Here is a 72089-nt window from a genome sequence, read left to right as displayed (position 1 = left end):
ATGAGAGAGCTTGTTTAGTAAAAAAAAAACTCGCAAAGAGTGCTATCAAGCGATGACAGGAAGAGAAATGAGAGAGGTCAGCCAGCGAAAACCCGCAAAAGGCGCTGCTGGCCGAAAAGGAATGACGCCACCCCAAGAAGGTCTCGGCAAAGTTCCACCGGTTTTGGAATCACAGATCTGTTCTGTTCGGGAAAACGCAAGCTCTTAGAAGGTCAGACGTCCAGTCCAAAGAGCATGTCATGTCATTTAAAGCCAGCGTTATCTTCCTCAGATAAGTCTCTCTCGTCCCGAAAAGGGTATTCTTTTCCTGATTTGTTTTCCCCTTTCTTTGTTTCTTCCCGAATCCCTTTTGCTTTTTTACCCCGAGTTCAGGACACACCGGAAAGGACAGGTGGCAGATTTGTTTGCACGGAATCCCGTCTCATGAAGGAAAGCGCCTCATCTTGTTGGTATGATTGACCAAGCATGATGAATCATGACGTTTGATGGTGTTTCAGAGTAAAGAAGAAAGAGTTTTGAAATCTTCCCCAGCAAGTCCACCTTCGGACAAATCCCCACAGAATCTCCCCCTGTACAAAACCCCACAGAGTTTCTCTTTTGTACAATCTCCCACAAAGTCTCCCCAGTAAAAAAAAAAAAAAATCCCCGTTGGAATTTCATCAGCACATCCCCAGCAAGTCCTTTTGTAAATATTCCCCAACAAGCTTACCCCAACAAACCCTGGGAAACCCGTTTTGAAACAAAACCCAGCATACCCCATTGTACAGAATCCGCACAAAGGATCCACTTTGTAAATATTCCCCCCACCTAGCTTCCTTTTGTACAAGTTCCCACAGAACACCTCCAATAAAAATCCCCGTTGAGAACCTTCAATCAAAATGGGACAACAAAAAAAAAAGGAGGCCTTACGAGGCAAATCATCACAGAATCCGGAAATACAAGCCCGAGCAGTCTAAAGGTTTCGCCATTCGAATCAAATCGATGGCGGGACTTCGCAACAGAAATAGAGACGCAACAAAGCAATTGGGAACGATCAAGGTCACCGAACCAACCGTCATTTCCGAACTAACAATTGTTCTTTGTCTGAAAAGTTGAAACAGGAATGATCCAAGACAACCATGCAAGAAGCGGGTGTCGCCCAAAGAAGAAGGTACACGGGTACAAGAAACATTTTGGCAATAAGGAATTCACTCAAAAGGTGAGTTCCCGCAAAACTCCCTTTTATCTTCTATTAAAACAAGAAAACTCAAAAAATAGATCGTGTAGCATTCTCGAGCTTTATCTCCAGCCAATCAGCATTAGGGTTTTAAACCCTAAAACTGAATTTTCCTTTTAATCAGCATTAGGGTTTTAAACCCTAAACTGAATCTTCCTTTCAGCCAGCATTAGAGTTTTAAACTCTAAACTGAGCTTTTTCCATGCAATCAGCATTAGGGTTTTAAACCCTAAACTGAATTTTCCTTTCAACCAACATTAGAGTTTTAAACTCTAAACTGAGCTTTTTCATGCAATCAGCATTAGGGTTTTAAACCCTAAATTGAATTTTCCTTTCAGCCAGCATTAGAGTTTTAAACTCTAAACTGAGCTTTTTCATGCAATCAGCATTAGGGTTTTAAACCCTAAACTGAATTTTCCTTTCAGCCAGCATTAGAGTTTTAAACTCTAAACTGAGTTTTTTCACGCAATCAGCATTAGGGTTTTAAACCCTAAACTGAATTTTCCTTTCAGCCAGCATTAGAGTTTTAAACTCTAAACTGAGCTTTTCCATGCCATCAGCATTAGGGTTTTAAACCCTAAAGTGAATTTTCCTTTCAGCCAGCATTAGAGTTTTAAACTCTAAACTGAGCTTTTCCATGCAATCAGCATTAGGGTTTTAAACCCTAAACTGAATTTTCCTTTCAGCCAGCATTAGAGTTTTAAACTCTAAACTGAGCTTTTCCATGCCATCAGCATTAGGGTTTTAAACCCTAAACTGAATTTTCCTTTCAGCCAGCATTAGAGTTTTAAACTCTTAACTGAGCTTTTCCATGCAATCAGCATTAGGGTTTTAAACCCTAAACTGAACTCTTCCTTTCAGCCAGCATTAGAGTTTTAAACTCTAAACTGAGCTTTTCCATGCCATCAGCATTAGGGTTTTAAACCCTAAACTGAATTTTCCTTTCAGCCAGCATTAGAGTTTTAAACTCTAAACTGAGCTTTTTCATGCAATCAGCATTAGGGTTTTAAACCCTAAACTGAATTTTCCTTTTAGTCAGCATTAGGGTTTTAAACCCTAAACTGAATTTTCCTTTTAGTCAGCATTAGGGTTTTAAACCCTAAACTGAATTTTCCTTTTGGTCAGCATTAGGGTTTTAAACCCTAAACTGAACTTTTTCCTTCTAGTCAGCATTAGGGTTTTAAACCCTAAACTGAACCCTTTCCTTTCAGCTAGCATTAGAGTTTTTAAAACTCTAAACTGAGCTTTTTCATGCAATCAGCATTAGGGTTTTAAACCCTAAACTGAATTTTCTTTTTTAGTCAGCATTAGGGTTTTAAACCCTAAACTGAATTTTCCTTTTAGTCAGCATTATGGTTTTTAAACCTTAAACTGAATTCTTCCTTTGTTCGGCATTAGAGTTTTAAACCCTGAACTGAACCTTTCCCCAGTTAGTCGGTATTAGGGTTCCAACCCTGAACTGAGCATGCATATCCCCTTTCATCAATTTTATGAACTTCCTGGTGAATAATTAACGAAATTTTCCTAGTGAAACTGGGGCAGAAAATTTCGTTCGTTTGTTTGTTTTTCTCGCAGGTCTAACCTCGAGCCACACGGATCGAAATGACCCACGAGATGAGTCTCAACTCAGAATCAAAGAAGAGAAAAAGAAAAGACAAAAGAAGACATCCCGAGATATCAGAGTGAATGGAGAGCATCTCACTCAGTATCCCAGAGGTTAAACAAGTCGCCGCAACTCGCAAGCATCAAGATTCAGATCGGAGTCTACAAGCAGAATCAGCTAAGACCCAAGATCAAGTCGTAAAAGAATCATAGATAGGAATCTTGTAACTAGCAGTTGACATACATATAAATAGTTAGTTCAGTTTCTAATTTTCGTTTGGTTGTAATAAGGCGGTCAGTGACGTAGCAGTGACAACAGCAGCAGCAGTAGCAGCAAGCATTGCAGTCCCATGGTGGTCCCAGCTACCAAAACTTCTCGAACTACATTGACCTTATTCCTGTTTAGCCCAGGATATGTAGGAAATCTTTGAAGCAAGATTCGGTCAGATCTTTCAAAAAAAACATGCTTCATACGGAGTGGTCCATAGGCAAAAATCGCTCATACACGCTCACTTTATCTTTGCACGAAAACTCTTCGTGTTTCCGAACAAAGAGGGGCAGCTGTGAGCACGTAATTTTTGTTTCGCACGACAATCGCTCCAAAAAGAAATAAAAAATAATAATTGGCCCTGATGCACAATTTTTGGATTTCTGTGCGGCACCTTGTTGATTTGTTTGTGACTTCGGCCCGTTTTTATTTATTTACTTTATTAAAAAAAAATTTAAAAAAATATGTGTCCTGCATAATTCGAACCGTAATCCGGTCGTTAAATAGAAAATCATGAATAGGCATCTTCGTCCGTGATTTTATTTTGTTTGACTTTACCTATTTTGAAATATTTTAGTGTGTGTGCAAATAATTGTATTGAGTGTGTATTTAATTTTAATTTGATTTTTTGGCTTTGTTTTGTTTTAAAATAAATAAGAAAAAAAAAGAGAAAAATAACAAAAAAAATAATAAAAGAAAGGACCCCTTCCCTTCCGGACTTGGGCCAATTTTAACAAAATTGGCCCAAACAAACAGCCCAAAACCCAGGCCTGCCCGGTCCAAGTCCAGTTGATGCCCAGAGAATCCAAACGACGTCGTTTTGGTACAGGTCGATCTGGGCCGTTGATCTCAAATTGATCAACGGCCAAGATCAATTCCCCATAACCCATCAACAAACCCGACCCGTCTCACCCGGACCGAACCCAAACCCTCAAACCGACACCGTTCCATTTAAGCCTTCAGATCCAGACCGTAGATTTAGATTGATCTAACGGTTGAGGTTCACCCACCCACTAACTATATAAACCCTTTACCATACCCTGCCCCCCCTAGCCAACACCCCTGCCTTCGTCTTCACCAAACCCGTCCCCTTCAAACCCTAGCCGCCCCTGCACACCTTCACCAGAAACCCGGCGGCCTGAACGCCGGTGACCTCCACCTGAACACCATAGAACCCCCATGCCATCCTGAACCTAAATCTACCAACCACACACTTCGAATCCTATCCCACCTTCTCGAATCTTCATTTGAAGATTCGAGTCGGAACCTAATCTACACCGATCTGCCGTAAACTCATACCAAACACTCCCCAGACCCCCCTCGTGACCAAACCATACTTGGTTTGGTCTGAATATAACCAGGGAAGCACGAATATTAGATCTGAGTTTTGAAACCACAAGGTCCCTCGTCACTGGTTCATACCGGTTCAAACCGAAGAGGTTAAGGTCTAATGGACTTTGATCAGAGTGTTTCTCGTTTGAGAAACACTTCGATTAAAGTCCGTTCAGCCTTAAGAAAGGTTGTCCGAGTTGAGGTTTTGATTTTTCAAGGTTTAAGGTGAGTTCTTTCTTTTCTTTATTTGTTTTGGCCCATTTGATTGTGTTAAAGTCTGTTCATGCTTTGATTTTGTGTCTTTGAATTTTGTCAACTGTGCCCCGTCCACTTTGCCTGAACTTCTGTTTGTTTGAATGAGTCTTTCCATTTGTTCTGATAATGTGTATGTAAATGTTGTGCAAGTAGCTGATTTTCGAGTTTGGACTGACTAGTTGACTCCTCGAGTGTATTTCTGCTTAGTCAGTATAATTCGAACCATGTATCGATACTGTTTAAATGTCTGATTTTTGGCTACGATTGTGTATGTTAATGCTAATATAGTCGAGTCGAAATGTGTCGTCAATTAGTTTCAACGGTTTGAACAAAGTTAAATCGATTTGCTTCTGTTGAACATTTGCCTGAATCAATTAAGAACCAGTTTTGCTTACTTATAGCTGTTTGATTTGAAAGGGATGTTTGGTTTAAACTCTGAATTGGAGGGCATGTGCACTCATGCACAGCATGTTGCATTGGTGCACCTCATGTGCTTTGTGCACAACCTGCTTTTCTGCATAAAGGGGGGTTTAATTTTAAAAAATGGTTTGACAGCATATGCTGTCAGATGTATCCTACTGCCCCATACCTTGCTTTAGTTTAAGAAATATTAAGCCTTTTAAAGAATAAATCTGCCAGGGAATATTGATGGGGGTTAATACTTAAATAACTAATTGGGATCTGAAAATGAAAAGGGCACATGAGAGGGGTACTGTGATATTAAAAAGAGGCTGTTAAAAGGAGTAGGATAGAGGCTTATAAAAGGGGGGAGACCATCTGAGAAAAAGGGGTTACAGAATTAGAGGGAGAGACAGAATTTTAAAAAAAAAAGAAAGAGAGAGCTGGAATACACACTGATAGAGACATACAGACAGAACACACAAAGATAGGGAGAGATACTAAGAGGGAATATCTGAGAGTTCAAATTTTTGGAAAACAGAAAACTAGAAAAGAATTTTTGTCTGATAACTCAGACAAACAAAACCAGAAGTTGCTTCCTTTCCTTCTGTTTCTGACTTCACTAAATCTGGACTTGTTCTGTGCAACATTGATTTCTCACAACTGAGTCTGCTTGTTTGTTGTTTGTTCTACTCGAAAGTTTGGTTTAGTTGGGGTTGATCTCACTCCAATTATTTTGTGAGTTGTGGTTGCTACTCTACTGTTTCTTGTTGCTGTTGCTATACTGCCCTGCTGCTACTGTTTAAGTGTTGTTACTGCTGCTGAATTTGTTCATTGTTACTCTACTGATTGCCCTCTTCTTCAATTGCAAATACTCCCAGGTACACAACCTTTGAACCATGTATTGTTGAAAGTTTGAAGTTGAAGCAGAAATAAAGAAATGAACATCAGTTTATGTTATAGCATTGGTGTAAAAAGATAGTTCGAATGTAGTTGGGCCTGTATTTTTTTTACTGCAAACTGTAAATATTCTGTATAAACTAGCATACATTCTGTTTAAGATGAACTGTTAGATAGCATGGCTCAACAGTAATGACAGTATGACATAGACATCATGTTTGATTTAGTATACATTCAGTTCAGCATAACACTTGCTTGGTTTAGTTATGACTTTACAACATAGAGTCATGGTAAGCACTTGTATGTGTTTTGCCTAGACCGCTGAATTGACAAATCTGTGGTACTAGGTCCGGGATAAATGTATCCCAAACAAACTCTCATGCGGTCGCATTAAGAGTCTGGCTATGAAGGCCAGCTTTCCTGTCAGATTATGTGCTCCAATATAAGTTCGATGTCGGGTCTCGGTGTAGATTTCTTGTTTCGAAATAATGTGATGAATGTTGAGGGAAGCTAGTAGTTGTTTTGAGGTCAATTAGTCGTAATTTTCCTAATAAAACAGCCGATTTCGTTTATCAATTTCAAATAGGTTAGAGTGTTAAAATAGAACTTGGAGGTCGTTAAACATAACTCAATATATGTTGTTAGTTTGTTTGCAATCTCACTTAGCGAATTAATAAGCGTATTCACTCGATGAAGACAAAGCATGAGGTGACCCTCACCTCATGAACAATCAATCAGGTAATCAAACAAGTTTAGGTTCGGCAAACATAATAAGGATTTAGTCTGTATTTGTTCAAACAAGCAAAGTTCGGCATCATCCTTCTCTTTAAGGATAAACGTAGTAGAAATGTAGTCATTATAGGGTACCCTTCTAAAGTAATGAGACGAGCCTCGCCGAATAAAAATGCAAATTGCGGGGCCCTCAATAATTGATCATGATAAATACTTAGAATTTGGGACGGACTGTTTAGTGAATTCCACTGCCTTCCCCAAAGATAATAACGCGTTTAGATTCTTTAGGCGCGACTTTAAGTAAATTATATTCTTAAAATCGGGTGCACATTGATGTGACCCAAATTCAAGTCTCAACGGAGTCAAAATGTGTTAACAACTACGGGTGCATTGATTGTGACGTGGTTCGAGATGCATTTTCACGACGTTGCAATTCTATAAAATAAATGATAATAATAAAAGCGGTTTAAACTTAATAAAAGCACATAAATCACAACATGTATTTAAATCAGATATTTAGCCATTATAACAATTTAAGCGACCGTGCTAGAACCACGGGATTCGAGGGTGCCTAACACCTTCCCTCGGGTCAACAAAATTCCTTACTTAGAATTTCTGGTTCGCAGACTTCATTTGGAAAAGTCGAAAATCTCCTCGATTTGGGATTCAAGATAAACCGGTGACTTGGGACACCAAAAGCCAAACATTTCCCAAGTGGCGACTCTGAATTAAATAAATAATCTCATTTCGAATATTGTCACTCAAATTGGAAAAACTCCACCCGCGCATTTCTAACCCTTCGGGGCGGGGCGCGCAAAAAGGAGGTGTGACAATTAGAAATTTACTATTAGAATTTAAAAGAAAAGGCTATGTGAATTTGAGATTAGAAAGTTCTTAAAACTATGATGCGAATGCTCAAATTATGGATAATACCAGGAAATTGAAGTCTTACTTATGAAAAATAAAACAATAATAAAAAATAAAAAATTTAAATGACAAAATAAATTTCTAATATAGGTATTTTACAAAAATTAAATTTGTATCTTAAAACTAAAAAAGAAAGAAAATTTATGTAAAGAAATAAAATGACAGTGAAAATATTATTATAATATTTAGATATGTTCAAACAATTACGAAAATATTTTTCTATGATTAATATCTGAATCGAGTGTAGTTAGTTTAAGTTTGAATACATAGCATATTTTTTTAAAAATGCGGTCCATTTTAGAAAATAGAATGATAAGAATTATTTGAATTTGAGATGAGATTATTTTTTTATTTTTTAAAATATTATGTAAAGAACTAAAATGATAGTAAAAATATTACTACAATATTTAGAAATAATGTGTTCAAACAATTAAGAAATTTTTTCTATGATTAAATAAAATTTTAAAAATACAAAATAAATTTCTAATATTGGTAATCTTACTAATGAAAATTAAAAATTAAATTGTATCTTATAGCTAAAAAAGGAAGAAAATTTAACTGCATCTAATACAAAATTAATTATAAGATAACTCAATACATTTGGAACATGATAATCAAATAACTTATGTATTAATATTTTAGACTAATTAAAAGTTACAATTTAAAACAAAATATGACATTATTTTGGCTGTATGTAAAACATTAATATAAAAACTAATTAACATTTGTAGTAGGAAGAGAATTTACATAAAAAAAAATAGAAGTAATGTGAGGATACTTATACTTTAAATTAATTTAAAAATAGATAAAATAAAATAATTAAATTATATTTAAAAATATTATTGATAAATTTAAATGATTAAAATATTATGAATAAGAGGATAAAAGCATAACAATATACCGAATTTTAAGAAGAAAATATTTATTTTTATTAAATACTATTAAAAGGATAAAAAGTAAGACATTAATTTAATTATAAGATAATAAACAAATTATATGACTGTATAATAATATTAAATATTAAATAATACAATAACTATAAGAAAAGAACAAAAAAAAGAATTTATGTAAAAGTGATGTGATGAATAAGATATATTTGACTTCTAGATAAAAATAAAGTGATAATAAGAATTTTGTTAAGATAATATGATATATTGTGATCGAACAAGATAGATCACAATATGACATGTTTAGTATTCTTTAATATCGACAGCGGAACGAAATACAAGTACCAAAATCAAGAGGTTAGGTTGCTACAAATATATATTAAAAAGATTGGTTGTTCACTACGTGATTTGAACAATAATATCATATCATGTTTCATAATTAAATTCTCATGTTATATAATTTTTATCTGAGAGGTTTATATTTTAAGGTTATTTGTACATGATTCAAACAACCTACATCGCAATTTGAAATAATTTGTCCGCGCATCGTGCGGGTACTGATACTAGTTACATATAAAAACAACTAACATAAAATACAAATATGAACAACAAACAAAATAAATAATATTAATTTTTTAAAAATACAAATAATTTATCAAATTTTAACAATTTTTTGTACCAAAGCTAATAAATCAATCCGGGTATAAATAAGATATAAATTTAAACACAAACATAGCACAAATTAACATGGAAACACATTAAACAATACAAATATGCATGTACTATACGAGTTTCGACATAAACAAAATCGAAATACCTTGATTTAAGTTTTTTGAATTTGATTGAAATCGAATTTTTGCACCCGAAAGAAGGAATCCAAAGCTTGTCTTGTATGTGGGACCTACACTCCTTGCTCTTTAGGTGACGGGTGGGCCGATTTTTTTTTTAAGTTTGTCGCGGGGTGGGGGAGGGGGGACCAGAACAACCGAAATTTTTAAAGGAGACGGGGCTGCGTTCAGTGGTCCAAGGAAGAAGAAGGGGTTGCGTTTTATAAAGCTGTTCGCAGTATTATACTGCGTTTTAGGTAAAATGCAGTATAATACTGCGAACAGCTTTATAAAATGCAGTATTATACTGCGAATAAAAAAAAGAAAAATTTGATGTAAAAAGCAGTACGGTACTGCGAATTACAAAAAAAAATTAAAGTAAAACGCAGTATGGTATTGCGTTTTACTTTAACGGACTAATTTCCGTTAACGTAGTTCGCAGTATAGTACTGCGTTTTATTCATTTATGTAACTTTTTTTTTAAGCAGTATAAAAGTGATTTTTGTCCAAAAAAAACATCAAAAGCGTTTTGGACTCCTTGAACCACTGTTCTGAAATTCAGTTCTGTCGTTAAAAACACTACTGTACATAATAAAAAGTAGCAGAAATTCAAGAATTTGATAAAAGTTGCAATTTCATGCTAGAATACAAGATTCAAACGGTTAATCCGTTTTTAACAGAGAGGAATCCAAAACTTCCAATATAACTGAGGACCTTATGATTTAGAGCTTCAGGCTCCTCTTCTAGAATTGGAGACTTCTTGATTTTAAAGCAAATACAGGAGGCATAAATTGAAATAGTGGCCATACTCCGTTGGGGTTCTCTTATTAAGTAGTGGAATTCAATTTCTCGTGATAATATATAGCCTTTTTGGCCGTTCTTTTTTTTTTTTTTTTTGCCAAAAGTCTTTTTTTTTTTCTTTTTTTTTTTGTGCTGCCAAAAATACTTTTTTATTTTCAAAGTTAAGGTATTTTGCCAAATTTTTAGAAAGAAAAAGTATTTTTGAATAGAGGCAAGAAAAAATTGCTTATCCCCAAAAACACTTTTGAGAAAAACACACAACTTGTTTGGTCAAGCTTTGGGAGATTAAAAGCGTTTTTTTATTAGAAAAAGTTCTTTTTAAAAAAAAAATTGAGGTGTTTGGTCAAGATGCATAAGTGCTTTTGAGCAGCAGGAGAAGCAGTTTTTCTGCTTTTGGGAAGAAGCTACAATTCTAGGTTCTTCCAAAAAGTGAAGCAGAAGCAGAAAATTAATTATTTCAAGACAAAAATATCCTTACCATAAATTTATATTTTTAAAATTATTCTCATTAATTTTGGTTTTTCTTTTCTATTTTGTTTCTACCATCCCCTTCTTCTCTTTTTCTATTTCGGTGTATTTTCATTCTCCTTCTCCTATCCTCTTTGGAATAATCTCTCTACTATAAATTAAATTCTTCTTTTTTTATTCTACCGTTTTTCATTTCGTCTCTTATTCCTCTTTGAAACAATTTACAAGGCTAATCACTAGATTCAAATACTCTCTCCACAAGATATGATTTTTTTCTTTTGTAGTATACTAATATTATATGATCTTCGGTTTATAATTATATTTCTATTTTTTTTTTGGCTTGCATGCATATACTATAGTTGAAAGACTGCAATACTAGCTAGTTTCTTATTTCTCAAGAATAGATAGTGCTTTTATATATATTTAAATAAAAATAATTAACTAATTAAATTATTTTACAATAAATATTTGAATTCATTTCTCTTTTAAATAATATTGGTTGTAAATTAAACATTGATACTATCCCTTTTTTTATTTTATAATTTGATGCTCAAAAGTACTTTTTGAAAGGATGGGCCTTACATAATTTGCTTGTCAAATATTGCAAAATACACTTCTCAAATGAATTGATCAAAAATAAACTGCTACTCTCCAAAATATATTTTTTTTAAAATCACTTTTGACAAAAGCACTTCTCAAAATAAGCAGTTTTTGGCAGCTTCGCCAAATGGTCTCTCGGAAGTACTTTTTAACTGGAGAAATTCAAAAATAGCCAGATTTACAAGTGGTTATTCAAAAATAGCCACAATTTCAAAAGTAATCGAATTTTAGTCACTTTTCATGTAAAGATAAATCTGAATGAAAACACTGTTCAAAATTCGGAAAAATACTCCAGCATAATATACTGGACAGTATAATATACCGGTCCAGCATAATATACTGGAGTTTGGAGCACCGATGCTCCAGTCTCCAGTATATTATACTGGAGCCAGCAAAGTATACTGGTCTAGCATAATATGCTGGAAGTTCATACACAGGTGCACCAAACTCCAGTATATTATGCTGGATCGATCTCTGTTGCAACAAAATAATAGCTATTTTTCAATGACTTGGCAAAAACTAACTATTTTTGAATGACCAGTCCGAAAACTGGCTAGGCCGTGCTATTTTAACCCTTTTAACATATTGATCATACACTAATCAGTGCTCAAAATTATTTTTAAATTGATTAGCCAAACACAAACAGTTTCTCACCAAAAGTACTATTTTTTAAAAACACTTTTCAAAATACACTATTTCAGAAGCACAGCTAAACATGCTCCCTCTGTTTTACTTTAATATGCTCCCTCTGTTTTACTTTATTTGTGATTTGACACAAAGTTTAATAATAAAAAAAATTAAAATTTATAACCTTAAATATCTCATAATATTTTTGTGGCTATAAGACTTTTGATACTCGTGACCTTAAACATGTCATATCATTTGTATGGTAATAAAAATTTCGTATTAAAGAAATATTAAAATGTATTATTCTTTTCAAGTGGACTAATAAGGATATAGTATCGAAAAAAGTGAAACAGAGGAAGTAATAATAATATGTAATAAGAAGCACAAAAGAATGAGAGTAACATAAGAAGGTAGCATGAAGAGGCTAAATTTTAAATATATTGTAAATTGTGGCTATTTTAAATAGCACCATTAAAAATGGCTACTTAATGTTATTTTTGTTTAAATAATTGGAAGTTGAGTCACATGGCGTTAATTATCTTTTTCCAGTAGCCACAATATGGTGCAAAAAATCCAATATAATACTTGTAAAAATAGCATGGTATAACCAGTTTTCGGACTGGTCATTCAAAAATAACCAGCGTTTACGAAGTCAATGAAAAATAGCCACAATTTTGCTGCAACAGAGATCAGTCCATAATATACTGGAGTTTGGTGCACTTGTGTATGAACTCCAGCATATTATGCTGGACCGGTATACTTTGCTGACTCCAGTATAATATACTGGAGACTGGAGCACCGATGCTCCAAACTCCCGTATATTATACTTGACAATTATACTTGCTGGACTCCAGTATATTATGCTGGAGTTCTAGTGTACTTATGCTGGAACTCCATCATATTATGCTGGAGTTCCAACATACTTATGCTGGAACTCCAGTATAATATACTGTTCAAGCATACTTGTGCTGGAACTCCAGTATAATATACTGGCGTTCAAGCATACTTGTGCTGGAACTCCAATATAATATACTGGCGTATTTTTCGGGTTTTGAACAGTATTTTCGCTCAAATTTATCTTTACATGAAAAGTGGCTAAATTTCGATTACTTTTGAAATTGGGCTATTTTTGAACGACCAGTTGTAAATCTGGCTATTTTTTAATTTCTCCCTACTTGCTTGCTAGGCCCCTCTTGACTCTTCACATTGATCGATTTCTAAACAATATCATATACGAGTATGATAAATATTGATTTCTTGCATGTACCGACATATTTTTACATATGTTAAAAAAAATCAAAATTACGAAAAATATCGCCAGCTTCCCTTTCTAATAGGATATAATTGAATTGGAGAATCGAATTTATTGTATGAAAAGTGTGGATTGAGTTTGTTGTTTTTCATTTTCCCTCTTTTCTCTTGATTTGTTTATCGTCCCTAGCTGACATGTTTCAACAAATTTCTTTGATCGTCTTTATATGAAACTAATGCACCAATGCAAGTCTTGTTCGACTAGAAATTAAATATTAGTATCAAGAATTTATATATTACTGACAAGACAACATCTAATATTGAAACAAAAAAAGTAACTTAAAACCTCTGCTCATGCTCTCCTTTCTATATCTGTCTCCTTGGTTAACATCCTTGGTGTTATTCCCAGTGCCATCTAATAGTTATTGTTCCGAATGTTCACAATCAATCTGCATTTCTTACAAACAAAAACCTTATCTGGATCACTTTGTTTAAACAACCCTCTTTAAGAAAACGAGCAACATCATGATCAATCATGCAATCCCATTCCATTTCAACAAAATATTGACCACCCGAACGGGACCCATGACTCAAGGTTAATGCCAGAAAATAGAAATTAAACATAGGACAAGTTAGTATTATTTCGCACATATAACATTAGTATGAGATGTTTGGAGAAACTCTTTATATGCTTGAGATATGAAATAGAAGTTCCTCACCTTTTTCATTTTTTTGTGTCACACCCCTTTTTTACCTCACTAACCCTCTTTAAAATATATAAAGTGATTCAAAAAGCTCAAAAGGGTTTTCAATTAGAAAGTGACAAAAGATTGTGTTTCGAAAGATTTTTAGAGTCGCCACATGATATTTGATTTCGGTGCGCCAGGTCACCGTCTGTTTTTTAAATAACAATTTCCTTTCAAATCGCGTTTGACTCTTAAACCAGTTTGCACCAGAGATTCTAGATAATGGGTTCATTTGACTCGGGGAGAATGTGTTAGGCATTCCCCGAGTCCCGTGAAAGTCACAATTGCATACCCAATCTAGTTGGCTTTTTAGAATATCGAATTGAAGTAAAAACAACAAATAAAGAAAAATAAACACACAAGAGGCTCGAGGTTGTTCCCCACCTCGATAAGGAAAAAGAAAATAAATAAATAAAATAAAATACTATACTATGCCTCCATGGTCATACCGTCTTCTCCTTGGCCTATATTTACATGTACCTCGGGGGCATTCCTCGGATAAATAATAAACTAAAGGAAACAACCTCTGACCTCAAAATTCAAATAAAAATCCTAAGGCTTGCCTATCCAAGTGATAACGGCCTAGGCATGCTCCTAAAGATTAAGCGAGTAAATAAAGCGATAAATACTACAGCACTAACTTTATTTTATTATTAATTATCCAGCCCCTCAAACCGTTCAAACAATCCATAACAGAGTTGAACTAAACAAGATAATCATCCATCCCATGCAATAAAGTCACATCTAAACAAATAACCACCCGAGCAAATAGAAGTAGAAAAAACAAATATAAGCCAATGCCAGCAGGTAACGAAAGGGAATTAAATCATGAGAAATTAAGTTCAGGTGGAGGGACTAGTAGTTTGCGAATCATATTGGCTCATTTGACACAGATATGCCTAAAAGAAAACCCAACATTGAAAGGAGATTCATGACTCAAAAGCAAGCAGTTAATTAAGGAATCGAAATTCCTTGCAAACTTTAACGCTTCAATTTTAGCAACTAAGAATCAGACTCAATTCAAACACTAAATAACATTAAATACTTCAACCACTTTCAACTTAAATCACAATTCCTTCAACTCAATGAAACATAACTTGTCAATGTATCTTGAGCATAGCTTGAGACTTAAACTTTTCAGACTTAAAAATTAATTATTCAAGCCCATAGGACAAGTAACAAAACTAAACTCACTGCTTTTATCAACATAACATATGGAGTTCAATACAAACTAATATACCTAATGGAAATTAACAATGAGAAACTGCTTAAGACCAATTAGAGTGTGAATCATGACTCTCAATGTAGAACACATGAAAGTTGAACATGAAAGTGGACACAATCACAAAGGAGCCTAATAATTTAGCTGTGATTCATATGAAAACCAAAGAAGTTTACTAAAAAAATTTGAATGACCATTAAGTTAAAAACACCGACGTCCTTGTTTCCATTCCCATTTTTTAAAATCGTTTTTTAGAAGAAGCTTAGCCCAACAGCAACAGAATTGAATTGATCCAAGCCGAGCGGAAAAATCACAATATCCAATCAAACTACGACCAACGAGCAAAGGCAAAGGAACGAAACAGAGCACACAACCAATGCATTAAAATAAATGGGAATAGCAGAAGGAACCTGTTATGTTAGAATATCTCTTGACAGCAAAGAAATTCAGCAGGTACAATGGCTTCAATTACGGAAATTCAATGGCGAAATAGGCAGCAAAATCTCAGACCGAATCACGAACCAAACATGGACGGGAACTTCGAACTCGACGACTTCTCAATCAAACTCCATTTTCAACTGAAATCGAGATCGAAAAAAGACTGAACAATAAAACTCTTTTTCTTTGTAGTATTTTTGGTTTTTCTGAAATTCTACTCCTAAATAACACAAAACATTTTTTTTGTATGAGTTTTCTGTTCGAAATTTCAAAAAAGACAGGAAAAATCGAAGAAGGAAATTGAAGAACAGAGGCAAAGTCTTAGCCCTCGAAACCCTAATTTTTCTCTCCAAAATCCTGTCCCGTTTCTTTTTTTCGTTCCCTACCTCTGTTTTGTGAGAAATAGTATTCTGCCCAAGATGCTCTCAATCGTGAGAGCTTGTCTATTATATATAGAGTACAATCTACAATGTATTAAGTCAAGAAGGACTCTATCTAGAATATAAGGTTATGTAAACAAGGACTCTTTAGAATACAAAGTGTAAGACTAAATGAATTCTACCTATTCTATATGTACTAATACACCCCCTCAATCTGTACTGGTGGGAGTAACAGACAGATTGTCCCGAAGAAAACAAACTTGAGATGAAGGCAAGCCCTTCGTACAGATATCTGCTAACTGCAAATGTGTTGGAACATATTGAACTATAAGATCTCCTTGTGCAACCTTATCACGCACAAAATGAAAATCAACAGCAATATGTTTCGAGCGATCATGAAAACTGGATTACGGGTCATGTAAGTTGAATTGATGTTGTCACATAATACATGAATTGGTTCATGAAGAAAGATACCAAGCTCACAAAGAATGTGACGAATCCAACAAGTCTCAGCAACAGTGTATGCAATAGCCCGATACTCGACCTCTGTAGACGATTTTGAAACTGTTGGCTGCTTCTTTGCACGCCAAGAGATAAGATTAGATCCTAGAAACATAGCAAAACCTGAAGTAGAACGGCGACTATCTGGACAACCAGCCCAATCAGCATCCGAGTAGGCAATAACCATGAAAGTCGGAGATAGGGCACGCAAAGTTAGACCATAAGTCAGAGTACCCTGCAAGTACCTGAAAGTACGCTTGACACAATGCATGTGAGTGGTACGGGGAGCATGCATAAATTGAGAGACAACATTTACAGCATAGGCAATATCCGGATGAGTCATAGTCAAATATTGAAGAGCACCAACCATGCTCCTATATTCACTAGGATCTGAAAGTAACTCACCGTCCATTAGAGAAATAGAAGTGCGAGAAGCAATGGGAGTACGAACTGGTTTGCATGTGTGCATATGAAATTTAAGTAACAAATCAGAAATGTACTTTTGCTAAGACAAGTGAAGACCGTGAGATGTACGAACTGCTTGAATACCAAGAAAATAATAGAGATTGCCTAAGTCCTTCATAGCAAACTAATGGGATAGACGAGAAATAAATTGATCAAGAAGACCATTATGACTACCTGTGAGAAAGATATCATCAACATAGAGTAATAGAATAAGGATATGAGAAGAAGAGCGATAAATAAACATCGAACTATCAGATTTGCTACAAGCAAAACCATGAGAAATAAGAAATGCACTGAAGTGATGAAACCAAGCTCGTGGAGCTTGTTTCAAGCCATAGATGGCTTTGGTTAGCTTGCAAACATGATTAGGATAGTCTGGATGAATAAAACCTGGAGGTTGCTTCATGTAGAGACAGCAAGGGAAAGAACAATTCTCGCAGTTGTCGAACGAACAACAGGGCTAAATGTCTTATGATAATCGATGCCTGTCTTTTGATGAAAACCTTGTGCTACAAGGTGAGCCTTGTATCGCTCAATGGACCCATCTGAATTATATTTTATGCGATATACCCTTTTGCAACCGACTAAGTTCATGCTAGGGGTAAAAGGAACAAGGATCCAAGTATTATTCTCTAAAAGGGCATTGAATTCATCTGCTATTGCTTGTTGCCACTTTGAATTTTTCACAGCTTGAGAAAAGCAAGAAGGTTCCTGTTCATGGATATTAGCACTCAAAGAAAATTGTTTCTTTGGCTTAGAAATACCAGACTTAGATCGAGTTTGCATTGGATGCTGGGAAGGGGTAGATGGCGAAGTTGAGGAATTAGTAATAGGTAATGAGGTAGACAAAGATGGTGAAGAACCTGCATGTAATGACTCGCTAAGGCTAGGTACAGGTGAAATAGGCTCTACAGGAGAGATCTGACAACTTGTGGAATCTATAGTTCTAGAGGATAAAGGTTGAGATACATGAGAAGTGTTATGTAATGATGGAACATCGGTAGACACAGAAGATTCAAGTTGAGGTGGTGGAATCCTACGATTTAGAGGCGACATGACAACAAGAGGATCAGAATTAGAGGATGAAGGGGAGGCAACAGTAGGAGAACTAGACAACTCAGAATATGGAAAAATTAGTTCATGAAATATAACATGTCTACTAACATATACACGACCAGATTTTGGATCTAAACAACGATATCCCTTATAATCAGATGCATAGCCAAGGAAGACACATCTAACTGAACGAGGTGTAAACTTATGAGAAACTCGAGCAGACAAATTGGAAAAGCATTCACAACCAAAAACTCGGAGAAAGTTGTGATATGGAATTCTATGAAAAAGTTTCTCAAAGGGAGAAAGTCCATGTAAAATAGGCGTAGGTAACCCGTTAATAGTAAAAACAGCATAAAAGGCTGCATCAACCCAAAATTGAAACGGGAGAGTAACATCTGTTATAATTGTGCGTACCATTTCAATAATGTGTCGATGTTTCCGTTCAACAACCCCATTTTGTTGAGGAGTGTCCGGACACGACTTACGAAAAGAAATGCCAGAATTAGTAAAATGTGAAAGCATGGCCTTATTGTCAAACTCGCCTCCTCCATCACTTTGAAAATATTTTATCTTAGTGTTAAATAAATTTTCTACCAGCTTTTGAAAGGCACAAAAATGAGTAAAAACTTCTGATTTATTTTTCATTGGATAAAGCCATGTAAATCGAGAAAAATCATCAACAAAAATAACATAATATTGAAAGCCCAAATTGGATAAATGGGTGATTGCCAAACATCTGAGTGAATAATATCCAAAGGAAAAGAACTACAATGTTCTACTTGATTGAATGATAAACAATGAGACTTTCCTAGACGACAAGAGACACATTTATTAGTAAACGAATTTGACAAACTAATAGCATTATTGTTTTTAAGAGTAGCTAAAACACGAGCACCACTGTGTCCCAAGGGACGATGCCATGTATCACCAGACTGACAAAAAACAACATAAGCTTGAGGAGAAGAAGACCTGGACCAAGGAGATAAAGGATATACATCACCCTCACTGGAAGCTTGAAGGAGAGTTTGACCCGAGGCTTTGTCCTTAACAATAACAGAAGATGAGTCAAAATTAACAGCACAATTATTATCTTTACATAATCGCTTGACAGAAAGTAAATTATGGCGGAGATGGGGAACATGAAATATGGATTTCAAATGTAGGGGACGAGATGGAGTGGGTAACTGAGCGTAGCCAATATTTTCAATTTTAAGCAAAGATCCATTCCCAACCAAGACATGATCAGAACCATTGTAAGCAGATTTATGCATAAAATTACCTTCAGATGGAGTCATGTGAGCGGTAGCAGCTGAGTCTAAATACCAAGTAGCATAATTTGTTTCACCAACCGACATAGCAGCGAAAGACTTAGGCAGATCGTTAGCAACAAATGCATGGTTAAAATGATTATTACACTGAAGAGCAGAATGACCAGGATTTCCACAAATTTGACAAACAGTTGGAGAAGGTGGAGGACCTAAAACTCCAATGGAAGATGAAGGTGCACTAACAGATGGCGAAATATAAGGGGCAGTTGGAGCGCTACCAATACCTGACGATGATTGTCCAGGGAAACCACTGCGAGTAAAAGTGTATCCAGAAGATGCCTGATGTTGTTGAACCCGACTAAAGGAGCCTCGACCTCTACCACCACGGCCTCGACCCCTAGATGTGAAAGAACGACCCCTGCCACGACCTCCTAGAGAAGCAAAGTGAATACCCGAGACATTTGAGTGATTTGAGTCACATTTTGAGCAGCAAATGCTTGATGAGTGACAACTGTATCTATATCCTTGAAACGCTTCAACCGTTCTTCATGGAGTAGAAGTTTCGTTCTGAGTTCTTCAAGCGACAATGAACCAGGATAGTGTGTAATAATCCCAACCAAAGTGTCATATTCCTTGCCCAATCCAAGAAGCACATGATCAATAAAATCTTAAGAAGAGACAGGAGAATTTATTGCTGCAAGAGAGTCAGCAATCTGCTTGGCCTCGCGAAGATACTGATCAATTGACATAGAGCCATTTTTGCGCATAGTAGTGAGTTGTCTCTTTAGTTCAACAGATTTTGCTTGACTGGCATCTATGTAGCAACGTTGTAGAGAATTCCATATATCATGTGAAGTAGGCAGTAAATGAACATCCATGAGAACTTCTCGAGAAAGCGTCGCAAACAGCCAAGAACGAACATTTTGATCAACTTTAACCCATGATCTATAAAGAGGATTAGGTTGTTGAGTTCCAGATCCATCACAGATAAAAAGATGTGGTAGAGGAATTGAGCCATCAACAAATCCAAGAAGTTCACGTGAGAGCAGGGGAGATTGAAATTGAGTACGCCATGTGAGGTAGTCTTCAACAGAGGCAAGCTTGATAGTTACCAGATTTGTGACGTTTGGTGCAGCAAGAGCGGCGACAAAATTGAACTGTGAGAGAGATGTTGGGTCCAAAGAACCAGTAAATGGCAATTGAAAGGGTAGACCAACACTACTAACTAATGAACCAGGTAAAGTGTTTAGAGAGGAATATTGACCAGGGAGAGAGGTTGGCATCGAGGAAATTGAATAAGAGATAGGAGGAAGGGAGAATGGTGGAAGTGTTTGAGAGAGAGGAGGAATTATGAAAGCTCCCGTGGTTGAAGGTGCAGATAAATTAGAAGGAATAATAGGATCTGTCGGAGAAGAAACAGGCGCTGAAGATGTTTCCCTGGTGGATGTCACCATATTTGATTGAGAAGAACTTGTGTGAAATAGGTTTGGCTAATAATGGCTATCTGAGACCATGTGAGAAATAGTATTTTGCCCAAGATGCTCTCAACGTGAGAGCTTCTCTATTATATATAGAGTACAATGTATCAAGTCAAGAAGGACTCTATCTAGAGTACAAGGTTATGTAAACAAGGATTCTTTAGAATACAAAGTGTAAGACTAAATGAATTCTACCTATTCTATATGTACTAATATGTTTTTCGCTATTGTACGTATGTGTGTTTTGGTGAAAGAAGGCGAGGGTTTTTGCGGCTGAAGGTTAGAGAAAAGGGTGGCCGCAGGTGGTTGGAGAAGGAAGGCAGCGGCGCTGGGGAGTTCTTTTTCTGGGGTGGGCGGCTGTGGTGAAGAGATGATCGGTGCTGAAGCCTAGTGGTCTCGAAGGGTCTTTTGGGTTGGTTAGGGTGGGTGGCGGCTGGAATGAGGGTCTCTTCTCTAGGGTTCCTCCTTCTAGGTCTCAGGAGAACAATAGGATTTTATATGGGGTGTGGCAAGGGATAATAGCCCTTGGATCCAAAGGGAATGGAAGGCTATGATTCATTTTCCTAAACTAAAGTGGCCTGATGGGTTGTGGGCTGGGTCAAGGTTAGAGGGGTTGTGGTTGGGGTAGATGAGATTGGGCTCATGTAGAAGATTTAAATTTGAGCCAAATTTCAGCCCAAGATCTTAATCCTCTTCTACAAATAGCATAAAATCTATACTATAAAATATAAAATTAGTTCTAATAAAATAAAATAAATAATGTTATAAACTATTTTTGGTATTTTTTTCCAAATATCATACAGAAAAAGATATGGGATTAGATTAAAATCATCGCAAAATTAAAATAATATTACTACCAAAAATACTAATATTCTTGAAAATAAAGTGAAACTATTTTTGTATTTTTGAATTTTATGAAAGGTAGATAAACTAAAAGTAACTAGATAAAATATCAATTAGCTAAATAAAAGAAAAATATTTTTGTAATTTTTATTTTTGTGATAAAATAAAGTAAAAGAGTCAAAACTAGTTAAAATAGCGATATTAAACCTAAATTAAATATTTAAACGCTAAAATATGTAAAATCTAGGGAAAGGTCAAAAATTACATGTCTACATTTTGCATATATGTATATTTGTAGTATTTTAACAACAAATATAATATTTAGTTTCACAATAGATATCGTTGCTAGCAGTAATATGTATGTTGGTAAAGGTTCTTTTTAAGTTACAAAATATTAGCCATTTGTTTTAATACACTACATTGGTTCTTGTTGTAAAAAACTTTACGAAAATATATAAAGATTTGATACGTATGCCTATGATTTGAAGCCTTATTTATATATAAAAATTGATTGTTCAACAAACATGTAGGACTCCCATAAAATAATAGGCACAAAGACGGGTATTAGTGATGAAAGAAATTAATATGAAGTGACAAGTGTCGGTGAACGACCGGCGATGCGATATAGGTAATTTGAAGCATATACTAGTAGATTAGTAGAAGGGCGGATCTGATGTGTCACTGGTTATGAGTTCACGTGAACCCTGTAACTTTTGTTCAAACATTGTATTTATTTTTATGAAATTCACAAAATTATCAATAAATATTTGACAGTAAACTCTAATATCATTATAATCTTAATTTGAAGTCATTAAATCCTGAATCCATCTCAGGCTAAATCGGCATGGACATGGAAATTAGCATGCAAACGTTCACGCTGAAATGTCTTACGGTTATGCACGCGGTTAGAATCCTATACTGGTTGAAGGTATGAAGTGTCGTCTATATACGATATTGAACAATACTCAGCTCCGACTTTTGGACTTGAATTATGTTCGAGGTTCATTTTCTCAATATACATACTTATAAAGTACGTGAAAAATCAATCGTGTGTCTAACAAAGTATCACCAAGCAATAAGATTTTACTATACCAAAAACACTCTGCAATATCTTTTACATCATGTACAAAACAGATGTTCTGACCAAAATATTTCATGACAAAAACACATAGAAACTGAATATTCTGACCTTTGAACCTATAAAAGAACGATTCAAATGAACTATAACTTATCTGTACACATTATAACCGACAAATAACTTATTTTCTTAAATATACATAAGCTCGTAAGAACTTGGAATTTTAGAGGAAAAACTGTCAAACTTCACCGCTCAAACACATCAAACTTCAAGTTTTTCACAGTCAACCTCAGCGAAAATGTGGAAACACATGCACGTCTTAGCTCGAACATGTTATCTTTTTTCAGTTGCTTTTAGGATACCATCACCTGTTTCTCAATGCTTGCGTCAACTTTGTTGATTTCTTTCTCTGCAGTCAATTTATCAGCTGTATCGTACGATAGCTTTCGAGGCTTTATAGTGCGTTTCTGATTAGCAAAAGTTGATTTAACAAAAATTGGCGTTTTTATTGTTTGACTTTTGTTACTTTTAGGAGTCTTCCTTGCTATCCTTTTGGCCATTTTTGGAGTTGATGGAACAGTAATTCGGCTTTCCCATGGCCGAGCAGCAATCCAGCGATCCGTCCAGCTCCAGCCCCAGTTAGCTTTGCTGATATCATGGTTGCTCGATCCAAATATTGGGTTGGAATTGGCCCTCCACTGTGAAATAATACGTCAATCAGTGATGATTCTTATTTTGGAATGACAATGTAAATAGTATATAATCTAGAGAAGTTCGGTTCACTAAGCTCCCGCCATACGCGGGGTCCGAAAAAGTCCCGGATCACAAGGGTCTATTGTATGCAGTCTTACCCTGCATTCCTGCAAGAGGCTGTTTCCACGGCTCAAACTCATAAACTCATGACCTCCTGGTCACATCGCAGTAACTTTACCAATTACGCCAAGGCTCCCCTTCAGTATATAATCTAGAGAAATCATATGAGAATTAACATGCCTGATGAGAAAATGCATATGTCATGGTTCGCTCCCGCTTCACTGCTGCTTCTTCTCTCTGGTGTATTCTTGCTAGAACAACTTCCATTGTTTCAGGGCCACCACTCCACTCTACCTGTCAGTCGCTCACTCATGTTAAACGTTAAAGTAACGAAAATTTAATAGTCTCTTTGTCCCAGATTATGTGACACTCTTTCCTTTCTAGTTTGTCCAGCAAAAAATGACACATTTTTATACTTAGAAATAATTTAACTTAAACATTCTCATTTTAGCCTTAATGAAATTTGTAGTCATACAAAATTTTATGGCTTGTTTTAGACCACAAGTTCTAAAAATCTTTCTTTCTTCGTTAAACACTGTTCCAAGCCAAACACCATCACATAAAATAGGACGGAGGGAGTACTACATAATTCAGGGCCAAGTCTATGCAGAAAACTTGTTAAGGTAAACTACTCATGATATAAAGCTAGTATGAAAGCAGAACTTAAGAAAACAGCTAATTCTAACCTCTACGTTATGAAGCTTTGCCTCTAGCTTCAATTGATTCTCCAGCTTCTTCTGCTTAAGACGCCCTTCTATTACCATACTAATACGGCGAGCTCTAATCTCAGTTTGTATCCTGTTCCATGAATGGAGATTGTTCAAAGTTGCTGAAGCTTGTTTTTTCACTGAAGAGCTTTGTGTCATAGACTGTAATCTTGATATTCGTTTCAAGCAACGCAAAGTTTTCCTTGCCTGAAAAAGGAGAAAAAATCTATTCAACTTAAATAAAAGAGTAAGTAGCAATTTCTCAGGAAGACTTGAAAATAACTCTATCTTGCAAGATAACACAAATAGAAACAAATATAAAGTTTGAAAGGATACATTCAGAACAATAGCAACAAGAAGTACATTTCAATCCCAAACTAGTGGTGATCGGCTATATGAATCCTCAATATCCATCCCACTGCATTGAACAATACATTCATCTCTTTATTGAGGGAAAAAAATTCAAATATATGCAGCATTTTTTGGTAGGGTAACCTTGGCGTAACTGGAAAAGTTGTTGTCATGTGACCAGGAGGTCATGAGTTCGAGCTATAGAAACAACCTCCTGCATAAATGTAGGGTAAGACTGCATACAATAGACCCTTGTGGTTCGGCCCTTCGTAAGACCCCCGCACATAGCAGGAGATTAGTGCACCGGGCTGCCCTATATGCATCATTTTTTCAATTAGATTCATTCCCGGTCTAAGGGTCTATAGCTTCAGGTTTTGAGTCATCCAACATCAATGCTTTCTTTTCACTAATAGATCAACCAGTGTTATGAAAAGAGCTCGCTTCAGTGCTTAAAGCGCGAAGCGAAGCGAGGCGGGCACATGGTCGCTTCTGTGTTGTGAAGTGATATGAAGCGTGCGCTTCTACCAAAAAAGCGAGAAGCGCGATTGAAGCGAGAAGCGACAGTAGCGAGCGCTTCAGTATATTAAGTGGTTGCCAACGTTAATTAAATAAAAATGCTATCTTTTTTCAAAATATCATCGAGCAGCAGAGAAAAACAGCGACTAGGGTTCCCATTTTCAACACTTTTCAAGTTCAAGCCCAGGTTTGTGATTTCTTCTTCTTCTTCTTTCACTGTTTCAGTCTTACATTGCAGCGAAATGCTGCCCAATTTTTTTCTTACTTACTGCCCTTTTTTTTTTTCGTTTCAGTTCTTTTTAGTTCTTAATGCCTTTTTCCGTTTCAGTATTTATTTTAAATTTTTTTTAAATTCCGCTTCACTTCAAAAAAGTGAGCACTTCGCTTCACGCTTTAAGCGAAAAGGGGCTTGTCGCTTTTCCTAGTTTTACTCTCTTCACAGCATTGAGATCAACAACTATTCTTAATACAAATAGACAAATTCTCTGTTTTCCTTCAAGAGTGTAATCCTACTTTACAATATGGTAAAATTGTTTTGGTATGAACTGCATCATTTAATTTTCCAATTCCTACATTTTCTTTTCTGGTTGATCAGGTGGCGACAAACGACAAATTTAAGCTGTGACACACCTACTGAAAAGATATAAATAAAAAAGGAACAAATATCAATTGCCTGAGTATGTTAATTGGATTATGTCCTAAAAATATGTTGATTTTCAAGGAAAATACATCAGCAGAGAAATTTACTTTAAGAAAATATAGTCTTATTAAGAAGGAAATCATGAAACAACATCTATTTTCTTTAATCTTAATACAACACTGTGAGTTTACCACATATGCGCGGAAAGCTGCCTGAATCTTTGTGGCCGCTTTATCCTCAAGAGCCATTCCTGGTTCCCTGTTATTTCTTATAGAGGTGCCACTTGATCTCCTTGACGGCTCTTTCTGAGAGTGGTCGTCCTTGCGTCCAATAGAAGTTCCCTGTCTCAAGAAAAAACTACGAAGCTCATTGATCTTGTCTAGTTAAAGGAGAAATTTTGATACAAGTAACAACTAGGGAAGCTTACCTTTAATCTTTTCGATCTGCTATCTTTTGCTTTTCTCAAACTGATTACATTTTTAAGACAGTATCCAGAACCCATTGCAGATGCTTGTTATATATATATTACTCTGCAGGGCAAAACAAATTGAAAAGGAAAGAGTATTAGTTATGAACAGTGGCTTCAGAATTTTTCCTAGTGTATTCCAGCTTGAAAGAAGTGAAAAAAATTCCCCAACATAGGGTATTCTATATATATTATATGCCTCTAAAACTTAATATTTTACCTACATACACAGTGTAGTTTTTCGACGAAGAGTGGCCAATGAACCACCCTTAGGAGAATGTAGCTTCACCCATAGTAATGAAGTTTGTTACTTTTCATATGCCACGGCTAACATACACTTGAATCAGAGGATAGAAGACAATGAATATATTTCAAATGATTGTGCATTAGGAAGGAGATTTGGACTTTCAAATACAATTTTCACACATGGAAATGTGACTTGAACCAACAAAATTGAAAATTAAGTAGTCGGCAATTCTCAGCTGTTTGCATGTATTTACTTTGATTTGTTTTACTTCTCACTTTGGCTAGGCAGGAAGCTGGGAGATTAAGCAGGACTACAATATCTAAAGCTACAAATGGAGCGAATGGATAGTGAGGATTCATATGGGCCATCTCAACTAGTTTGAAAGTTGGAATCCAAGCGTAGTTGTCGTTGTACACTCTCCACAACGACAAGACCGACTGGAAAAAGTTATTGGCATGTGATTATTTATTCCAAAAATCAAGCTATTATATTCGCAGATCCATTATTTTCAATCACTACGCAGAAAATCTAAGCCAATGTTCTGCAATAAAAGCTATCCAGCCTAGCACATGTTATATTATAGGGAAGGAAATTATTTTCCTAGGATTTTTCATCATAATCAAACTTTCAATTGATAGATTATACAGCACATGAACCAAAACAAATATACTTAATAATCCCACACGGCCACACCTTGCATCTATTATCAGAAAATATGTAACACATTAACTACTGCTTAATGAAACTCTTATCTAGCAACTAGCAATCATTGTCTTATGTGATGTACAATCAAGTAAAAGATGGTACTAGAAACACTGACTGTCAAGCAAATTAATGTAAAGATGATTGTCCAACCCCAATAGGAGTAACCTCTCAAATTCCGCAATGTCCAGTACTGTAGTAGAAATCACCTCATATACACAGAACTCCATGTCCTAGGCACAAAGCTCCTTGTACGCAAACTTATATAACCAACAACAACAACATGCCCAGTATAATCCCACAAAGTAGGGTCCGAGAGGGTAGGATGCACGCAGACCTTACCCCGACCTTTGTGAAGGTACAAAGGTTGTTTTCGACAGACCCCCACGGGTCCTACTAATATAACCATGTAGAAATCACATCATATACACAGAACTCCATGTCCTAGGCACAAAGCTCCTGGTACGTCAAACTGATACCATGTAGATATATCTAACTGGCTCAGACCTATTCGTAATTGTAGTCAGAATAAGTGTATCCTCAGAAAATTCGATCAAGTATTGCTTAATATCCATCTACGGTCTAGGGGAATCCATGATCTAACATGCATTACTCCATATAACACCAGGGGTCCATTGAGAAAAGCTCCAAATAGGTAGTAGAAGACTCGATAAGCAGAGACGAATCCAAGCATGAGTATCACTACACCTAGTCGCGGAGCTTAGGACTACATACAAAAGAGATTCAAAAAAAATACTAGAAATAGATTTGAACACGTTACCTAAAGCAACTTTTGAACACCTTTTGCCAGCACAATAGAATATTCCCTTATGCCAAGCGGACTCTCTTAGGATCAAGCGCTTACCATAATGCCAAAAGCTATAGCTGATAGGAAGGTCACAACTTTAATTCTTAACTAAGCCCACCAAGTAAGCACCATGTTCGACCATGGCTTTGAACCGGGCCACCCCAGCCCCTTCATGGGCTTTGCCATAGGTAGGGTGTTGGTGTTACCCAACAATCGTCCTCCCAACACTTGCCTCATACAGTATGTTGTTCTTGGAAACCGAGCCCATGACCTTGACTCTGATAACACTTGCTAGGATCGAACGCTTACCACATATGCCTCAATATTTTATACATAACAAAAAAAGAAAATCATTTTTTCCCTACTTGAGCTGTATAATTTTACCGCAAAGGAGATTCCGTTCACCCCTCACCAACACCTAGCTCTGTGACTGCACCCACTACTTTTTTAGGAGAAAACGGTCGAATTTGTATAAACATATAATTTTAAGAATTTCTTAACTACACACATATATAGAATTTGAACTAATCGTGGTGCAATCCCACCCGTTGCCAACTATGTGAATCTGCCTTAGCGTCTAAATAAAAGAGATGACAATTTCTGCAGAGCTAATAATCCAATGAGCTAAAAACTACTATTGAATTCATAAACAAACAGATGCGGCATTTCTCTTAGAATTTTGGTCAAACAAAGAGTACCCAGATATATATTTACAACAGAAACTAACAAGAGCAGATAAAAATACAAATTTCAAACGTACTATTACTACTAGTACTATTATTACAACAACTACTACGGCTCAGTCCCAAACAATTCGAGATTAGCTATATGAATTCTCACTAACCATATTACTTTCTTTAAGCTTAACTCATATCATTATTACACCAAATAAAAACAAAAGTGAAAAATAAGTTCTCTATGTTTTTACTGGCATATAAATCTATGATAAGGTACAACATGTGAAATAATTAAATTGTGGGTAAAAGAACATACCACAGAGCAAACTTTGACATGTAATAGTAGCAACAACCCTTGTTATCAAATGGGTAATCTTGAAAATACAAAAGAAAACTGAGTGAGAGAAGAGAGTAGTAATGATAGTAGTATCAGTGGAAGAGAAGAAATACTTGAGAGCCGCGGGGGGGGGGGGGGGGAATAGGTTTCGGATTATACATTTTGTCAATGTGTGAATTTGGTGGTCCCTCAGCTTGACAAGAGATTAGGATTTTTTCTAACAGCTTGATTGTTATTACTTTAAATATGTCATATTGTATTGTATTGTTACTTTAAATATAATATTTATTTTAGTTGTTACTTAAATTTTGTTATATCGTATCATTAAATATATCGTTACGTAATGACGAAAAATATCAATTTATGTAACGACCCATTTGATATGGTTATGTTGTTACTGTTTTACCCAAAATTATTTAGACTTCTTGTTGAGCCAATTAAATAAGAAGAGTTTAGGTAAATCTTAGCCAAAAATAATTTATCCTAGATCTAAGATAGAAGATATGAGTAAGTAAACAAAGCAAGCATAAGATTTTGCTATAACATTGATTAAACCCCATTATATAAGAGGAGGATGGTGGTTTTATAACATTAAATAACAATGAAGAAGGTATAAATGAGAAAGGTCACTGATCTTTAACATGATAGAACTCCATACATTTGATATGATGGGGCTAAGATATATATTGAGGATCAGAACTTCATTGCTTCTTTTTCCTTCGTGGGAAGAGGGGGAGATGAAGATCCTTTCTCCTCTCAGAAAGCAAGTATGTGTTTAGATTTGCTTTTGTTCTTCCCTTTTCTTCTTCTTCTCCTTTAGTTTATATACTAGGTCTTCTTCCTTTACCTAACAGTCATTAACCATAGTATTTAAGTCGTTTGATTATATTACGGGTTGACCCTTTGAAATGTTATTACATCCAATTCGCCGCTTAAGCGTTCTAAATACATGACCTCGGCCCATGGTCGAGGTGTATGTTGTTAAGGCATGGTATAGACATGACTTCGGCCCAAGTAACCTTTGTCGTCCCTTTCCACACAGATTCTTCTGATCAGATTTTGACCCATACAGTTAGTCTCTCCACCTATTGGGGTCGCCTTTTGGCGAGCTCGATGGGCGGACCTTGTCGATTTGAAAGTTGTGAGAGATCTAAGCACTCTATGCAATAGGCGAATACCACGTGGCAAGGCAGCGACGTGATGTTTTGAGAGCTGCGTCAGATTCTACGTCAGTTCAGAAAATGTCATTAAAAGCTCCCCATGCGTCATTATGACGCGTGTTTTCTATGCATTGCATCGTTTACAGTGCCCTTTCTATTTTCAAAACGACAGCGTCTGGCTTTCCCGCTCGAGGTATTTATGTCCCTATAAATAGGGGAGAATCTTTCATTTGAATGTTACGCTTCTTAATCGCTTAAGAGACATCTTTTGCAACTCTTCTTCTTCTTCAGTTTCTCATAGTTCTGCTTCTGTTAGAAATTCTTGTGACCGCTACCTTTTCCCTTATCATTCTCGTCTCTCTCAATCAAAGAAAAAAAATGACTATCACACCTTCCAACCCTGATAGAGTTGTTGGTGCTCCGGTGCCGAAAAATGAGGTACCCCTAGTCGAAGAGGGAGGGGGTCCGGTGGAGGATGAGAGTTTTCCGACGGTAGATGAGGTGGTTCCTCGTCTAGGGAAAGTGAGGACTGATTTCAACAGCCTTGCTGGGGATGGGCCGTAACCTGTTCTTTCGATGATGGATACTACGACACTTACGGCATTCAAAGCCAAATAAGGGATTCCCGATCACATTGAACTAGTTTCGGTGGGTCGGGACATAGTGCATATTCACCGCACGGGCTATTGCGCGGTCTACGCCTATCCATTCATCATTGGATACGCGTTTCCCCTTCCCTCGTTAGCGGTATACTTCTGCCGCTTCTACGAGGTGTGTCCAGCTCAACTCTCTCCGTACGTATACAAGCTCTTCCTTATGCTTAGCAAGTATGTGGAGCTAGCCGATCGGGGAGTTTCTCTTCAACATATGCTTCATCTCTTCACCCCTCATTTTCTTAGGGGCACGATTATCCACCTGCACCACCGGGGGACCAAGAGTTTGGTGGTGAAGATGGATGACAAGACTAACCACTATTTATGGGAGAATTTCTTCTACGTCCGGACAAAGCATGTGGTGTCGAACCCAGTGGGGTCCATGAGGCATAGAATTTCGCCTGTGAGTCTCCCCTTCCTTTTATTACATTACCCCCTTTTTTTTATCATGGGTGTGGGTCATTTCTCTTTAGTGACCGTAGTGTTTTCTGTTTTCGTAGCCGAGAGGGTGCCTCCTCCGCAGATCGCCAACATTCGCGAATGGGTGAGCGCAATTCTCCCCCACACTATAGGGATCCCCGAATGGGCGTCTTTTTACGAGAGGTTTGGGCGCAAACCTTCCACTAGTAAGTCGGCTTATCTCGGCCTTCATTGCTTTATTCTCTGCTTCATCCTTTTCTTATATTCGTTTGACCGAAGTTCTTGTCGGCAGGTCGGAGAGGAGCGAGAAGGGCAAGGGCTCATGCCCTTCCTTTCCTTCATCCGGCTTCCTCTACCCGTCCCGTACCAAGAGCAACTGTGGACAAGGGCGGCCAAAGTTTGGTTGCTCGGCGGACCGTATTCGCGACCGAGGCTATTCATTTTGAGGTTACTCTTCGGTCGAAGACTCCGACCCTTATAATCTGTTCAATAGACGAGTCTTCTCGTGTCAGCAGCAAAGAGGCTCTGTCAAATAGGCAGAGGATTATGTTGGAAAGGGCATCTTTGGTTGAGACGCCCTCGAGGGGCGACCTCGTTTTGGCAGTGCCTGAAACCAGCGGTGGTGCCAGCTTGGGTGTGGAGGCAGTGGCCGTTGCGGGCATGGAAGAGGATGCTATGGCAGGGGGACAGAGTTCTGAGGCTACCGTGATTGTTCTAAGCGGCCCATCGATGTCTCGACCGGCCCATAACCCATTTTCGGCTAATGAAAGGTCGAAGGGCGTAGTGGTGGAGGATTATGAATTCGATTCTGACATCGATCCTGAGGACATGAGGATGTTCGAGGAAGGCTTTACCAAGGTAGATATAAGGCCTTTCCGTGTGCTCGAAATCCCGTCGGACTATAACCTGTTAGAGGACACGGTGGATTTGGTGCCTCAGTTTGACCTTCTGTGCTTCACCGTCGAGAGCAGATCTCTTCGGGAGAACAATGATTATGCTTTGTCATGTAGTGTGGCCGGGATGACCTTGAAGGTGAGATTCCTTTTGCTATTTTCTTTGTTTTGTGCCCTTTGCTTTCGCTGATTCTTTTTTTTAGACTTACATGCTGGAGATCGAGAATTCTTGTAGGGCTGAGACACGGGCTGAAGTCTTCCTGAAAATGGCGAGAAGTATCGGCGATATCGTAGCAGGTTCCGTGAAATGCACGAGCTGCTCAGGATGGATACTAGTACTCAATACAATAGGGAAGAGTTGAAGAAAAGGGACGAGGATCTGATGTGGTCTATCCGTAGGTGTAGCGAGCTTGAGGAGCTTCTTAGTGCCAAAGATGAGGAGCTCGAGGTGGGAAAAGGGGTTGCGACGGAATGCGAGGACCTTTAGGCGAAGGTGCTGTCTTTACGAGCCGAGCTTGAGCAAAATGCCACTAGAGTTGCTAACCTAAGCGTAAAGTGGACATAAAGGTGGCTGAGCTAGAAACGAAAGTGGCCGAGTTGGAGAGAGCCAAAGGACCTCGAGTGGCTGCTTTGACAAGGGCGGCGGCGCTGGAAGATACTATCCGCATCCTCAGGTCTGAGCGGGAAGCTGAGAGGGCGATGACCACACTGAGGGAAGCATGACTCGAGGAGCGGATTGGTGAACTTGATCGGGATGCTTCGAGCCTGGGAGACCGAGTTATGGCCCACGAGGCCGAGAAGGCACAGTTGTTGGCTCAGGCCCACACTCAAGAATCTACCCATATTGATGTCCCCCCTCCCCCCATTTATACGAGTTATGGGTCCGATGAAGCCCAACGAGATATTTATAAGGGTTTTTGGACGGCGGGGAGCGTTCTTGAGGCCACTTTTGAAGATGCTAGAGTTAAGGTACGCAAGGCTCGTCTTGCCTGTGGTTATGATCCAGCGACAGCAGAGGCCGGTGGGGATGCTGAGATCGAAGATGGGCTTCTTTCCGATGATAACGATGCTGAATAGGACGGTGGTGGAGATGAGGCCAAGTGAAGTTGTTATAGCTTTTTGAACTTAGCTCTTTTTTTGTTGTTGTTGTTGGGTGGGGGCGTCCTCGAGCCACTTGTAAAAAGTACTGTAATATGATATTTGAAATAGAATAATTGTCTTTTCGCTATGTATTTGTGGGTTTCCATTCTCTTCTTCTTGTTTGCTATGTGGGAGTCCTTGATTTTTTGACCGTTATGTAATATTGATTTCGGCAGAGTTGAACATAGACCGACTTGAGGTTGGATATTAATTAGCTCGAACAAGGTCGAGGTTTGACTGATTTGAATGAGATAGAAGGTAAAATAATTCGAGCGAGGTCGAACGTCAAACAATTCGAGCGAGTCATATTTTGTTTTCGCTTGGCGATGGCTGGGGGTCGCATGGGTATGAATTCGAGTGAGGTCAAATTGTAACCTGTTATGAGTTAGATCGAGGTTGAACCTTCCTCTCGCTTGGCAATGGCCTATAGACGTAAGGGTGTAAATTCGAGCGAGGTCGAATTTGTAATCCATTATGAGTTCAAGCGAGGTCAAACTTTTCCTCTCGCGTGGCGATGGCCGATGTCCGTAAAGGTGTAAATTTGAGCGAGGTCGAATTTGTAACCCGTTGTGAGTTCGAGCGAGGTCAAACTTTCCTCTCGCGTGGCGATGGCCGTAAGGGTGTAAATTCGGGCGAGGTTGAATTTGTAACCCATTGTGAGTTCGAGCGAGGTCAAACTTTCCTCTCGCATGGCAATGGCCGATGACCGTAAGGGTGTAAATTCGAGTGAGGTCAAATTTGTAACCCGTTATGAGTTCGAGCGAGGTCGAACTTTACTCTTGCGTGGCAATATGTTGGTTCGGTGATAAGAATGTTGCGCGCGACCTTGCTTTTATTTGAGAATGTTACTTATTGATGTGTCATTTATGTATGCGTCGGGATGAGTCCCAATTTATTTACTTTTGTTTTTATTGGAGAATATTTTGCTTTGTTGCATAGTTTGTACGCATAGGTGAAGTCCCGGTATATCTAGTCCCTTCATTGATCTGCTTGGAAAGGCGGTTGATGAGACGGGCGATGAACTTATTGCTTGGGCATCTGGGCTCCCTGGGGCTTGATTTAAGTCAAACGAAGATTGGACGTGATTCGTAATGTTTTGTCGGCTGAATTTGGCGTAGGATTGTTATGGTGAACATACGTGCAAGCTTTTCGAGTCCATGTCTTGCCTGTGTTGGAGAGACTGTATGTACCATGGGCTCATCGCTCAGTCCCAGGTTATGGTGGTTGTTTCTCAATAATGTCGGCTTGTTCTGAGTCGTTTGTCTGTTATTTATGATATGGTATGGAACGTTTTCCTAGTGTGTCATTTTGGTGGCGTTTGTTCCTTGCTCGTGCACCTAGAAGAATGCTCGTGTTCCTATCCCAATCCAAAAAAGAAAAATAATAAGTTAAACCCAAACGAAATCGTCTGTTACCTTGACTAGGTTGGCAAGGGGAGAGGGGCACTGTGGGACGACTCGTTTTATCCCGTACTCGAATGATGGCTTCAGATTTGGTAGCCTCACACTTAGCTTCGCTGTTAGTCGTGTTTAGGCCTCTTAGGGGTTGACAACTTTGCTCGTTGGGATCTCGAGTTCGAGTCTCGGTCCAATCTCGTCTGATGCGCACAAGAATAAGAGAAACATAAGTTATACTCTGTGCATACAGGTACAAAAATGAGGCAGAACAAGCTGGTTATTTCAAAGAACCACACAATAGGCTATCGCTCCTTCTTAAGAGGTGGAAGTGTAGATCGTCATCTAACGTTAATATAGCAAATAGGATTGTAGATGTACTCAGTGCATAGTGATCATAATCCTACTTTGACAACTCATACTCATGACGTACCAAACCCATCGCTACAACAAGACGTGGATTTTGTATAGATATCAGGCGCTTTCGATTTTATGCAAAGATCCGACCCAGGTCGGCTTGGTTATTTCAAAAGTTTGCCTACAAATTTCTCAAGTTGGTATTTATATTGAGGGGGCGAGTCTACGACAACCGGGAAGTGAAACTCTGGTTGACTTTAGATCTAGAGGAAACTAAAATTTTGGTTAGAAAATCCCCCGTAGACAACGCCAAATGTTTTACCCAAAATTTTTTAGACTTCTTGTTGAGCCAATTAAATAAGAAGAGTTTAGGTAAATCCTAGCTAAAGATAATTTATCCTAGATCAAAGATAGAATATTTGAGTAAGAAAACAAAGCAGGCATAAGATTTTGCTATAACATTGATTAAAACCCATTATATAAGAAGAGGATGATAGTTTTCATAACATTAAATAACAATGAAGAAGGTATAAATGAGAAAGGTCACTGATCTTTAACATGATAGAAGTCCATACATTTGATATGAAGGAACTAAGATATACATTGAGGATCAGAGCTTCATTGCTTCTTTTTCCTTCGTGGGAATGGGGGAGATGAAGATCTTTTCTCCTTTCAGAAAACAAGTCTGTGTATAGATTTGCTTTTGCTCTTCCCTTTTCTTCTTCTTCTCCTTTAGTTTATATACTAGGTCTTCTTCCTTTACCTAACGGTCATTAACCATAGTATTTAAGTCGTTTGATTATATTACGGGTTGACCCTTTGAAATACCGTAACATCCAATTTGCCGTTTAAGCGTTCTAAATACATGACCTCGGCCGTGGTCGGGCGTATGTTGTTAAGGCATGGTATAGACATGACTTCGGCCCAAGTAACCTTTGTCGTCCCTTTCCACGCAGATTCTTCTCCGGTCAGATTTTGACCCATACAGTTACCTTGTTCTTTTTTCTCATGTTGCCCTTCCTTATTATTAAATAATCATATTTCATCCTTTTTCCTATTCTTTTATATAATAATTTCATCTCTTACCCTACTTTTTCTTTGTAAAATTATAAATTTCTTTTTTATATTATTGGTGCATGACATCATCAAATGACAACAAAATATATAATATATTCAAACGTTGTATTTATAAAAATAATACAGTATAATATAACATAATACAATATGTAACAACCATCCAAACAATCTCTAAAAGAAGTTGAACGTGAAAAGAGGAGCATTTGCATCTATACCCATTTTTTGGGTTACTTTTTGACTTATACCCGTTTACAAATAAAATTACAATCATACCCACTTTTCGCATAACTTTAGACAAACGGGTCTGGAGTAGCAAAAATTTATGTCTGAAGTTTGAACTTCATAATGTTTTACCTGAAGTGTAGCAAAACTTCAGATATTTTTTGCATGAAGTTGGCCTGACTTGCAAAGGCAGTCACACAACCTTCAATTCATCGTGCAATGACAAACTTCAGTTCAATAAAACTACAACATGTTTTGGCTGAAGTTTTTGTTTTGTAATTGCTGAACTTCAGCATTCTAGTAGCTGTAACTTTGTTCTGTATTTGCTGAACTTCAGCATGTTTTCGCTGAAGCTTTGTTCTGTATTTGCTGAGCTTCGACATGTTTTAGCTGAAGTTTTGTTTTGTTTGTGATGAACTTCAACATTATAGGGCTGGAGTTTGTTTTGTATTTGCTGAACTTTAGCATTCTGCGAGCTGAAGTTGTTGTTTATATTTTTGCTGAACTTTAGCATTCTTAGAGCTGAAAGTTCTAAACAACAATGAATTTAATAGATCATGATTATCAGTGATTAATGTTGTTCATTTCAAAAATTAAAGAATGAAAAATATTTTCGATATGAAAACAAGTTACTACAGATAAATTAAAACCTAAAACCAATGTGCCTGTAAAGCTAAAATATCTAAGAGGTTAAATTATTGTGAATAAGACCAAACTGAACATAATGGGACAAGCATATATATATATATGAATTATCAGGCTACAACGCATAACAATATTTCAAGCTTAAGCATTCAGAAAACGAAGGAGGAGAAGGAGGAGGAGAAAGAGGTCTGAAATTGTTTAAACAGTGGGTACAAATTAAAACATTTTAAAAAAGTAGATATATGTTAAATGAAGGCGACCAAATAAGGTGCCCATGCAATTTTTACGTGAAAAGAACCATAGAATATAAAATCAGGTTTTATGTATTAGGAGAAAAGCTTACTCTTCCGTCAATCAAAGGGGTTTAACAACTCAATCAAATTTTTATTTCTGTAGTAGTCAACAATACACTGCTACAACGACTGCTTAACAAACAGCCCACGACATGGCTTTAATTGGGAAGGCCTTCCTCTCCTAAAATGATTCCAAATTAAATATCTTTTTAAAGTAAGTAATTCATGTATAGTAATATTTTTCATTATTAATTATCGCATAATAGTTTTTTTCATAATTAAACATTATATAAAAGATTTTTATATTATAATAATTGCATAACTAGTATGTGAATCAAACGCCCATTAAAGTTTAGGGAAAGCTACACAATATAGCCACTCTAAAAAATAAGAGCAGACATGATATATATTTTTATATATTAATATTTAACATACAAAAAATATGCATATTTTATACATAATCAATATATATTTTTATATGTTGGCTAACGAATATAATTATTTTTCAGTGATTGATCAGATGTGTTACTTGCCCTAAGGTTTAAGCTCTCGATCCCACAAAAAGTTCTCTTCTTCTCCATTTATGAGCCCACTTTACTCTATAAAAAAGTCTTCAAAAGGGAAGAAAATGTTTATAAAATTGCCAACTATTATAAAGTCAAAGCTTAAAAGTATAAGAGAATACTCATGATATGATATCAAATTAAAGCTTTGAAGCTGATGCTAATTTTCAAACAGTCGACATCAATCATTAAGCTCAGTAGGGTAGTACTAAAATAAATGAAGACAAATTATGTCAACAATTTGATAAAATCAAAGTTACTCACTGTGGCAAGAAAATGAGTGGAAAAAGAGGAATAAATAATAATTGAAGAATAAACCTAAATAGACGACCACTCAACTGCTTAACTATAATATGTATATATTCAGTATATAGTTTATAAAATTGATTAGGAAAAGTAAATAGTGATCTATTTGTATAAAGATGTCGCATAATTCTAATAACTTAAGAGGGCAATCATATCATTTCAACTGAGATAAGAATACTCACTATCATCAATCAAGCACAAAAAAAGTAAGGTGATTATATTAATTCAACCCACATAAGAATGCTATCAATCATCAAACACATAAGTATCTGTCATAATCTTAGTTATTCTTATTATTTGGGTTGGTTGGTTAATATTTAAGTAGATCATTATTGATATGCAATACTGTAAAGTGTAAATGTGGCAGAAAAGATATGATGCAAAACGGGACCACTCCCAGCCTGATACAGCCCCAAAAACAAAAATAAATGGGTCACAATACAATGATGGTCCCGGCGGGGCTCGAACCCGCGACCTTCGGCTCATAAGACCAACGCTCTAACCAACTGAGCTACGGGACCACCTATTAACAAAATAAACATTTTCTTATACATAATTGATTATCACCTCTCTCCAATAACATTTACAAGTTCCAATTGTCAAATAAATTTTTATTTGTAATTGTGTTCTATATAATAAATTGAACTATTCTTTAGAACCAATAAATTTTTCTTACGAGTACTATTGCTTCTCATTTTATTGCAAAAATGGGTGTTCTAAATGGGTATCAGTAAAGGATAATTTGACAATTTAAAATTCCATAAGACAAAAATTTTAGGAACGACAAATCATTTTGACATATCTAAAAAGAATTAAAAGATCTTCCACATATTAAGCTATTAATTCTGAACAAAGCATAATTTTCTCTTTTGAGTAGTCCCTTATTTATTTTGTTTCTTTAAAGTCCCAGCTCTAGCATTCAAAAGATATTCCATGTGAGTGAGTGAACCAACGTGTCAATAGGAGTGCACAAAGAAAATCGTTAAATCACACTAAATTTATAATTCAAATCAAATCGAAAAAAAAAACGATGTGGTTTGGTTTGGTATTGAAAAAAAATACCGATAATAATTAGTTTGGTTTGGTTTGGTTTTACCTACAAAAAGTCAAACCGAAACCAAACCAACCCGATTGTACATTTATATAGTTTTTAAAAATATTTTATATATATAAATATTTATTGTAATATAATTTATAAATATTGCTTAAACTTGTTCATAGTTTTATCTTTTAACGTATTATTTCAAGTTTGGACTTAACATTCTTAAATGGTAAATAAATTTTATATATAGCTCATAAATGTAGTAATTCAAACAAAGTTCAAATTAATATTAATGCTAACAAAAGAAATTCAATTTAACAGTAGGGATGACGATTGTGTTAAATATCTATTTTAGTTTTATATTGGTTTATAATGAAAATGCATAATTACTTTATCTTTTTCTTTAGTGCTTAGTTATGTAATTAATAATACTTATTAGCTATACTTATTTTAGCATGACTTATATAATATTTTTAAATTATGTTAATTTTTATTATGACTCATTAGTAGCAATATTTTAAGTAATTTTATTATCTTTGTTATTGAATATTTTAGTATAAACTTATCTCATATTATTGTGTTATTTTCTTGAAAAATATATTATATAATTGTATCTTACTAGGACTTGAGAAATATTTAGAGTACAAGTTACATATTTTGTGCTATGAAGACTTTACCAGGAAAAACCCGAAAACTCGAGAAAAATCGAGATTGAAAAACCCGACTTTATTGGTTTGATTTAGTTTATAGATTTAAAAATCCGACAACATTGATTTAATTTAGTAATTAAAAAATCCGAACCAACCCGATCTATGTACACTCCTACATGTCAACATTAACATTTTCTAATTTCTCAACCACGACACTTTATAGCACAAAAATATTGCGAGGCAGCACGTAAATCTATCACTTTGACATTTGTTGGCTCTTCACCGATTCCAATCATACTTATAATCACTTTTTTTGTTATTAATACAAAGCATATAATACAATTATATATTTATTGCACATAAATATTTGTTAATCATGCTGGCTAGGGGTGTACATAGGTTGGGTTGGTTCGGAATTTTCAATTACCAAACCGAACCAATAGTGCGGGTTTTTAAATCTATAAACCAAACCAAACCAACAAAGTCGGATTTTTCAATCTCGATTTTTCTCGGGTTTTTTGATTTTTTTTTGGGTTTTCGGGTTTTCTTTTCCTGATAAAATCTTTATAGCACAAAATATATAACCTATGATCCAAATATTTCTTTAGTCCTATTAAGATACAACTAGACATTGTATTTAAAAAAAAAAAACGATTACAACAATATGAGATAAGTCATAGCATTATACTAAAATATTCAATAACAAAGATAATAAAATTGCATAAAGCAAATATTATTAATTAATAATTCATAATAAAAATTAACATAATCTAAATATAATGTATTCGTCATGCTAAAATAAGTACTATTAGTTACATAACTAAGTACTAAAGAAAAAATAAACTAAGTTATGCATTTTCATTATAAACAAATGTAAACTAAAAAATAGATATCCAATACTATCATCATTCCTAGTGTTGAATTGAGTTTCTTTTGTTAGCATTAGTATTGATTTGAACTTTGTTTGAATTACTATATTTATTGGCTATAAATTTGTTATCATTCAAGAATGGTAAATCCAAACTTGAAATTAATACATTAAAAGATGAAATTGTGAAAAAGTTTAAGAAATATTTATAAATTACATTACAATAAATATTAATATTTATATGTATAAAATATTTTTAAAACTTGGATAAATGTACTATCGGGTTGGTTTATTTTCGGTTTGACTTTTTTTAATTAAAACCAAACCAAACCAATTATGATCGGGTTTTCTGTTCCAATACCAAACCAAGTCAAACCAAATCACAATCAGATTTTTTTCCGATTTGATTCGAATTATCGATTTGGTGCGGTATATCGATTTTCTTTGTTCACCCCTACTTCTAGCCCTTCAATTTATGTAATTTATGAATAGAAATTCATTTGAATTACTCTAAGACAAAAATTATCCATGCTCGAAATTTACATCAACTTTAGAAATTCATAACATGTGCTATATATACATGCACATTGTTATCGAACTATACTTGACAAATATGTAATATTATCTCAATTAAGATTCCCTCATGGTTTGATTTTGTTGGATTATTGTTATCTCTTTATTCCTTTACTTTTGATTATTGAAAATTTTAATTTACGGCTATTTGGCTTTGTTTTGTAGTTCATACGTCTTTAAAAGTCACTAAAGTGTTAAAGTTTAAAACTATGATGCTTTCACGCTCATGAAAATTACCAATGTCACAAAATATGATATTCAACTATGGTTAAGTATTAATAAATGAAAATATTAGCAGAATTTAAATGGAAGAAATTGGGATTTTTGTGAAATTTTCTAAAAAAGAAAATTTAGGATTTAAAAGGCAATCCGATGTCGAAGTTCGGTAATTTTTGTATGGTTGAACTCGTATCGGAACGAGTGTTCGAATTTCGTGATTTTTCGTTGGGTTCTGAAAAGTGGGCCCACGTTGACTTTTGGTTGACTTTTTCGAAAATGACTTACTTTAAGTCTCTTTCGAATTGTGAATAATTTCTAAAGCTCCAATTGAATTGTTGGCCAATAAATTGATAGGTTTGATTGGTTTGGAGACTAATCCGAAAGGAAAAGTTGTGGTCGAGCGATCATTCGAATTGCGAAACGAGGTAAGTGCCATGGTTAACCTTGACTTGAGGGAAAAGAATTCTTGAATTAATTGTTACGTGAATTTCATGTGTAACGGCCGGCAGATAGGCGGGGTGACGAGTGTTTATATGTCGTCAAATTGATTGTTGCATATTTATCTGAAAATCATAAATTACTTTAATTCATGAATTAATTATTATATTAATTATTTCTCTTATATTCATGACTCAATATCATGCCTTGAATCTATGCTTTAATTGCTACGTGCTTATTTGATTTATGTGTCATAATTGCTACTTGACATTTAGCATTTTATATATTAAATTACATATTTTCTCTCCAATTTCATAATTAATTGTTACTTATTATTACTTGTTTACTAAATAAGTCATAATAAGTGTATGCTTTGTTCCCTTATAGTTTCGTATTAATTGTTGCAATTATTGGAATAATTTCTTTTGTAAGAATTAATAACTAATATTATTTGGGGAGCGGGTTGCACGCCACAACATAAATAAAAATGAATATATTGTGGGATCGGGTTGCACGTCGCAACAGAATTAATTGAAAAGGATATATATTGAGGATCGGGTTGCATGCTGCAGCGGAATTAAATGAAAGATTATTATGGGAATGAGTTGCATGCTGCAACAGAATGATAAAAGTAATAATGATTATGACTGCCGAATTGGCCTCGAACGTTGATATGAGATATCTGCTTTATTTCTATTCTTGTTTTCCTATTATTATTATTATTATTATTATTATTATTATTATTATTATTATTATTATTATTATTATTATTATTATTATTATTATTATTATTATTATTATTATTATTATTATTATTATTATTATTATTATTATTATTATAATAATAATAATAATAATAATAATAATAATAATAATAATAATAATAATAATAATAATAATAATAATAATAATAATAATAATGTGTAGACTTACGCCAAGGGGGATTGTCTTAGCCTCATTACTACTTCGTCGAGGTTAGGCTCCGCGCTTACTGAGTGCATGGGGTTGATTGTACTCATACAACACTCTGTACTTCTTGTGCAGATACCGGAGTTGGTCCCAGCGGCGCACAATAGACTTGCTCGAATTCATCTATTCAGTGAGACTTGAGGTATAGCTGTACGTCGTTCGCAGCTCTAAAGTCCCCCTCTACTTTATCTTAGCTGTGTACTTCTTTCAGACAACTTTATTTTTATTCCGACCTTTATTTGTGTGATGACCCGATAGGTCATCTTATGCTTTAGAACCTAATTCTATATTTTGAAGCCTTAAAAACCTCATTTTAGCCTTTCTCGATTTACGTACACAATCCGGGTATTTTTCTGGAAGGCTTTTATGTTAAAAACTGATAAAAATAAGAATTTTTACTTTAAAAATATATTTGAGTTTCAGTCATTATTTTGTGTAAACGGATCCGGATCCGTATTTTGACGGTCCCGGTGGGTCTGAATCGTAATTTGGGACCTGGGCGTATGCCCAGAATCGAATTCCAAGGTCCCTAGCTCGAGATATGAATTTTTGATGAAAAATTAAAAGTTCGAAAGTTTAATGATTTTAAGAACTGATTGATGTTTGGTCTTGTTGATACCGGGTTCTAGAGCCCCTATAGGTCCATTATTATAATTATGACTTGTCTGTGAAATTTGGTGAGAAACATAGTTGGTTTGACGTGATTCGGACGTTCGGTTGTGAAAATAGAAGTTTTAAAGTTTCTTGAAAATTTCATTTGATTTGGTGTCCAATTCGTAGTTCTAGGTGTTATTTTGGCGATTTGATCGCGCGAGCAAGTTTGTATAATATTTTTGGACTTGTGCGCATGTTTGGTTTGGAGCCCCGAGAGCTCAAGTGAGTTTTGGATAGGCCACAGAATGTTTTGAACTTAGAAAGCATGGCAGCTGCTGCACCTGATCTGCAGACTTCGCATTTGCGAGGTCTAGCTCGCAAATACGAGCCTCGCATTTGCGAAGAGACCATCGCATTTGCGAGCAGTGGGCTGGGGGATGGAACTTCGCATTTGCAAAGTTTGGGTCGCATTTGCGATCATCACTTGCTTGCATTTGCGAACACTGGTTTGCATTTGCGAACACTGGTTCGCATTTGCGAAGGCAACAGAGCTGGGGAAGCTTCGCATTTGCGAAGAATTTCTCACAATTGCGAAGCTCTGTTCGCATTTGTGACATCTGTAGCTGTGTAAAACTTAAGTTAGACGGAATTTTCACTCATTTTTCAAATTTTCAAAACAAGAAAAGCCTACGGGTGATTTTTCCAAGACCCTTTCTTCCCTAAATTATAGGTACGTATTTCTAACCCATTTTCTTTCAATCATTCATTAAAATTTACAAATCTTTAACATAAAATCTAGTGTTTTCATGGTGGAAACTTGGGGGTTTGGGTAGAATTAGGGATTTTGTAAAATTAGGATTTAGACCTCAAATTGGGGTCAGATTCCAAAGCAAATTACATACCCAGGCTTGGGGGTTAATGTACAATCGGATTTTGGTCCGAATTTCGGGTTTGTACCAAGCGTGCCCGGGTGTTGACTTTTGTTGACTTTTTAAATAATAACCTAAATTGAATCTTTCACAATCGTGGGTGATTCTAAGGCTTATTTTGAATCATTTGGTTGGTAATTTGCTAGATATTGTTGGTTCGTAGGCTTGTTTGAAAGGCAAAATTGTGGTTGAGCTTTGAGTGTTCTTTGGAGCGAGGTAAGTGCCGTGTCTAACCTTGATTTGAGGGAATTAGGAACCCTCGGACTATGTGCTATGTGAATTTCATGTGAGCGACGTATATGCAAGGTGACGAGTGTCTATATGCCGTCGAATTATCTGTTTTCCCTGATTTTTTGCTTTTCCTTAATTATCTCATTTCCTTTCTTAACTATTATATGCTCTAACTGATTTCCATGCTTAATTTCTACTTGTTAATCGATATTTTCTCTTGTTAATGATGTTAGCTCTTCTATAGTTTCATGATTCCCTGCTATTTTCTTAAATTGACTTACTTGCACCTTCTAATTGTCAATTACTCGATTGGTCTTGCTGTGTAGTATTACTCATGTAGATTCTATATTGTATATGGTTTCCTTTTTGGTTTAGTTTGGTATTTGTTGATTGTAAAGGTTTTTGTGGTTTTGACTGTTGATTTGACTGTGCATTGAGTATTTGGTACTGATATGGTGGGACCGGGATGCATATCGCAACATGTGTAATAAGGGTGGATTGATATGATGGAATAAGGGTGAATATGTACTATACGGTGGGATCGGGTTGTGCGTCATACCAACATATATATTTTCATTTGATTGATATTAGCTAAATAAGGGTGAACTATAATATTGATATTGATATATGATGGGATCGGATTGCGCTCCACAACATATTTATATATATTATCTCTTTTGTTGATGCTATTACGGTAAAATAAGGGAGGGTTTTGTGTTGTCTGGTGGGATCGGGTTGCGCACAACAACAACCTATATGTTTCCATTTCTTGAGTTATATTGGTTTCCGATATTTTTTTTTGAACTTTAAAGATTGGTAATTCTGGATGACACTTATTTATTCTTGAGGCTGTGATTATTATTTTTAGTTGACTGCATCTTCCTGTTTAGTATTCCTTTTTTCTATCATTATTATATACTGCGTACATGTTGTAGTGTAGGTGACCCGCCTTAGCCTCATCACTACTTCATCGAGGTTAGGCTCAACACTTACAGAGTACATGGGATCGGTTGTACTCATACTATACTCTGCACTTCCCATGTATATTTTTGAGTCGGTCCCAACGGCGGTTATTAACGTGCTCGGATTGGACAGTTGTGGAGACTTGAGGTACGGCTACTCAGCGCCCGCAGCTCCTGGAGTCCCATTCCTCTTTCTATTTAGCTGTATATTTTCATTTAGACAACTTTGTATTTATTTTAGACCCTTGTATGTATTACTCTAGTAGCTCGTGCACTTGTGACACCAGGTTCAGGGATTTGTGGTGGATGTTTGGAAGTTTTAGCTTCCGCATTTATATCTCAGCTATTTCTCGTTATTTAATTCAACTATTAAAAATGGATAATATGTTCTGACATTGGCTTGACTAGGAAGTGAAATGTTAGGTGTCACCATGGTCTCGACGATGGGAATTCCGGGTCGTGACAAGTAGGTATTAGAGCACTAGGTTATTAGGTCTCACAAGTCATGAGCAAACTTAGTAGAGTTTAGAGGATCGGTACGGTAACGTCTGTACTTATCTTGCAGATGCTATGGAGTTTGGAACAATTTCACTTCTATTCTTCTCTGTCGTGCGACTTTATTCTATATTGCTGTTTGAACCCTTCTATTCGGTTCTCTCGCAGATGGAAAGAACATGCACCGTATCTTCAGTTGGATAGCAGCCGGAGCCCCCAGCAGCAGCTCCTACGAGGGGCAGAGGTCGAGGCCGGGGTCGTGCCAGAGGCCGAGGTAGGGGCAGAGCTCAGCCCAAAGCTCGAGCAACAGCACCAGCACTGGAGCCTCAGGTATAGTTTGATGAAGAGGTTCTATCCCAGGCTGTGCCTGTCGGACCAGCTCAGGTCCCGGAGGGTTTCATCACCACCCCAGTGCTTCAGGATGCTTTGGTCCGTTGGTGGTCCTTATGGATATTATGGCTCTAGCCTGTACATTTTCCATGGCACCAGCTATCTCTTAGGATAGGGGAGTAGCACAAACTTCCGCTACTCACACTCCGGAGCAGATGGCTCCCCAATATCAGACTCCAGCAGTCCTGCCAGTTGGGGTAGTTTAGCCAGCTATTGCGGCACAGGCCGGTGATGGGCATGCCATGACCCCTGAGGGTTTATTGAGATTGGACATGTTCACCAAATTCTTTCTAGATCACTTCAGTGGAGCATCTTATAAGGACCCACATGATTATCTTGACCGCTTCCATGAGGTACTACGGAACATGGGTATAGTTGAGACCAATGGGGTCGACTTTGCTGTATTTTAGATGATAGGTTCCGCCAAGATATGGTGGAAGGATTATGTATCTACTAGATTAGCTGGGTCACATGCTCTTACTTGGGACCATTCTCTCAGCTATTTCTTGAGAAGTTCCTTCCTATCACTCAGAGAGAGAGAGAGAGAGTTATCGCAGGCAATTCGAGCGTCTTCAGTAGGGCAGCATATCTGTCACTTAGTATGAGACCCAATTTGTGGATCTAGCCCACCATGCTATTCTTCTGCTTCCTACTGAGGTAGAGAGAGAGACAGGGTGAGGAGGTTTATTGAGGTACTCGCTCATCCTATCAAGTTGCAGATGGCCAAAGAGATCGGGTGTGAGATTTCTTCTCATACGGTTACTAATGTCGCTAGGCGGATCGAGGATGTTCTTTCACAGGAGAGAGGGCAGGGGTCTGATAAGAGGCCTCGTTATTCCGGTAGTTTTAGTGGTGCCTATGGAGGCAGATGTACTTTTGGTAGGGGCTATCCTCCCAGACCATATCAGTCAGTGCTTCAGGCATCCCACAATGCTTTAGGGAGTCGTGGTCCTTATGTGCCTCATTCTAGGTAGCCAACCTACAGTGCACTGCCGACTCCTATTAGTGCACCTCATATTCAGAGTTACTACTGTGTTCATCCGGCCCGTTTGGGCCAGTCTTAGTTTCAGCAGCCACAACACCAGGATGAATATTTTGAGTGTGGCAGTTTTGGACATATTAGGAGGGCCTTTCCGAGATTATTGGGCGGTGCACCACAATAGAGTTCTCGTGCCATGATTCTGACACCGGTTGCATCACCTCCCGCTCAGCCAACTAGAGGTAGGGGTCAGGTAGCCAAAGGTAGAGGTTAGACTACCAGAGGTGGAGGTCAGGCCGTTAGAGGTGGAGGTCAGGCTGCTAGTGGTGGAGGCCAGCCAGTAGGAGGCCGTCCTAGAGATGTGGTTCAGAGTGGTGGGGCCAAGCCCCGATGCTATGCCTTTCTAGCCAGGCCTGAGGCTGAGTCATCTAATGCGGTTATCACAGGAACGATTTCAGTTTGCAGTAGGGATGCCTCAGTTCTATTTGATCCAGGTTCTACTTATTCATACGTGTCGTCCTATTTTGCTTCATATTTGGTTGTGCCTCGTGATTCTTTGTGATGACCTTGTTGAAAGTGAATTCAGTGTTCGAAGGCCTAAAAACCTTCTTTTTACCCCACCTTGATTTACGTGCGTGGTCTGGACCTATATCCGGAAAGCCTTCTATGTGAAAATATGAGAAATAGAAATTTTTAGAGTTAAAAATTTGATTATAGTTGACTTTGGTCAATATTTTGAGCAAACGGACCCGGATCCGTATTCTGACAATCCCGAGAGGTCCGCAGTAAAATATGGGACTTGGGCGTATGCTCGGAGACGAATTCCGAGGTCCCAAGCCTTAGAAATCAATTTTTGAATGAAATTATTTTACTGAATTATCTAAGAAATGAAGAAAAGAATTAATGTTTGAAACCATTGTTATCGGGCCCGTGTTTTGGTTTCGAAGCCCGGTACAAACTTGTTATAGTATTTGAAAGATAACTGTGAAATTTGGTAAAAAACGGAGTTTATTTGACGTGAGCTGAACTTCCGGTTGAAGAGTTATGAACTTTGAGAGTTCTTGACGAAAATGTTGAGTTTTGAGGTTTAATTCATGATTTTACATGTTATTATATAATGTCTTTGAGTTAGTATGCACACTTGGTTTGGAGTTCCAAGGGTTCGGGTGAGTTTCCGGTAGGTCTCGGGATGTCTTAGGCTTAAAAACATGGATGTTGCAGGTTCAGAGAAGTGCAAACCTTTGAACCCGCAGTGCTCACTGCATTAGTTTTTGTGCTGTCCGCACTGGTGACTGTGCGGCCGCAGTCCATTTTGTGCGGTCCGCACAGGTTCATTGGTCCGACTTCGAAAGCTCATATTTTTTGATTTACGAGGAATTTGGGGATGATTTAAAAACAACAATTGTAGATCTTTGAATCTAGTTTTCCGAAACATGTTATAATAGACATTTGGACATATGTAGAGAAAGTTATGGCCAAAATACTAAGACATGTCACTGCAGAACACAAGTAGTGTCGTGCGACAGCAGTTGGTTTTGTGCGGTTCGCACAGGGCACCTGAGAATAGTATATTTAGATGGGATTTTCAGTTATTTTTCATTTTTCAAAACCCCAAAAACACAAGAGGCGATTTTTCGAACAACCTTTCTTCTCCAAAACGTTGGTAAGTGATTTTCTAACTCATTTTCATTCCTGTGGCAATCTCCTATTTTTCTGAGAGGTTAGCTGATATCTATATCCGAGAGATTGTTCGCCTTCATGGCGTGCCCGTGTCTATTATTTTGGATCGAGATACACAATTTATCTCGCATTTCTGAAGAGCAGTTCAGCGAGAGTTGGGCACGCGGGTTGAGTTGAGCACAACATTTCATCCTCAGACGGACGGACAGCTCGAGCAAACTATTCAGATTTTGGAGGATATGCTCCGAGCTTGTGCATTGACTTTGGAGGCTCGTGGGATCGGTTTTTGCCTTTAGCAGAGTTTGCCTACAACAATAGCTACCAGTCGAGTATTCAGATGACTCCATATGAGGCTTTATATGGTAGGTGATGTCAGTCTCCGGATGGTTTGAGCCGGGAGAGGCTCGGTTGTTGGGTACGGATCTGGTTTAGGAGGCCTTGGACAAGGTCAAGATTATTCAGGATAGACTTCGTACAGCTCAGTCCAGGCAAAAGAGTTATGTCGACCACAAGGTTCGTGATTTGGCATTCATGGTCGGTGAACGAGTATTGCTTCGAGTGTCGCCTATGAAAGGCGTAATGAGATTTGGGAAGAAGGGAAAGCTTTGCCCTAGGTTCATTGGCCCACTTGAGATTCTTGATCGAGTGGGAGAGGTGGATTATAAACTTGCATTGCCGCTGAGCTTGTCAGCCGTGCATCCAGTGTTTCTTGTGTCCATGCTTCAGAAGTATCACGGCGATCCATCCCACGTGCTAGATTTTAGCACTGTCCAGTTGGACAAGGACTTGTCTTATGAGGACGAGCCGGTAGCTATTCTAGATCAGCAGGTACGTCAGTTGAGATCGAAGAGTTTTCCTTCTGTCCGTGTTCAGTGGAGAGGTCAACCCGCTGAGTCATCGACCTGGGAGTCCGAGTCCGATATGCGGAGCCATTATCCCCTTCTTTTTCCCGACTCAGGTACTTCTTTCTTATGTCCGTTCGAGGACGAACAATTGTGTTGCAATTGGATTCAGTGTTCTAAGGCCTAAAAACCTCCTTTTTACCCCACCTTGATTTACGTGCGTGGTCCGGACCTATATCCGGAAAGCCTTCTATGTGAAAATATGAGAAATAGAAATTTTTAGAGTTAAAAATTTGATTATGGTTGACTTTGGTCAACATTTTGAGCAAACAGACTCAGATCCATGTTCCGACGATCCCGAAAGGTCCGCAGTAAAATATGGGACTTGGGAGTATGCCCGGAGACGAATTCCGAGGTCCCAAGCCTTAGAAATCAATTTTTGAAAGAAATTGTTTTACTGAAATATCTAAGAAATGAAGAAAAGAATTAATGTTTGAAACCATTGTTATAGGGGCTGTATTTTGGTTCCGGAGCCTGGTACAAACTTGTTATAATATTTGAAAGATACCTGTGAAATTTGGTGAAAAATGGAGTTTATTTGACGTGAGTTGGACTTCCAGTTGAGAGTTATGAACTTTGAGAGTTCTTGATGAAAATGTTGAGTTTTGAGGTTTAATTCATGATTTTACATGTTATTTTGAGGATGTGATCGCATGAGTAGGTCCATATAATGTCTTTGAGTTAGTATGCACACTTGGTTTGGAGTTCCGAGGGCTCGGGTGAGTTTCGGGTAGGTCCCGGGATGTCTTAGGCTTAAAAACATGGATGTTGCAGGTTCAAAGAAGTGCAAACCCTGAACCCGCAGTGCTGACCGCATTAGTTTTTGTGCTATCCGCACTGGTGACTGTGCGACCGCAGTCCATTTTGTGCGGTTCACACAGGTTCACTGGTCCGACTTCGGAAGCTCATATCTTTTGATCTACGAGAAATATGGGGATGATTCAAAAACAAAAGTTGTAGATCTTTGAATTTAGTTTTCAGAAACATATTATAATAGACATTTGGACATATGTAGAGAAAGTTATGGCCAAAATACTAAGACCTGTCACTGTAGAACACAAGTAGTGCTGTGCGGTCGCAGTTGGTTTTGTGCGGTCCGCACAGGGCTCCTGAGAATAGTATATTTAGACAGTATTTTCAGTTATTTTTTATTTTTCAAAACTCCAAAAACATAAGAGGCGATTTTTCAAACAACCTTTCTTCTCCAAAATGTTGGTAAGTGATTTTCTAACTCATTTTCTTCACTCCTTAACATCTTTTAACATGACTTCAAATCAAAATCAATGATTTTTGTGGGGGAAATTGGGTGTTTTGGGTAGAACCTAGTTTTTTAAAAAATTGGGAATTTGGACCTCGATTTGAGGTCCGATTTCAAAACAAATTATATATTTTAGTTAGTGGGGGAATGAGTAATCGGGTTTTTGTTCGAACCTCGGGTTTTGACCATGTGGGCCCGTGGGAGATTTTAACTTTCTGGGTAAAACTTTGGAAAATCCATTTTCATGCATTCAAATTGATTCATTTAGCGTTTATTGATGTAATTAAGTAACTTGTGACTAGATACGAGCGGATTGGTGGTGGAATCAAGGGGTAAAGCTATAATTTAATCGTGAATTGTGTTCGTGGCATCGAGGTAAGTGTTTGGTCTAACCTTAGCTTGAGGGATTAGGAGTTGTGTCCTATTTGCTATTTACTTCTTGTTCAGTACGACGTATAGGCATGATGACGAGTATCTATACGTTGGTTTCATGCATGACCGTGAGTCTTATATTGTGATTTTCATGATTTCGTTGTATTATTCATGCCTTGGTGAAGATTTCTCATTGTTGTATAACGTTTGTGGAACGAATTGTGACCTATGAACATTGAGAAACATTGGCTCAAGCTGTATAGCAAAATTGTGAAAGTATAAGTGACAATTGAACTTTTAGAGCATTAGCTCGAGTTGTGAAATGAGATGTGAAAGTATAAGTGATAATTGAAACTCTAGAGCATTGGCTCGAGTTGTGAAGTGAATTGTGAAGTAAGAGTGAGAAAGAGAAGAGATTATTATGTTGCCCCCTTGCCGGGCTATTGTTGAATTGTGGTTCCCTTGCATTGTGTTCGTAATTGATATTACGGATGCTTAGGTTGATGATTCTTTGAGTTGGGTAGGGATTATGGGTATAGCTGAAGTAGTTAGGTGTCGGAATGAGGTTGGTTATAGCTGATGTAGTTAGGTGTGGTGACGAGTTTAGTTATAGCTGAGGTGGTTAGATGTTGCAATGAGTTTGGTTATAGCTGAGATAGTTAGGTGTGGTATCAAGTTTGGTTATAGCTATTTCTCCCTTGCCGGGACGTGATTGCTTATGCTGTCGAATCCCTTGCCGGGACAATGTAGACCTTATTGATATCTTGTTGGGACTCTCGTTATAATTGTAAATATTATATATGGATCTGGTTGCACGCTGCAACAATATTATATATGGATCGGGTTGTACGCCGCAACAATATTATATATGGATCGGGTTGCACGCCGCAACAACATTATATGTGGATCGGGTTGCACGCCGCAATAACATTATATGTGGATCGGGTTGCATGCCACAACAATATTATATGTGGATTGGGTTGCACGCCGCAATAAAGATATAATGAAATGGGAACGAGTGGTACGCCTACCACAAGATATAATAAAATGGGAGCGGGTGATATGCCTGCCATAAGACAAGATATAAAATGGGAGCGGATGGTACACCTACCACAAGACAAGTGAAATGGGAGCGGGTGGCACGCCTGCCACGAGATATGAAAAGAAAGTGAAATATGTCTTTGTTCCCTTTTTCTTGTTAGTGAGCGGTTTTGATTCCTTAATAATTCTCTTGATATTCTGTTTTACCTGCTATTCCCTGAAGCATGTTTCCCCCTCCCAACTTTACTTGTTTATTTTTGTATTTCTTTCCCACTGTATATAATTGAACTGCACAGGTTTATTTGGTAGTCTGGTCCTATCCTCGTCACTACTTCACCGAGGTTAGGCTAGACACTTACCAACACATGAGGTCAGTTGTGCTGATACTATACTCTGCACTCTTTTGTGCAGACCCCAGTGTTGTAGACTTCTAACCGCAGTGAGATTGCTGATTCTTGTTCATCAGGCGACCCGAGGTAATCCTGTAGGCATCCGCAGGCCTTGGTGTCTCCTTCTATCTACTTTTCTATTTATTAAATGTATTTCCAGAAATAGTGTTGTAATTAATTCTTTCAAACCTTTATTTGTAGTATTCATAGACTGTCTGTGAAACTGTGACACCAGTTGTGGGTAGTCGAGACTCAAAGAGTTGTAATAGATATTCATGTTTAGATGGCTTATTATTTTCTTCCGCTTATATTATACTTCGTTGTTTAAACGTTATTTCTTCGTAATTGTTAAAGAGAATAAAATTGGTAAAAAGGTATATGGTTCAATAATTGGCTTGCTTAGCTCACATTAGTAGGCGCCATCATGACTCCCAAGGTAGGAAATCTGGGTCATGACATTCTTTGAGTTCTCCTGTGTATGTGTCCACACCTGTGGGAGATTCTATTGTTGTAGACTATGTCTATCGTGCATGTGTGGTTATCATTGGGGGTCTTAAGACTAACGTAGATCTTCTACTTCTCGATATGGTTGATTTTAATGTCTTTTTGGGTTTGGATTGGCTATCATCTTATCATGCTATATTGGATTGTCATGCTAGGATGGTGACCTCAGCCTTGTTGGAGTTGCCTCGATTAGAGTGGAGAGGGACTTCTGGCCATTATACCAGTAGGGTTATCTCTTATATGAAGGCTCGACATATGGTCGAGAAGGGGTGTCTAGCTTATTTGTCTTATGTTCGTGATTCTAGTGCGAAGGTTCCTTCTATGGATTCTGTGCCAGTTGTCGTGAGTTTCTAGAGGTGTTTCCTGCAGATCTGTCGGGGATGCCACTCGACAGAGATATTGACTTCGGTATTGATTTGGCTCCGGGTACTCAGCCCATTTCTATTTTGCCATACCGTATGGCCCCGCCAGAGTTGAAAGAATTGAAGGAGCAATTGCAAGATCTGTTTGATAAGGGCTTCATTAGACCTAGTGTCTGGCCCTGGGGGAGCGCCTATGTTGTTTGTGAGGAAGAAAGGTGGATCGATGAGGATATGCATAGATTATCGGTAGTTGAACAAGTTCACCATCAAGAACAAGTATCTATTACCGAGGATTGATGACTTATTTGATCAGCTTCAGGGTGCCAAGGTGTTTTCAAAGATTGATTTGAGGTCTGGCTACCATCAGTTGAGGATTAGGGCATTCGATGTCCCTAAGATAACTTTTCGGACTTGACACAGGCATTATGAGTTTCTAGTAATGTCATTTGGACTGACAAATGCCCCAACAACATTCATGGATTTGATGAATCGGGTGTTCAAAACTTACCTGGATTCCTTTGTGATTGTGTTTATTAATGATATCTTGATCTACTCCCGCAGTCGAGAGGAGCACAAGCAACATCTTCGGATCATACTTCAGACTTTGAGAGACAGCCAATTGTATGCTAAGTTTTAAAAATGCAAGTTTTGATTGAGCTTAGTTGACTTTTTGGGGAACGTTGTATCAACTAAGGGCATTCAGGTGGATCCTAAAAAGATTGAGGAAGTTCAGAACTACCCTAGACCCACTTCAACTATGGAGATCCGAAGTTTCTTGGGATTGGCAGGTTATTACCGTCGGTTTGTGGAAGGATTTTCATCTATAACAGCCCCATTGACTAGGTTGACCCATAAAGGTGCCCCGTTTAGATGGCCAGACAAGTGTGAGGCGAGCTTTCAGAAGCTCAAGACTGCTTTGACTACAATGCTAGTGTTGATGTTGCCCACAGGTTTAGGATCTTATACGGTATATTGTAATGCATCTCGTATTGGTCTTGGTGCGGTATTGATGCAGGGTGGCTAGGTGATTGCATACGCATCACAGTAGCTGAAGGTTCACGAGAAGAATTACCCTGTTCATGACCTAGAGTTGGCATCCATTGTTCATGTGCTAAAGATTTGGAGGCATTACCTCTACGACATGTCGTGTGAGATGTTCACGGATCATCGGAGTCTATAGTATTTTTTCAAGGAAAATGAGCTCAATTTGAGGCAAAGGAGGTGGTTGGAGCTATTAAAAGACTAATATCACCATCTTGTATTAACCCGGTAAGGCTAATGTGGTGGCCGATGCTTTGAGTAGAAAGTTAGTGAGTATGGGCAGCCTTGCATTCATTCCAGTCGGTGAGAGACCATTTGCATTATATGTTCAGGCCTTGGCTAATTAGTTCGTCAGGGTTGGATGTTTCTGAGCCTAGTCGTGTTCTAGCTTGTACCTTCTCTCGGTCTTCATTATTTTGAGCACATTAGAGAGCGGCAGTATGATGACCCTCATTTGCTTGTCCTTAGGGACACAGTGCGGCACAGAGATGCCAAACATGTTACAGTTGGAGATGATGGAGTTTTGAGGATGCAAGGTAGTGTTTGTGTGCCTAATGTAGATGCACTTCACGAGTTGTTTCTTGAGAAGGCCCACAATTCCCGATATTCTATTCATCCGGGTGCCGCCAAGATGTATCAGGACTTGCGGCACCATTATTACTGGAGGAGGATGAAGAAGGATATAGTTTCATATGTAGCTCAGTGTCTAAATTGTCAGCAAGTAAAATATGAGCATCAGAGACCTGGTGGTTTGCTTCAGAAGATAAAGATTCCTGAGTGGAAGTGGGAGCGTATCACTATAGATTCGTTGTTGGACTCCTACAGATTCATAGGAAGTTCAATGCAGTTTGGGTCATTGTGGATAAGCTGACGAAGTCAGCGCATTTCATTCTTGTGGCAATTACCTATTCTTCAGAGTGGTTTGCAGAGATTTATACCCACGAGATCGTCGGTCTTCATGGTGTGCCCATGTGTATCATTCTGATCAAGGTACACAGTTTACCTTGAACTTCTGGAGAGCAGTACAACGAGAGTTGGGCACACAAGTTGAGTTGAGCACAACATTTCATCCTCAGACGGATAGACGGTCCGGGCACACTATTCAGATATTAGAGGATATGCTCCGTGCTTGTGTTATAGACTTTGGATGCTCTTAGGATCAGTTCTTGCCGCTTGCAGAGTTTGCCTACAACAATAGCTACCAGTCAAGCATTCAGATAGCTCCCTATGAGGCATTATATGGTAGGCAGTGCCGATAGCTAGTGGGATGGTTTGAGCCGGGGGAGATTCGGTTATTGGGTCCAGATTTGGTACAGGATGCCTTGGATAAGGTTAAGATCATTCAGGATGAACTTCGCATAGCTCATTCCAGGCAGATAAGTTATGCCGACCGTAAGGTTCGTGATGTTGCATTCATGGTTGGAGAGAGAGTGTTGCTTCGGGTATCACCCATGAAGGGTGTGATGATGCTTGGAAAGAAGGGCAAGTTGAGCCCTAGGTATATCGGACCTTTTAAGATTCTCTAGAATGTGGGTGAGGTGGCTTACAAGCTCGCATTGCCACCTAGTTTGTCAGTAGTTCATCCGATATTCTATGTGTCCATGCTCCGGAAGAACCGGTGATCTGTCTCATATGCTAGATTTCATCTCTGTCTAGTTGGACAAGGATTTGACTTATGAGGAGGAGCCGGTGGCTATTCTAGCCCGACAGGTTCATCAGTTGAGGTCAAAGAGTTATCCTTCAATTCGAGTGTAGTGGAGAGGTCAGCCCGTCGAGGTAGCTACTTGGGAGTCCGAGTCGGACATGCGGAGTAGATATCCACACCTTTTCCCCAGCCCAGGTACTTTTTTATGTCCGTTTGAGGACGAACGATTATTTTAGAGGTGGAAAATGTGATGATCCAATAGGTCATCTTATGTTTTATAACCTAATTCTATATTTCAAAGCCTTAAAAACCTCATTTTAGCCTTGTTGACATGTGATTTTTGTCCCTCCCCAAATCTTTCACATTTTTAGCACGTAAATATTTAATTTAGCCTTAATGTAGCTATTTCAGCTTATTTTGACTCTTTTTACTTTATTTTCGTCACAAAAATGAAAATTACAAAAAAAGATATATAAATTTTAGTTTATTTATTTCTCATAAATTTTGAAAAAATACAAAAATAGTACTTTATTTTTATTTTAATATAAATTTAAAAATACAATATATATATATATATATATATATATATATATATATATATATATATATATTTGTTGTAATTGACAGTTTGTTTTAATAATTATTCTGCTTACGTAGGATTAATTAAATAAGGTCGTGTTTTTATTCTCGGTTGCGAGGAAAGAATAATATTTGGGTTCAAACGACTCATTTTAAGGCCTAATTTTCGGACCTAGCCCAAAATATTTTCAGCCGAGACGCACATGACAACATGCTAGCACATGAACACAACACATAACTCACACATGCTAGCACATGAACACAACACACAACTCACACATGCTAGCACATGAACACAACACACAACTCACACATGCTAGCACATGCACACAACACACAACCCACACATGGTCTTCAATATTCTCCATTAAAACCAAACAAAAACACACACGGAAGAGGACCTTAGAGACCAGCCCCATATCCTCTCTTCATCTTCTTCAAACCACCCAACCACTACCCATTTTTCTGGCAAAAGAACACCTCCCCTCCCAAAAACGCGGCAGGGTATACCTTTGATATACACTCGATATACCGCGGATATACACAAGCAGAACACCCCCTCCCCAACGTATCTCCTTCTTTCTTTCTTCTCAAACCAGAAAACAACGAACTTTTCACCATCAAAACCAGCCTTGAAGCTCCAGTATTTCAGCCATCAAAATCAGTTCAAAACACATCAAAACAAGTTTGAAAATAGCTCCGTTTCTTCAGTCAAAACGACCTCTAAAATAACAGCAAAAACCTGTTGCAAACAGCCATAAAATTCACCCCTAACACCACCAAAAATGAGCCAAAAGATCTACTGAAATCGGCTAAAAAAAATCGGAACAGATGCGTTTGGATTTTCATCGCCGGTCAAAGTCGCTAGTCCGGGTTTCCGTTTGAGTCTCCTTCTAGTTCGTATGGTTTTGCTTGGATTTATTTCTTTTTGGAGTAACGATTGTTGAGCTGTATTTATTTCATGAAGAAGGTTGTCTTCTCAGTCTATTGATAGAATATTCATATCAAAGGTTCATTTTCTCTAATTTCTTGTTTGCATTAGATGAATGTTTCAGTTTTGATTTAGATCTGTTTAAATGTTTTACTATTGTTTCTTTTGTTTCTGTTTTGATTTATGTGTGTTTGATTAGAATTATTTTCTCAAGTCACTAAATGAAAGCTAGATTTGTTTGAATTGGTAGATGTTATTAATCAAGTTTCGTTGATTAGGTGCAATTAATAAATCATTGTGATTACGGGTACGGTTCCCGTGACGTAGTTGTGATGCTTAATTTCTAAATTTCGGGGGTGCATCTCATGTAACCCGATTATAATGGCTCTAGATAATCTTAGTGAATAAGTTAGGATTTTTTTTGATAGAGACAAAACAAAAAAAATAAAAATTATAGTTGCTTTTAGGCTTGCCCTTTTATAAATAAAATGAGTCGAGCCTCGCCCAATAAAATGCACAAACTGCGGGGCCCTCATAAATGTATATACTAAAAATACTCAGAATTTGGGATGGGTTGTTCAGCGAATTTCGCAGCCTTCCTCAAAGATAATAACGCGTTAGACTCTTTAGGCGCGATTTTAATTAAATTACATTCTTAAATTCGGGTGCGCATTTATGTGACCCAAATCCAAATCTCAATGGAGTCAGAATGTATTAACAACCACGGGTGCATTGATTGCGACGTGGTTCGAGATGCATTTTCACGACGTTGCAATTCTATTAAAAAATAATAATAAAAGCGGTTTAAACTTAATAAAAGCACACAAGTTATAACATGTATTAAAATCAAATATTTAGCCATTATAACAATTTAAGCGATTGTGCTAGAACCACAGGATTCGAGGGTGCCTAACACCTTCCCTCGGGTCAACAGAATTCCTTACTTAGAATTTCTGGTTCGCAGACTTCATTTGGAAAGTCGAATATTTTCCTCGATTTGGGATTCAAGATAAACCGGTGACTTGGGACACCAAAAGCCAAACCTTTCCCAAGTGGCGACTCTGAATTAAATAAATAATCTCATTTCGAATATTGTCACTTAAATTGGAAAAACTCCCTCGCATTTATCCTTCGGGGTAGGCGCGCAAAAAGGAGGTGTGACAGCTCTGGCGACTCTGCTGGCCAATTGACCCACACAGCCTTAAAATCTTCATCCCCGAAGCGCTGAAAGGCCGTGATTCAAAAATCTGATTTTTCTTTCAAATAAAAAAATAAGTAAAAAAAATAGTCAAATCTTTTGGGCCGAATCGTTTTGCTTAAATCACCCTAATAAATGCGCAAGATGAGCCCTATGCTAAAAGAACATTTGTTTCTTTATTTTTATACTTGTTAGTTTCGAACTACATAATGATCTGATTCACGCTACGTCGTGATACGTAGGCAATCCTCATCGGATCCGGTCACATTTTTACTGCAAATATTGAAAACAATAATAAAAAAGAGAATAAATAGATAAATAAATAAAAAAAATATATAAATAAAAAAAATGAATAAAAAGAGGAGCTTGAAAGAATCCGGAGTGACGCATGTCTTCGCTGCAGACATGTAGAAATGCATTTAACTGTATAGGTGCATCATGCCCCAACGTGAGATTGCCTATCCGTTATTTGTTTCGAACTAACCACTTGTCTGCTAATGAGTCTTCCAGGTTTTAGAAAGGTAGTTGGTTTGGGGGAAGTCTGGCCTCACATTCATATTTCACGAGGTCAAAAGGGAGTGTTCAGTTACCCGCTATTAAGACAAAAGGAAGTATTCACACTTACTTCACAAGGTCAAAGGGGAATATAGCGATGTCTTCGGAAATTCCTTTGCCAACAATTCCCGTCCCTGAGGAGAGTTCGATCTCGGCCGTCCCAACTTTCGAGTCAGCAACTGCTGAGGAAAACTGAATCCTGAGGCTCCGCATGATGGAGATGTTGGATGACTGGCATAATGGAAGGGAACCACCAAGCGTTATCCCTGGATTCCCTGAATTGTTCCACAGAACAAGTGGGACTTCGAACATTCCCATAAGCTACCCAGCTACCCCGTTCGGGTACCCGACCACTTCAGCCCACTCCGCAGGATCACCCTTTGAGTCTTGCCCTTGGATGTCAACAACGGATGTCGCTACAAGCATTTTCACCGCACCGCCCTGTCCAATCATGGCACAACCCACTACACACAGGCCCAATTTTGACTCTTCCTCATTCACCTTTCCAGCTCCCTCTTTATCATTGGAACCAACTCGACTTGCCACCAACACTCCCCCTCAACAACCTCAATACGAGTTTGCACCTGAGCAGGACCAAAGCTCCAAAATTGCTGAACAAGGTGAAATGGCCAAGAGAATGAAGAGCCTTGAACAAAATTTGAAAAACATGCAAGGTTTGAGCGGACAGAAAAACGTCTCCTATGCTGATATATGCATGTTCCCTCACGTGCATCTCCCTGTGGATTTCAAAACTCCAAAGTTTGAGAAGTACGACGGGCACGGCGATCCCATTGCTCATCTCAAAAAGTATTGCAACCAACTGCGGGGAGCCGGTGGCAAAGAAGAATTGTTGATGGCATACTTCGGGGAGAGTTTGGTAGGAATCGCTTCGGAATGGTATATGGACCAGGACATATCTCGCTGGCATATATGGGATGATCTTGCCAGAGACTTCGTAGGGCAGTTTCAATATAATATTGACATCGCACCAGACAAAAATGCCTTGTCAAACTTAAAGAAGAAACCCTCGAAAAGTTTCAGAGAATACGCCATCAAATGGCGCGAGCAAGCGTCAAGGGTAAAACCTTCCATGGACGAGATAGAGATGGTCACTACTTTCCTCCAGGCTCAAGAGTCCGACTATTTCCAAAACATGATGTCAGCCATGGGAAAGCCTTTCGCATAAGCGATTAAGATTGGAGAGATGGTGGAGAACGGTCTGAAAACGAGAAGAATTTTGAGTCAGGCAGCCATAAGGGCAACCTCCCAAGCCGTCCAAAGCGGGTCTGGAGGAATGGCAAGAGGGAAGAAAAAGGAGGAAACATCCATGGCGGTATCAGAGGCGGGAGAATATCATAATCCCGGGCTTTGTTCTTCGGAAAGAACCTCACAACATTATTTCCCCCACCAAAATGTGACCTACGCTCCTCAGCCCTACATGGTCATGAGCATCCAGCCTTACATCCAGCGGTCACAGCCAGTCAATCGGGGGCAAGCTCCACATCCTAGGAATCAACCTCCTCATCGAAACCATTACAATCCTCGACCTCCTCAGAATAATTTCTGTCCTCGGGAACCACCCAGGAGACCCAACTATACACCAATCGGTGAACCCTATTCCACCCTATTCCCTAAGCTTGTCCAGATGAATTTGTTGCAGCCCATACCACCAAACGGGCAGAACCCAGGATCACCATCATATCAGCGGGGTGTCAGATGTGCATACCATTCAGGGGTAGAAGGGCACGACACCAACAACTGTTGGACATTGAAACAAGCTGTAGAGAATCTGTTAGACCAAGGGAAGATTGTGTTGAAAGACGAGGATATCCCAAATGTGACCTATAATCCGCTGCCCGCCCACAACAACGGGCCGATAGTTGGGATGATTTGTGAAGACGAGGAAGTTGATCCGGCGCTTAAAGCCATAATTGCTATTGCTGATACAGAAAAGGAGCCCATGGCAACTCCGGAACAAGAAAAAGGAATAAGTGATGTATTCAAGCAGGCCTCCATGGTATGGGGGACGATCAAACCACCTCGGCCGAACGAGCCAGTGTTTGTCGGACGCATACCACAGAAGCCAAAATACAACAAAGAGGAAGATGATAAGGTGTTCCCGCTCGAAGAGAGTGAGGAAATACGTGAGGCGACAAGGGAAAAGCTATGCGAAATACACATGGTCCAGCCAGGAGAGGGCACTAGCACCGCTGAGGTATCGTACATGGGACCAAGCACCAAGCTTCAAAACTAGAAGGCTATGCCGTTCTTGATCAAACGGAAGTCCTATTGAACCTGTCTTGCCACTTTCTCTACATCACGAGCTACCCTAGGGTGTGACTCAGATGCTTTTCTTTAGTTTCATGTTTTTAATTTCCTGAATGTCAACCTTTTTCTTTATCTTCCCCAAAATGCCAAGAAATGAAATCATGTTTCATCGCTCACTTTCTTCTTCTGTGTTTTCCTTTTGTGTTCTCTTCAATTCTGATAAATGCAGCTTTAAATAACATGACATGCTTGCGGACTTCATGCCCGGATCACGAGAACTCCGTCAGACTTCAAATAATGAGTCAAAATTTGAGATGTAAAGAATTTGAAAAGTAGGAACAACTAAAGAAAAATTGGTTCATGGTTTGGAAAATGTCCGTCACTAAAGCAGAGTTTGAGGGCAATAATTGGGTTTAGACCCGTACAGAATGTTAACCTTAATGACTACGGTTTGTCACGAGCAATTGTACCAACAAAGAAGGGTCCATACGTCATTTAAAAAACATTGCCAAGAGGAGCATTTGTATCTGGGCGACGTCGAAAGAAATGACGTCAGCCCTGCTCAGAAAGCAGATGCAGTGATCGCTCTGGCGATATCGTTGCACAGTTTGAGATGACGAAGGCTTTCATTCTCGCCACCCAAACACTATCAACCCTTTGCAAAACCCATTTGAGCTGGTTACTCTTCTTTGATTACCCTCTTTGGAACCTGAAAATATTATTGAAAATAAAATGAAAAAAAATTGAAATGAAAAAGAAAAAATGAAAAAGAAGAAGAAGAAGGAATTGGAAAAAATAAGAAAATATATATACAAAAAAAAAGCAAATCAAAAAAAAGAAAAAAAAGAAAAAAAATCCAAAAACAAAAGTTGCCTGAACTACGTTTGACTTGATTCCGAAAGGATACGTAGGCAACCTCTCCTTGGGGTTCAGTCACACCAAAACAAAAATCTAGGAATTCCCACGAAAGTAAAACTGGGGCAGAAGTTATAATGATTCAGCAATGATCCCGCCCAAAAGGTTCCAAAGTTGTAGTTCAATCCACATTCTTTTCACCCCAAGCCTTTGTCCAAGTCCTTCTGATCAATTAGCAAAGCGTTTCAAAATGGGAAGATGGGATTATTTGGGTCTGATACAACAAAATGAGGAGAATAAAATGAGAGAGTCTGGTCGGTGAAAACCTTTGGGCACCGTGAGGCGACGCGAGAAGAGAAATTGAAAATGAGAGAGCTTGTTTAGTAAAAACTCGCAAAGAGTGCTATCAGGCGACAGAAAGAAGAGAAATGAGAGAGGTCGACTAGCGAAAACCCGCAAAGGGCGTTGTCGGCCAAAAGGATGATTCCACCTCAGAAAGTCCTGGCAAGGTTCCCGGGTTTTGAAAACACAGATCTGTTTTGATTCATGAGAAAATGCAAGTTCTTGGAGGTCGGGCATCCAGTCCAAAAGGCATGTCATGTCAGTTGAATCCGGCATACACTCCAGATAAGTCCTTCTTTTCTCCCCGAAAGGGGCGCTTCTCTTTAAACTCACATGCTTTCCTTTACATAGTTTTCTTTGAGTTCCTTTTGATCTAACTCCTAATTCCGTAATAATCACAAAGAAAGGTGGCAGGACCGGTTTTTTTTATAGGGCCCCGTTTGGCAAAAGTAAAAAATGTACGACCTCAGTGGTGCGTCAGTCCCATCCCGACTGGCCATGGTAGTTGATTTGCTTCCAAAGTAAAGACGTTCGAAAAAAAAGAAGAACCTACGAAGGCAAAATAAAGTTGGAGAGGTTAAGTCCCACGCGATTAGCCACTACGGTTTAGGTTTGAGGATCAAAATCCACGACACAAAACCGACAAATCCCCACAGGGTCTCCCTTTGTTACAAATCCCCACGGAGTCTCCCCGTGTACAATTCCCCAAAGAGGTCCGCCCCAGCACATCCCCAGCAAGTCTGCTTTAATCGAAAAAAAAAATCCTCACAGAGTTCGTATTGGACAAATCCCCACGGAGATTCTCTTGTACAAATCCCCCACAGAGTCTCCCTGATAAAATCCCCACCGAAAATCCCCAAGCAGAACGGGACGGAAAACCAAAGCCTTACAAGGCAAATCATCACAAAATCTGGAAACGCAAGTCTGAGTAGTCCAAAGGGTTTCGCATGTGAATCCAATCAATGGCAGAGTTTCTCAACAAGAATTAGGCCAAGACAAAGCAATTGGAACGGTCAAGGCCTCCCAAAACCAACCGACATTTTCGAACTGACAATGTTTTTTTTGTTTAGGAAATTGAGACAGGTGCGACCCAAAACAGCCATGCAAGAAGCAGGTGTAGCCCAAAAGAAATAAAACGCGCAAGCATTGAAACAACCTGGCAGCGGGAAAACGACCAAAGGTAAGTTTCCCAAAATTTTTTCGTGCATTTTGATAAATAAAAGGGAATAAAAGGGGATGAACCAAAGAAAAGAAAGAAGACAAGAAATAAAAAATGAACATCCCAAAAGAAAAACAAATCATGGTAGCGTAGGACCTCATTCCTCGACTATCCCGGTATAAACCACGGATCTCCCTGCATAACCTAAGGAGCTTTTCCTACCCAAATCCCCGGCATAACCCGAGGACTCTTTCCCTTTTTCTGGCATAACCCGATGAACCCCCCGACATGTTCCGATGAATATTCCGGCATGATCCGATGAACCTTTCAGCATAACCCAATGAATATTTCCGGCATAACCCGATGAACCCCCTGACATGTTCCGATGAATTTTCCGGCATGATCCGATGAACCTTTCGGCATAACCCGATGAATATTTCCGGCATAACCCGATGAACCCCCCGGCATGTTCCGATGAATTTTCCGGCATGATCCGATGAATCTTCCGGCATAACCCGATGAATCTTTCGGCATAACCCGATAAATCTTCTCGGCATGTTCCGATGAATTTTCCCGCATGATCCGATGAATCTTTCGGCATAACCCGATGAATCTTCCGGCATAACCCGATGAATCTTTCGGCATAACCCGATAAAACTTCCCGGCATATCCCGATGAATATTTCCGGCATAACCCGATGAAACCCCCGGCATGTTCCGATGAATTTTCCGGCATGACCCGATGAATCTTCCAGCATAACCCGATGAATCTTCCGGCATAACCCGATGAATCTTCCGGCATAACCCGATGAATCTTTCGACATAACCCGATAAATCTTCCCAGCATGTTCCGATGAATTTTCCGGCATGATCCGATGAGTCTTCCGGCATAACTCGATGAACCCTCCGGCATAACCCAATGAATCTTTCCGGCATAACCCGATGAATCTGTCCGACATAACCCGAATAGTGTCCAGCATAACCTGACAGCCTTCCCAATTTAGGGCTCTGATCCCTAAGTTGAACTTTGTCCCCAGCAAGTCAGCATTAGGGTTTTAAACCCTAAACTGAACTTTGTTTCCTTCAGTCAGCATTAGGGTTTTAAACTCTAAACTGAACTCTTTTCCTTTAGTCAGCATTAGGGTTTTAAACCCTAAACTGAACTTTTCCTTTAGTCAGCATTAGGGTTTTAAACCCTAAACTGAACTTTGTTTCCTGCAGTCAGCATTAGGGTTTTAAACCCTAAACTGAACTCTTTTCCTTTAGTCAGCATTAGGGTTTTAAACCCTGAACTGAACTTTTTCCCTTTAGTCAGCATTGGGGTTTTAAACCCTAAACTGAACTTTTTCCTTTTAATCAGGATTAGGGTTTTAAACCCTAAACTGAACTTTTTCCCTTTAATCAGCATCAGGGTTTTAAACCCTAAACTGAACTCCTGTCCATCCAGTCAGCATTAGGGCCCCAACCCTAAACTGAACTTTTCCCCAGGTTGTCAGCATTAGAGTTTCAACTCTAAACTGAGCTTCTCCCCAGCTAGTCATCACTAGGTTTCCAACCCTGAACTGAACTATTTCCATTCCGCCAGCATTAGGGCTCCAACCCTAAACTGAGCATTCATACCTTGTGACCATATCGTTGATCCAATCCCAGAGTTGGCATTTTGAAACTGAAATTTTCCAATTCCTTCATCAATTCTATGAACTTCCTGGCAAATAACTCACGAAATTTTCCTAGTGAAATTGGGGCAGAAAATTTCGTTCGTTTATTTTTCCCCGCAGGTCTAACCTCGAGGCGCATGGATCGAGACGACCCACGAGATGAGTCCCAACTCAGAATAATAAAAAAAGAAGAAGAAGAAGAAGATGTCCCGAGATACCGGAGAAAATGAAAGGCGGATCACTCCAAGACTTGATCAAGGTCCCGAACTCTGCCAATCACGTCTCACTCAGTATCCCAGAGATAAACAAGCACCTACAACTCGCAAACATCAAGATTCGGATCGAAGTCTCCAAGCAAAATCAGCTAAGACCCAAGATCAAGTTGCAAAAGAATCATAGATAGGAATCTTGTAACTAGCAGTTGACATGCATATAAGTATTTAATTCAGTTTCAATTTTTCTTTGGTTGTAATAAGGCGGTCAGTAAAGCAACAATGACAACAACAACAACAGTAACAACAAGCATTGCAATCCCATGGTAGCCCCAACTACCAAAGTCTCCCGAACTACATTGACCTGATTCCTTTTTAGCCCCAGGATATGTAGGAAATCTTCGAAGCAAAGATTCGGTCAAATCTTTCAAAACATGCTTCACACGGAGTAGTCCAATAGGTAAAAATCGCTCATATCTGCTCACTTTATCTTTGCACGAAAACTCTTCGTGTTTCCGAACAAAAAGGGGCAGCTGTGAGCACGTGATTTTTGTTTTTACGCGACAATCACTCCAAAAGAAATAAAATAATAACAAATGGTCTTGCTGTACAAGTTTTGGATTTTATGTGGCATTTTTGTTAGTTATCTGTGATCTTGTCCGTGTTTATTTTATTCAAAAAAAAATGTGTGCATCTTTCATTCTATTTGTCATTAAGTGATGTTAGTGTAATTAAATGTTAATTGTATGTAAATTGTTGTTTAATGATTTATATAGTATTATTTGGCAAATTAATTTAAGAAATTAAAAAGAAAAAAAAAAGAAAAGAAGAAAGAGTTTTCGGACTTGGGCCAGTCCAATTTTTAAACAAACAGGCCCAAACAACCCAATCCAGAACCCCATGTTTACCCGGTCCAGACCAGCTGACCTCAGGGGCGTCCAAACGACGCAGTTTTGATCTGGTCTGATCTGGGCCGTTGATCCCAGAATTATCAACGGCCAAGATCACATCCCCCGTACCCACGTATAGATCCGACCCATTCAACCTTGGTCCAGCCCAGCCCCGTGCACTTGAAACGACACCGTTTCTCTTTAGTAGATAGATCACAGCCGTTGATCATCAGCAATCCAATGGCCAATATCTAATTACTCACCCCCGTATATAAACCCTTCCCCCTTCACCCCGCGCCTAAACCAAACCCCCCTGCCTTAGGTCGTCCCCTTCACAGACCAAACCCTTTGAACCCTAGCCGCCCCCTTTCCCTTCACCATTAATCCCGGCAGCATGGACGCCGGTCACCCCCACCTTAACACCATATATGCACCTCACCACCCTGAACCCAAATCCACAAACCCCTTAGCTCGAATCCCCTCCCACCTTCTCGAATCTTCATTTGAAGATTCGAGTCGGAACCTGACTTACACCGATCTACCCCAGCTTCACACCAGACAATCCCAGGACCTCCCTCGTGACCAAACCATGCTTGGTTTGGTCCGAATCTAACCGTGGAAACCCAAATCCTAAATCTGCCATCCAGGAACCCTAGAAACCCCGAGCCTGGTTTATGTCCGTTTGAGCCAAGTTTGATTAGGGTCCAATGGGCCTTAATCGAAGTGTTCTCGGTTGAGAACACTTCGATTAAAGTCCGTTTAACCCCAAGAAAGGTCTGTTCAAATCCGAGCTAAGGTTTTCTGATTTTTCAGGGGCTTTAAGGTAAGTATGTTTTTCTTTTTCTTTATTCAGTACATGTGTTGTTTAAAGGTCTGTTCGTATGGCCAAATGTTTTGTTTAATTTGTGGCTTTGAATTTTTATCGACTGTTGTTGTCCACCTTGCCTGGACCCCTCTGTTTGATCGAGTCTTTCTTTCATTTACTGATAATGTGTGTATGTGTAAGCTGTACAATCAATCGAATTTGAAATGAGTCGATTAATTAGTTCCCAGGTTCATTTCTGTATTGACAGTACAATCTGAACCCCATTGTTCAATACTGTTTGATTCCAATCCTTGGCTCTTTGATTGTGTATGTTATAATTAGTATAGTCGATTCAATACGTGTCGTCGAATAGTTTCAGCTGTTTAAATGTTAACAATTTGATCTGTTTCTGATAAGCATTGTTTGAATCAAATTGAGAATCGAGTTAGCTACTTATAGTTGTTGATTTGAATCAGAAATTTAAGGGTTTGGTCTGTAATTGCAGTCTGAATTGGTGGCATGTGCACTTGTGCACAACATGTGCATAAAGGCCCTTGTTAAGATTAAAATAGACTGACAACATATGCTGTTAGATTATATTCTTGCTGCCCATGTTTGCTTTTAGTTTAATAAGCTAATTAAAAGGGCTGTTAGGAATCTCATGGGAGGGGTTTCATATTTTAAAATTTTGAGTGGAAAAACAGCAAGAAAGATAAGGGGTTCTGATGTGTTTTAACAGGCTGTGAATAGCTAATGTTAGGCTATAAAAGGGAGAAGAACTTCCATTAGTTAGGGGATTCAGACTGATTTTGGAAGGGGAAGACTGAGTTTTTGAGGGCCAACACTGGAGAAGGGAGGGGAGACAGATTTTGAGACTGATTTTGAGAGGTAGACTGATTTTTTAGGCTGGAAATTAGACTGGATTTTGAGGGGGTTTAGAAAGCATAGATACAAGGAAAGATACCACAGAATAGGATATACAGACATACCTTGAGTGAGAAAAACACATATAGAAAAAGAGCAAGGAATAGGAAACATACAGACAAAATCAGAAACTGTTTCTTCCTATTTGTTGTTTGGATTTCTTTTGTTTTCAACTTGTCGAATCAATACTAATTTTTCCAAGTCTTTAACTGAGTTTACTGGTTGGTTGGTCTCATTGGTTCATTCTTGGATTTGGTCTGCCTGAGTTTTGATCCTAATCCCCTGCTTATTGCTGTCATTTTGCTGCCTTTTCCCTCGTCTATAATTGCATCTTGCACTGAAACTTGTCCTGCTGCTATCTATCTGTTACTGCTGCTGTTTCGTTTGCACTGCTGCTCTACTGACTCTCCTGCTTCTTCATTGTAAGCATTTCCCAGGTACACATTTTAACCCCCGCATTGGTGTAACTGATTGCAACAATGAAAAACATGAATTGAAAGATCTGAAGGAATTATAATCATCTGCTGTTTTACTTACAGTCTTTTGTTAAAGCTTGTTAAGTTGTGTAGATTTTAGTTTGTAGTTCAATAGAGAATATATTAGCAAGTGTGTATTTAATCGAAGCTTATGCTGATCTAAACCACGATATATGATTCGTTTAATGATATACAGGATGTAACTATAATTCATGGCATATGCAACCATTAGTATGATTGTTAATTCAAACTCGTTCTTCAGCATGTTTTGAATATGTAGGGTGGACGGTCCATTTCAATTTCGCAAAAAATACAATACAGTTTTAGATTATCGAGTTTCAGCTTCATTAGGCAGTTTATAGGATGAGTTTCAAATATCATTAGTCGCATCCTCTAATAAGTGGTTTTAATTAATCCTGTCTAAATGAGTTAAATTTAATTCAAGGAGCGTTTGTGGTAGTTGTACCATTTCATCAATCTTGTATATAATTCTTCTATCAAATTAAAAGCATGTTTCATGAGGTATAACGTTTCTTCACCCTATAAATAATTAATCAGACGATTAACAAAAATCTGGATTTGGCCAAAGCATATAATTGAATTAGCATGCATCTTTTCTTCTATTTTTAGAGACAAACACATTAGAAATGTAGTCGCTTTAGGATATTCCTTCTAAAATAATGAGACGAGCCTCGCCAAATTAGAAATGCAAATTGCGGGGCCCTCAACAATTAATCATAATAAATACTTAGAATTTGGGATGGATTGTTTAGTGAATTTCACTGCCTTCCCCAAAGATAATAATGCGTTAGACTCTTTAGGCGCGACTTAATTAAATTACATTCTTAAACTCAGGTGCACATTGATGTGACCTAAATCCAAATCTCAACGGAGTCAAGATGTGTTGATAGCTACGAGTGCATTGATTGTGACGTGGTTCGAGATGCATTTTCACGACGTTGCAATTCTATAAAAATAAATGATAATAATAAAAACAGTTTAAACTTAATAAAAGCACATAAGTCACAACATGTATTTAAATCAGATATTTAGCCATTATAACAATTTAAGCGACCGTGCTAGAACCACGGGATTCGGGGGTGCCTAACACCTTCCCTCGGGTCAACAGAATTCCTTACTTAGAATTTCTGGTTCGCAGACTTCATTTGGAAAAGTCGAAAATTTCCTCGATTTGGGATTCAAGATAAATCGGTGACTTGGGACACCAAAAGCCAAACCTTTTCCAAGTGGCGACTCTGAATTAAATAAATAATCCCATTTCGAATATTGTCACTTGTGAGCACGTGATTTTTGTTTCGCACGACAATCGCTCCAAAAATAAATAAAAAATAATAATTGGCCCTGCTGTACAATTTTGAATTTCTGTGCGGCACCTTGTTGATTTATTTGTGACTTCGGCCCATTTTTATTTATTTACTTTATTAAAAAATAAAATTCGAAAATATATGTGTCCTGCATAATTCAAACCGTAATCCGGTCGTTAAATAGAAAATCATAAATAGGCATCTTCGTCCGTGATTTTATTTTTTGTTTAATTTTACCCATTTTTGAATTATTTTAACGTGTGTGTGAATAATTGTATTGGGTGTTTATTTTAATTTGATTTTATTTAGTTTTGTATTTTTTTTTTATAATAATAAAAATAAAAAAAAGGGGCCTTGCCTTTCCGGATTTGGGCCAATTTATTAAAATTGGCCCAAACAAATAATGCCCAAACGGACAACCCAAGCCACCAGTCCAAACAGCCCACCCCCCAGGCCATAAAATGACGTAGTTTAACACCAAAACTACGTCGTTTCGATGCCAACCCATCACAACCGTTTAACACCAAAAAAGGGGCCTTGCCTTTCTCGAATCTTCATTTGAAGATTCGAGTCGGAACCCGAGTTACACCAATCGACCTCAACTTCGCACCAGACAGTCCCCAGACCCCCCTCGTGACCAAACCATGCTTGGTTTGGTCCGAATCTAACCAGGGAAGCACGAATCCCGGATCTAATTTTTGGAACTTTGAAGGTCTTCGTCGATGGTCCGTGTTTTGTTCAAACTAAAAGATTAAGGTCTAATGGACCTTAATCGAAGTGTTTCTCATCTGAGAAACACTTCGATTAAAGCCCGTTCAGCCTTAAGAAAGGTCTGTCCGAATCCGAGTTAAGGCTTTTGATTTTTCGAGATTTGAGGTGAGTTTTGATTCTCTTTGCTTATTTATGTTAGTCCATGTTCGTTTAAAAGATTTGTTCTGGTTTTGTTTTTAATCTGTGTTTTGAGTTTTATCAACTGTTCCTGTCCATCTCGCCTGAACCTTTGTTGTTTGATTGAGTCTTTCTTCTAATTGTTCTGATAATTTGTATGTATGTATTTGTTGTGCAATTAATTGAGTTTCAAATGTGAGCTGACCAACTGATTCCTCCCATGTAATTTTGCGTAGTCAGTACAATTCGAATCATGTGTTCGATACTGTTAAATGTCTGACTTTGGTCTCGATTGTACGAGTTATAACTAGTATAGTCGAGTCGACATATGTCGTCAATTAGTTTCAGATGTTTGAACAATATACAAATTGATTTGCTCCTGTTTAGCATTGTATGAATCAGTTGGGAATTGAATTTAGCTACTTATAGTTGTTAATCTGAATCAGAAGTGTAAAGGGTTTGATTTTGTTTAGTTGCAGTCAGAATTGGAGGGCATGTGCACTTGTGCACAACATGTGCATTTGTGCACTTGTGCACA

At 38.0% G+C, this 72089-nt stretch overlaps 1 protein-coding gene and 1 non-coding gene across 2 annotated transcripts; both read right to left on the bottom strand.

Annotated features, from left to right (window-relative positions):
* Positions 1 to 22552: 22552 nt before the first annotated feature.
* Positions 22553 to 28944, bottom strand: LOC107820219 (protein IQ-DOMAIN 9). Its single transcript, XM_016646460.2, has 6 exons — positions 28811 to 28944; positions 26022 to 26124; positions 25786 to 25935; positions 24067 to 24294; positions 23561 to 23674; positions 22553 to 23265 (listed from the first exon to the last, which is right to left on the bottom strand). Exons 2-6 carry the CDS (start codon positions 26094 to 26096, stop codon positions 22921 to 22923), a joined length of 912 nt encoding a protein of 303 aa, XP_016501946.1. The 5' UTR covers positions 26097 to 26124; positions 28811 to 28944; the 3' UTR covers positions 22553 to 22920.
* A 9457-nt stretch (positions 28945 to 38401) lies between these two features.
* Positions 38402 to 38475, bottom strand: TRNAI-UAU (transfer RNA isoleucine (anticodon UAU)). The gene has a single exon. It is a non-coding gene; the product is annotated as a tRNA-Ile (tRNA).
* Between the last annotated feature and the right edge of the window lie 33614 nt (positions 38476 to 72089).

This window comes from Nicotiana tabacum, chromosome 1 (assembly GCF_000715075.1).
Source record: "Nicotiana tabacum cultivar K326 chromosome 1, ASM71507v2, whole genome shotgun sequence".
In the NCBI taxonomy this organism is placed as follows: domain Eukaryota; kingdom Viridiplantae; phylum Streptophyta; class Magnoliopsida; order Solanales; family Solanaceae; genus Nicotiana; species Nicotiana tabacum.
Note: the sequence above shows the minus strand (reverse complement) of the source record. Positions and strands in the feature narration are given on the sequence as shown.

Excerpts from the sequence above, each read along its gene's own strand:
- LOC107820219 (XM_016646460.2), bottom strand. The coding sequence starts at position 26,096 with ATGGGTTCTGGATACTGTCTTAAAAATGTAATCAGTTTGAGAAAAGCA. Across the intron at positions 24,295-25,785 it reads CAGCTTTCCGCGCATATGTG|GCAAGGAAAACTTTGCGTTG; the intron begins GTAAACTCACAG and ends CTCCTTTTTCAG. Across the intron at positions 23,675-24,066 it reads CAAAGCTTCATAACGTAGAG|GTAGAGTGGAGTGGTGGCCC; the intron begins GTTAGAATTAGC and ends AGCGACTGACAG.